This window comes from Enhydra lutris, unplaced genomic scaffold (genome assembly GCF_002288905.1).
Source record: "Enhydra lutris kenyoni isolate GAN:26980312 unplaced genomic scaffold, ASM228890v2 scaffoldscaffold93, whole genome shotgun sequence".
Classification (NCBI taxonomy): domain Eukaryota; kingdom Metazoa; phylum Chordata; class Mammalia; order Carnivora; family Mustelidae; genus Enhydra; species Enhydra lutris.
The window spans coordinates 912927-982610 of record NW_019154177.1 but is presented as its reverse complement, the minus strand read 5'-3'; the positions used below and the strand labels follow the sequence as shown (position 1 = coordinate 982610).

The 69684-nt window shown below is 49.7% G+C and overlaps 2 protein-coding genes, 1 long non-coding RNA gene and 7 other non-coding genes across 10 annotated transcripts; 4 read left to right on the top strand and 6 right to left on the bottom strand.

Annotated features, from left to right (window-relative positions):
* The first annotated feature begins 4587 nt into the window (after window positions 1-4587).
* On the top strand, window positions 4588-4660 carry TRNAR-CCG. The gene has a single exon. It is a non-coding gene; the product is annotated as a tRNA-Arg (tRNA).
* An 11491-nt stretch (window positions 4661-16151) lies between these two features.
* On the bottom strand, window positions 16152-17726 carry LOC111138598 (basic proline-rich protein-like). The gene is made up of 2 exons (XM_022490613.1): window positions 17189-17726; window positions 16152-16393 (listed from the first exon to the last, which is right to left on the bottom strand). The coding sequence occupies exons 1-2, from the start codon at window positions 17724-17726 to the stop codon at window positions 16278-16280; spliced, it is 654 nt and encodes a 217-aa protein (XP_022346321.1). The 3' UTR covers window positions 16152-16277.
* A 215-nt stretch (window positions 17727-17941) lies between these two features.
* On the bottom strand, window positions 17942-18047 carry TRNAL-CAA. Its single transcript has 2 exons — window positions 18010-18047; window positions 17942-17987 (listed from the first exon to the last, which is right to left on the bottom strand). It is a non-coding gene; the product is annotated as a tRNA-Leu (tRNA).
* A 6933-nt stretch (window positions 18048-24980) lies between these two features.
* Window positions 24981-42750, bottom strand: LOC111138562 (tripartite motif containing 27). Its single transcript, XM_022490582.1, has 8 exons — window positions 42178-42750; window positions 40921-41016; window positions 38281-38511; window positions 31381-31403; window positions 29637-29752; window positions 29476-29508; window positions 28204-28230; window positions 24981-26590 (listed from the first exon to the last, which is right to left on the bottom strand). Exons 1-8 carry the CDS (start codon window positions 42595-42597, stop codon window positions 25995-25997), a joined length of 1542 nt encoding a protein of 513 aa, XP_022346290.1. The 5' UTR covers window positions 42598-42750; the 3' UTR covers window positions 24981-25994.
* On the top strand, window positions 42387-48766 carry LOC111138563. The gene is made up of 3 exons (XR_002640045.1): window positions 42387-42475; window positions 46349-46445; window positions 48737-48766. It is a non-coding gene; the product is annotated as an uncharacterized LOC111138563 (long non-coding RNA).
* A 10256-nt stretch (window positions 48767-59022) lies between these two features.
* TRNAL-CAA lies at window positions 59023-59128 on the top strand. Its single transcript has 2 exons — window positions 59023-59060; window positions 59083-59128. It is a non-coding gene; the product is annotated as a tRNA-Leu (tRNA).
* A 305-nt stretch (window positions 59129-59433) lies between these two features.
* TRNAQ-CUG lies at window positions 59434-59505 on the bottom strand. The gene has a single exon. It is a non-coding gene; the product is annotated as a tRNA-Gln (tRNA).
* A 3236-nt stretch (window positions 59506-62741) lies between these two features.
* Window positions 62742-62823, bottom strand: TRNAL-AAG. Its single transcript has one exon. It is a non-coding gene; the product is annotated as a tRNA-Leu (tRNA).
* A 632-nt stretch (window positions 62824-63455) lies between these two features.
* Window positions 63456-63528, top strand: TRNAM-CAU. Its single transcript has one exon. It is a non-coding gene; the product is annotated as a tRNA-Met (tRNA).
* Window positions 63529-67937: 4409 nt separating this feature from the next.
* On the bottom strand, window positions 67938-68010 carry TRNAM-CAU. Its single transcript has one exon. It is a non-coding gene; the product is annotated as a tRNA-Met (tRNA).
* Between the last annotated feature and the right edge of the window lie 1674 nt (window positions 68011-69684).

Below are 69684 nucleotides of genomic sequence, written 5' to 3'. Positions count from 1 at the left end.
TGTATGCAACTTGTGAATCACTAACCTCACCCCTGAAACCAATAATATGCTATACGTTAACTAAATTGAACTTAAATAATTTATAAGATTTTATTTATTTATTTGTTTGACAGACAGAGAGCAGAAGCAGGCAGAGTGGCAGGCAGAGGGAGAGAGAGAAGCAGGCTTCCCGCTGAGCAAGGAGCCTGATGCAGAACTCCATCCCAGGACCCTGGGATCATGACCTGAGCGGAAGGCTGCCGCTTAACCGACTAAGTCACCCAGGCGCCCTACTAAAGAATTTAAAAAATAATAATAATTTTTCCAGTTCACTTAAGCTACCTTGTATAAACTTGACTCCAAAACTTTCCAAAGTGGAATGTAAAGGAAACAAAGACTAATCTTATTCATGTGTATTGTTACAAAAATGATGAATAAAATGTTAGCATTGTTAAAATGAACATCATATTGAACCACTATTTTTCCAGGAACCTGAGAATGATTTATCATCAGGAAAAAAAATTCATTATTAAGATGAATTTATAGCCTGAAGGAGAAAAAAATGAAATGATCTCAGTAGGAGTCAAAATTTCCAAAAAATTTGGAAAAATTCGAACTCCAAATTGGTGCAGCTACTATGGAAAACAGTTTGGAGAATCCTCAAAAAATTAAAAACAGAGCTACCACATGATCCAGATATTCCACTTCTGGGTATTTATCCAAAGAAAGCAAAACCACGAATCTGTAAAGCTATCTGCACCCCGTGTTTACTGCAGCACGACTTCCGATAGCCAGGATATGAGAAGAAAGCCGATGTGCCTATTGATGGATGAATGGATAAAGAAAATGTGGTCCAGCCAAAAAGAGAAGGAAATCCTGCCATTTGTGAGAACATGGATGGACCCTGAGGCCTTTATGCGAAGTGGAATAAATCAGACAGTGAAACACAAATACCGTTATGATCTCATTTATATGTAGAACCTAAAACAAAACAAAACAACCCAAAACTCTCTTCCATACAGAGAACAGATCAGTGGTTGCCAGAGTGGGGGCAAAATGGGTGAAGGGAATAAAAAGGTACAAACTTCCAGTTATCAGGCAAATAAGTCCCGGGGATGTCATGTTTAGCATGGGGTCTAAAAAGGAAAAGAATTAAAAAATCAGACACTTTCCCAGGCAGACTGGGGAAGCTTGTTTCTATGCTGCCACCATATTCTAAAACTAAAAAGTGAGTGTTTTCTTAAGAGAATCAGATCGTCCATATGAATCCAAAGCCAGCACCATATTTAAGGAATAGTGTGGTCAGTCTAGTGTAACCACATTCAAGAACAATGAAGGGAAGAAAGAAAAAGTACAAAATTGGGTTAGGGGACATGTAATGATGTCAAGATAGAAACCCAAGAGAATCCACTACAGAGTTTAGACTCCGGAAGTTCAACATGGTAGGACGAGCACTGGGTGATACACTCAACTAATGAATTACTGAGCACTATATCAAAAACTGATGATGTACTAAACCTTGGCTAATTGAGTGTAAATTTAAAAATAATTTTTTTTAAGTTCAATGCTATCTCCTCTGGACTGTGGCCACCTGTTTCTAAAGAGTGCTACTTAATTGTCATGCAAAACTTATTCCCAACTTGGATCTGCAACCCACCTTCAAATTTCTAAATTTGTTTGCTAGGGGGCATTAAGATTCTTTCCATCTGTATTTTCACACTTTGGCCAAAAGATTATTAATAAAATCACAAACTCTAGCATGTTTTTTGTCTTAGAATTATGAGTCAAATGGTTTTGTTTCTGCCTTTTGGGCCATCACAGAACTGGCAGGTCTACATAGTTTGCTGAGCTGTATGTCCGTCCCTCTCCCTGTCCCCTACCCTCTCTATTCCCCCCATCATCCCTTCAGAGAAAAGCCCCCAGATTTGGAACCTCAGGTTTCTGTTTCAATGGAAAACAGAATTCCCCTGCATCCCTAAGGTCAGAGGGGCATGTCCTGGTCAACAAAAATCCAGAAACTGGGACTGCAGATGAGAAGGAAGACAGCTATAGGTGTAAATGTTATGATGTCAGAATGTTTTCCCTCCCCACCCCCACTCCTTTACATCTCCTTGTTCCCTCTCTGAAGGAAATCTCTAAGATTTCAGCCCTAAAGTTACTTTTAAGACAGTGCAAATATGGGGCACCTGGGTGGCTCAGTGGGTTAAGCCTCTGCCTTCAGCTCGGGTCATGGTCTCGGGGTCATGGTCTCGGGGTCATGGTCTCGGGGTCATGGTCTCCGGGTCATGGTCTCCGGGTCTTGGTCTCAGGGTCCTGGGATCGAGCCCTGCATCGGGCTCTCTGCTTGGCAGGAAGTCTGCTTCTCCCTCTCTCTATGCCTGCCTCTCTGCCAACTTGTGATCTCTCTGTCAAATAAATAAATAAAATCCTTTTTAAAAAAAGTGCAATATGTTGATTTCTCATTGTGAGTGGAGGAAGGGAAATTTGTTACTCAGGCCAAGGAGGGGAAGGGGAGAGAGACAGAGAGAAGTTAGTTAGGGTCCAAGAGATTTCGAGAGACCGTGTGAAGCTTTTTTTCAGTGAGGTTTGCGGCAAGTGGACCATTACTTGGGTAGCTGACAACTGAGTGGGGATTCATCTTCTCTGTCCACCCAGCCCTCCCCAGGACTCGGGCACCTTTCCCTGATCAATGCTAGAAAGATCACTTCATGCAAAGAATCCACATAATGTTCTCAACGACTGAAATAGTTCGGCCGCCCAGCATTACAACCGAGATTTGATGTTCCACGGCTAGAGCTTACTTTTCACTGAAATCATTTTCTCCTGGCCCTATTCCAAAAGCAATTGACTGAGGAACTCCACTCCTTGCAGAAATAATATTTTAGCGTGACCATGCTTGGTGAACAGGAATAGTATCTCTTTCACCTTTTACCCAACGGATACCCTGCGGTTCAGGGCACTGCCCCCCAAAATAGCAGAATTGGGAGGGTCACTCTGACCCTCCTCCCACCCCTGAATTCGGTCATAAAACCATCAAGTGAGAGGCCCCTTCCCTATACTGAGAAGAAAGGAGGGTCCTTACCTGCAGAAAACAAAGGGAAATCAGGAAGAACCCTACAAACAGGCCTTGCTAAGCACAGTCCGTTCCCTACACCTACCTCGTGCTTTTTGACCTCTGCGATGTGTCTCCTCACTCTTCATCGAACCCAGCATAGAAATACTCAGACTGAACCGTTCCCTGGGGTCTTCATTTCCTCTAAAGCCTCCCACCTCACCCAAAACTTACACTAACAAAACTGGATGCTTTCTTCCTGATAATCTTTTCTGGACACAGCCAGAGATCCAAAGAGGGTCACTCTTTCCTCCCTGACACGACCTTCCTAAGATGAACTGGGGTATTTTTGTCTCCGTCCCTGCTGGGCAGCGGCTTCTATAACCCACGCGTCACCACGCCAGGCCCTGGGTTCCTCGGGGACACCCTCCGCGCCGTCGCGCGTCTGTTCGCTGTGCCCGGACCCCGGGCCTCCACAGCCGGCATCCAAAGACGCTGGCTTTGCCTTAATCCCCAGGGAACGCACTGCTGGGGAAAACTGGGAGATACGGGAGACGTCGGCAGGAGAGACCCTCTCCGTGGGAGAGTGGGAGAGGGGAGGGGAGAACTTTGCTTTGACTTGGGTTTGCTTCAAGAACTCGTCATTTCCAAGGGACCCAAACCATCGAGTCCACGGACAGACGGGGGCTACTGCTTGACTCCCAGGGTTGGGCGATTCACAGCCGCGACCGCCCCCCTCCCCCGCTCCAAACCCCTGCTGCTCTGTGCACTAACCCGAGACGAGGCAGGGCACACCGCCGCGTTGACGGCAGGGACGCTCCTGGTCCCCAGAGCTCACAGCACCCTCCAGGCCTCCAGGCCCCGGGCAGGTGGCAACGTTAGCCCCGCGTACCTGCGCCACTTCTCCAAGCATCAGTCAACGCCTCGGAGGTGCTCCCCTCTGGCAGCCGGCCTCCCCTTCCTGACGCGGAGCTGTGCGTCCTCGCGGGCTCCGCGGGGTCTGTGGCTCGACTGTGCGTCCTCGCCGGCTCCAGGCTCGACTGTGTGTCCTCGCGGGCTCGGGGTCTGTGGCTCGACTGTGCGTCCTCGCTGGCTCCGAGGCTCAGTAGTGCGTCCTCGCGGGCTCCGGGCTCGACTGTGCGTCCTCGCGGGCTCCTCGGGCTTCGAGGCTCAGTTGTGCGTCCTCGGAGGCTCCGGTTCGACTGTGCGTCCTCGCGGGCTCCAGACTCAACTGTGCGTCCTCGCGGGCTCCGCGGGCTTCGAAGCTCGGTTGTGCGTCCTCTCAGGCTCTGGGCTCCACTCTGCGTCCTCGCGGGCTCCAGACTCGACTGTGCGTCCTCGGGGGCTCCGCGGGGTGTGTGGCTCCGCTGTGCGTCCTCGCGGGCTCCGGGCTCGACTGTGCGTCCTGGAGGGCTCCGCGGCTCGGCTGTCGGTGGAGCTAACCTCCAACGAGGAGCTCTGGAGGAGCAGCATCCCCCGCGCGGGTCGCGGAAGGACGCCTTCCCACGGCGCCACATACTCTTGGTGCCCAGCGGAGAAGAACCCCTTCGCCGGCTGGCCGCGTGGCCTAATGGATAAGGCGTCTGATTCCGGATCAGAAGATTGAGGGTTCGAGTCCCTTCGTGGTCGCTGTTTTCCTCCGGCGCGAGTAAGGCGGGCACAACACCTCCAGTCCTCTGGGCAACCTTTTCCTTCTCATTTAACAGGCGCACTCGGGCTGTTCACTGTGCGACACTTGCTTCACCAACGCACAGGGCACAAGTAGCAGGTGTGCCCTCAAGGCTCTTACTTTCTAATAGACCCGACAGAGGACATCAAGGAAACCAACACAACGACTAAAACGCGTCGCAAGTCCTAGGAAGGAGATAAGCAATGGGGGAGATCAAGAATAAGGAGTGGTCTTAGGGCAGCGTGTTCCTGGCAGAAGGAAAAACTGCTAACTCGTGGACAACGTGGAGACGCCTGCTCTTCCCAAAGCTCGTATCACTGAACTTTTCTGAGCGGGAGGAAGGGGGTAGGGTTCACTTAAAAAAAAAAAAATCAGTGAAAAGGGGGTAAGGATGGGTTGAATTTCTAGGAACAAGATCCCTGACTAGGTCCCTGTGACTGTGCCTTTGCACATGGTTTGAAATCGGTGTTCTCCAGACTTTCATTAGGTACCATAAATACAACACTAACTCCCAAGCAGTGATCTCAGAGAGAAGCCTAAATACAGAAGCCACCAAAGGCTCTTACCCTACACTTAACTGTCCTCCCCAGCAGCTACTATTAGTTTAGTCATCATGGGTTCAGTCTTACCAAGAGTGCAAATGCCATGAATGGATCTGAACAACAGGGAGGTTCCTCAAAAAATTAAAAATAGTACCATTTTAAAAATGACCCAGTAGGGCGCCTGGGTGGCTCAGTGGGTTAAGCCGCTGCCTTCGACTCAGGTCATGATCTCAGGGTCCTGGAATCGATTCCCGCATCGGGCTCTCTGCTCAGCAGGGAGCCTGCTTCCCTCCCTCCCTCTCTCTGCCTGCCTCTCTGTCTACTTGTGATCTCTGTCTGTCAAATAAATAAATAAATAAATATCTTTAAAAAAAATGACCCAGTAATTCCACTTCTGGGTATGTATCCAGAAGAAATGAAAGCAGTGTCTCAAAGATATATTTGCACACCCATGTTCATAGCAACAGTATTCAGAATAGTCAAGAGGGGAAAGAAACCCAGATGTCGTTGGAAGGATAAATGGATAAACCAAATGTGGTACACACATACAATGGAATATTACTTTGTCTTAAAAAGGAAGGAAATCCTGTCACATGCTACACATGGATAAACCCTGAGCTTGCTATGTGAAGTGAAATAAGCCCGTCACAGAAACACAAGTACTGTATGATTCCTCTTATTCAAAGTTTCCAAACTAGTCCAATTTGAAACAATATAGAATGGTGGTTACCATTCTGTGGGGAAAAGGAGAATGGGGAATCTTTTAATGGGTATCTGGTGTCAATTTTGCAAGATAAAGAGTTCTGGTGATCTATTCCACAATATGAATATATGAAACACTACTTACCACACTTAAAAATGATTAAAATGGAAAATTTTATGGGTTTTTTTTAAAGATTTTTATTTATTTATTTGACAGAGAGAGATCACAAGTAGACAGAGAGGCAGGCAGAGAGAGAGAGAGAGAGAGGGAAGCAGGCTCCTTGCTGAGCAGAGAGCCCGATGCGGGACTCGATCCCAAGACCCTGAGATCATGACCTGAGCCGAAGGCAGCGGCTTAACCCACTGAGCCACCCAGGCGCCCCAATTTTATGGGTTTTTAAATCACAACTACAAATACACATATACATTTTTTTAAAAAATCATTTGGGGGCACCTGGGTGGCTCAGTGGGTTAAGCCGCTGCCTTCGGCTCAGGTCATGATCTCAGGGTCCTGGGATCCAGCCCCATGTCGGGCTCTGCCCAGCAGGGAGCCTGCTTCTTCCTCTCTCTCTGCCTGCCTCTCTGCCTACTTGTGATCTCTCTCTGTCAAATAAATAAATAAAATCTTAAAAAAAATCATTTGGTCACAAACATACGGATTTGTTTCTGAACTCTCGGTTTTTTAATGAAGTTTTCAAATTTTAATTCCAGTATATTCCAGCAGTGTTGTATGAGTTTCCGGTGTACAGTGTAATGATCCAACAATTCCATACATTACTCAGTGCTCACCGTGATAAGGGTACTCTTAATCCCCATTACCTATTTCCTCCATCCCTCCCCTCTGGTTTGTTCTCTATAGTTAAGAGTCTATTTCTTGGTTTCTCTTTATCTCCCCTTTGTTCATTTCTTTTGTTTCTTAAATTCCATGTAAGTGAAATCATAATTCTCTTTCTCTGATTGACATATTTTGCTTAGCATTATACTCTCTAGAGCCAGTCTTATTGTTGCAAATGGCAAGATTTCGTTGTTTCTGATGACTGAGTGATATTCCATTGTATATATGTACCACGTCTTCTCCATTCATTCATTCGTCAATGGACATCTGGGCTCTTTCCATAATTTGGCTGTTGTAGATAATGCTGCAACAAACACAGGGTGCATATATACCTTTAAATTAGTGTTTTTGTATTTGGGGGGCAAATACCCAGTAGTGTGATTGTTGGGTCATAGGGTAGATCTATTTTTAATGTCTTGAGGAACCTCCACACTGTTTTCCAGAGCGGCTGCATCAGTTTGCGATCCCACCAACAGTGCATGAGGGTTCCTTTCCCTGCACATCCTCGCCAACACTTGTGCTTTCTTGAGCTGTTGGTTTAAGCCGTACTGACAGGTGTGAGGTGACATCTCATTGCAGTTTTGAGTTGCATTTTCCTGATGATGAGTGATGCTCTCTAAGCCATCTACATGTCTTCTCTGGAGAATGTTCAGGTCTTCTGCCCTTTTTAAATTGGATTATTTGTTTTCTGGTGGACTCCCAGTTCTTTTTTTTTTTTTTTTTTAAGATTTTATTTATTTTTCTGACAGACAGAGATCACAAGCAGGCAGAGAGAGAGAGAGAGGAGGAAGCAGGCTCCCCACTGAGCAGAGAGCCTGATGCGGGGCTCAATCCCCAGGGCCCTGGGATCATGACCTGAGTGGAAGGTAGAGGCTTTAACCCACTGAGCCACCCAGGCTCCCCATGGACTCCCAGTTCTATCCTACTGGTCTGTCCGTCCTTCTGTCAGTACCACACAGCTTTGGTTACTGTAGCTTTCACGAAGCTCTGAAATTAGGAAGTGTGACTCTCCACCTTTGTTCTTCTCTTTCAAGATTGCTTCAGCGATTCATATTGGAATTTAATATGAACTGGACGAATGGCTTTTTCTTCTCTGCCAAAAAAAAAAAAAAGGTTGTTGGACTCTTGATGGGGATTGTATTGATCTGTAGACCACTTTGGGTAGTACTAACACCTTAACAATATCTATCTTCCTATTTAGAAACATGGGATGTCCTTTCTGGGTCCTCTTTAATTTCTTTCAGGCACGTTTGATAGATTTCAGTGAACAAGTCCTTTGCCTCCTTAGCTGAATTCATTCCCAGGTATTTTATGCTTATGCTATTGTAATTGGGATTGCTTTCTTGATTTTTTTGTGGATTGCTGTTCATTGCTGGTAGATAGAAACGGAACTGATTTATGTGATTGTCTTGTACGTGCAGCTTTGCTGGGTTCATTGTTAGCATTATACAAAAGACCTATGGGTTCTTTGGGATCATATACCTCTGTGAATAGAGACAGTATTATTATTTCCTTTCCAACTCAGGTGTCTTGGATTGCTTTTTCTTGTCTCCTTCTCTGGTTGGAACATTCAGTACAATGTGAATAGCATAGTGGCGAGAAAGGCATCCTGTCTCATTCCCGATCTTAGGGAGGAAGCTTTTCTACTCCCCCAACATTTAGGACGATGTTCACTGTAGGTTTTTCGTAAATGCCCTTTATCATGCTGAGGAAGGCCGTGCGGTTTTAAGTGGTGAATCACAGTCTCTTTTTATCTCATGTTCCATGAAAGGGGAATATCTGTAATAAAATGGAATGAAATGGAGTTAAAATCAGAATACTGTGTCATTTCAACAAATTCTACACCAAATTTATTTAAAAACTGAAGGATCCCAGAGGACTCGCTGAATTCTCTACTGAATAGTCCTGGCCTAATGATTCAGAGAGAAACAAGTTCGGGTACTTGTCCTGGGACTGTCCCAGAAGCCTTCTGCTGCTGGAGCACACTTACCTCATGTATGCTCTCTTGTCGGTGCTCACTTGTCGGTGGAGGTATTAGGTACTTGGGTCATCTGACCTCTGCACCTACTTTCTATGCTGAATGTTCTGCCCCTTTTCAAAATGTATCTTCATTTTTAGTGAAATGGGAGCTAGCCACAATTCAGCTGAATTTTAACTTGACTTTTAAAATCCTAGACATGCTTTACCCTGGGGAATATTGGCCTCACCATGATATGAACTCAATTGTTAGGATGACATTTGCCATCCTAAGGAGAGCTTAGTCAAACCTGCATTTCGTTTGATTTAATTTTTAGTTTTTTAAAAATATGGAATGCTTCATGACTGCATGACATGCTTTTTTGCGGGGCCCAAGCTAACCTCTGTTCACTTTAACTCTGGTGTATGTGTGCCCAAGCCAGCACTATTCTGTATTATCTTACTCACATGTTAAAAGCCAAAGGAGTCAGGTGCTGACCTTGTATTACCCTCCTAACTGTTTCATTCGTGCCATAACCATGTAGCCTTGCCTGTGCCCATCGGATTCACTTACAAGCAAGCTGCTCTGTGTAAGACCCAAGGGGAGCAGAACCGATCTGGAAATTAAACGCTGGGGACAGGGAAGTGATGACCCCCAGAGAGACCTGCTACTGTTTCTTTCACAATCCATGGGTTGTCCTAAAGTGCTGTCCACCTAAATTCTTATTCTGCTAAGAAGTCTGTGCTTCTAAAGGATGAAGAAGAGAGGCACCTGGCTGGTCAGTTGGAAGAGCGTCTTGATCTCGGGGTTGTGGGTTCAAGCCTCACGTTGGGTGTGGAAATTACTAAAAAAAAAGAAAGAAAGAAAGAAAGAAAGAAACTTTTTAAAAAAGGGACTGAGGAAGTGAGATTGAGGGAAGACTGAGAGGCTATTGGCAGAGGACACTGGTTCTTAACTGCGAACACCAAAAACACATGATAATGTATTCACAAACCTGTAGGGAAAGGAGAAAAAGGCAGACTGTGCAATGAGTTCTCACAAAATTACATTTACTTCGTTTAAGGATTTTTATTCTTTGGACATGTGCTTTTCAGTTTTGATATTTAAAACACTTTTCCTGGGTGGCTCAGTGGGTTAAGCTTCTGTCTTTGGCTCAGATCATCATCTCAGGGTCTTGGGATCGAGCCCCGCATCGGGCTCTCTGCTCAGCAGGGAGCCTGCTTCCCCCCTCTCTCTCTGCCTGCTTCTCTGCCTACTTGTGATCTCTGTCAAATAAATAAAATTAAAAAATAAGCAAATAAAATGCTTTTCCTTTTGTTTTGATACTTTAGCGATTAATGATTAATAATAATAAAAGTTGTAGTTTCAGACCAGATGACTTTATATTTATCTAAACGTATCAAATCCAAATTTGAAATAACTGGTTGCAAAAGAGTCTCAGAGTATGAAGAACAAAAGGCATTCAAAACAAAGGCCATTTGGGAGAGAAAGGGAGGGCCCAGACTTCTGCCTTTTGGAGCTTCTCACCATATAAGCTGATTTCACGGACTGTCCAATGTTTGGCTTTCCAATAGCCACACACAGTAAATAATATAAAATATTATATGTAACTGCATTTCACTACTTACACAGCCCTGAGTCTGCAAGTAGGCTGAGATTTCCTGTGGGAAGGTAAATTTTATTTGTAGCTTGTATTGAATGAAATTGTAATGAAGCTCGAAGCGTCAGATTTCAAATAAGCAGGTTAGAATAAACTTCCAGTGACTAGAGTAAATGTCTAGGGGACAACATCCTCCCAGGGTGCTGGCTTGGTGCAGACACGCAGACGGCAAGGAGGGCAGGAGCTGAGAGGAATCCCACTGACCGTCGGAGCTAAACAGGGCTGTTATGACTTCAGTGCAATTCCAGAAGGCGCAAGGTGCAAGGGTAGAGGAGACAGAATGCAATATAGTGAGCGAGAAATAAACCTCAGGACCCCAGAATCAGATCTGTTCATTTGAAGGTGAATGAAAGACACAATTTCTTCCTCCAGGAGATGAACCTAGACAGGAAGTAAGCCAAAGAGACAAGTAAATTTAGACAGTAACATCCACAGGGTGGTTTGGGGGCCACACAGAGGAGGTTGTGGAAGAGGCTTGAGGACCAGGGGAGTGTGTGCTTGTGAGACAGACAGAGACTTAAAACCTCCTTGGCTCTTTACAACCATTGAATATAATTCCATAATCTTGAAGCACCGATAGGCTTAGCCTTTGGCCTAAGTAGGTTAGCCACCACCGCATCAGACCCTTTAATTCCCTTATCACACCACATGATATTAACTTAAAGGAAATGCAACACTTTGGATAAAGAAGAGAGCACGGTTCAGTCTTACTTGCAGCTTGAACCTAAGTGAATTAACAAACCTTTGTTTAACCCCCTGGGTTGAAAATACTCCCTACGCTTTACTTCAATGTTTTCCAAAAGGAATATTACTAGCAGGTTGGATGGAAAAATTCTTTATACTCCACTGCAATATACTCTCTTCTACACAACTGTCTGTACGACCTATGAAAATATGTGCTATTTACTATGCCATGTTTAGAATTTCTGGACCCCACCCACAAAATATAAGTAACACATCCCATTCATTGCAACAACCAAAAAATATCCCCAAATATGTTTCCAAATGTAGTCACAAGGTAGCGATGCTCTGGCTGGAGGACCCGGGGAATATTCGCGCAGAGAGTTTCTTTACTGCTCGAATACACCAAGTATTTTGCTGTGATTTGCTCTATAGTTTCCTTTTAATTCAAAGTTGATTCTTTTTTGGAAGGGAGAATCATATTCCTTAGCTGTTTTTTGGTATGTTTGTTTGTTTTTAAGATTGTATGTATTTATTTGACAGAGAGACAGAGAGGGAACACAAGCCGGGGGAGTGGGAGAGGGAGAAGCAGGCTTCCCGCCGAGCAGGGAGCCTGATGTGGGGCTGGATCCCAGGACCCTGGGATCCTGACCTGATCCGAAGGCTTATCGCCGGAGCCCCCCAGGCGCCCCTCCTTAGCTTCTTGTGTATGTGTTTCCACTGTAGCAAGTAAAGAAAGGCCATTTCCCAAGCAAGTGGAGAGCACACAGACTGCATCTCCTAGACGGGGAAACCTTGAGAAACAGAACACCGCTTCATAGTTTTAGACAGAATGGAACACTTGTATCAACAAGTACACTGTGCTTAATAAATGTGTTACTTTTTTGTTTGTTTGTTTTTCTTTTAAGAGCGTAACTTAAAAAACGGTCCCCCGTGGTCGGGGTTTCGGTCCTCCCAGACCAGTACCGCATGCTTCTGACACTGCGGGATGCAGTAATGTTCTTCTAGACGTGAGTCCCATAGTAGTCAGGTAAATGAGTATGGGAAGGCTTTCCACAATAAAGCCAGCCTTTCTCGGTACTCAAGGACACACACTGGAGAGGAGGACAGAACCCCGCAGAGTGTGTGAACTCCAGGCTTCCCTGGGGCGGACTTGCAGAGGCACCGACGGCCCGTGGCGGCGCGGGACCACGCGATGTTTCCACGGCCGCTCCCTCCCTCGCTTTCCTGCTTCCCGGCGAATTCGCGGCCCTTCCGCTGGGACTCACACGCGGCTCGCTGCTCGCCTCCGGCCGGTCGGCTGCCGACCCCGTGAGGCACTTACTAACGCCTCCACGCCTCCCTCCACCGCAGCTCCCGTCCACACGTCCCGTTTACATGGATTCGGCCCTCAGGGCTTCCGAAGCGCCGCGACGCCCAGCAGGACCCGGGCTGGCCGCCCTGGAAACGCACGCGAGGCCTGCGGGGCGATTCAGAAAAGCCCTCCCTGGGGCTCCTGCCCCCGCACAACCGCGGCGCGGACGGGACAGAACCCCGGGGGCTCCCCGGGGCAGGTCAGGGGGCGTCTTCTCCAGAGCTTAGGTGGGACGGGGCTCGGGCCGGCGGCGAGAGCACCCGCGCACCGCAGGGTCGTGCTGCTTCCGGGGCCTCACGTCCCCCACCCCGTTCCATCCCCACCCGGGGGCGACCGTCCCTGCTCTCGGAGCGCGAGCCCGTGGGAGTTCAGGCCGGGTCCGCCCGTTGCAGACTGGTTTGGTCCGGGGCGCGCCAGACGGGGCTCCCGCCCCCCCAATCCCTGCGCGGCGCTGCTGCAGGGCCGCAGACTTCCGGCGGGGACAGCCACCGAGCGCGGGGTTCCGTGGCCAGGTTGGGGGCCCCGAGGCCGTCCCCGCTCTCCCGCCAACGTCCTGTTGTCACAGCCAATCAGGATGCGCGCGCAAACCAGCAGTGCTCGGTCATTCCCGGTGACTCCAGGCTCCGACAACGGAGACAGGGAGGTCTCGAGTTCGCGCCTCTTCCTGTGAACGTCCCCGAGCCCGCACCGCGCGCGAACCCGCGGGAACACAGGCGGCCAGCCTGGAGGAGGGGGCGTGCGCCGGGCCGCGGGGAGGCCCCGTTCCGAGACGAGGGGCACGCCGAGGGGCCTAACCAGGCCCCCTCAGGCCGCCCCGCTGCAGGCTCTCAGCGTCCCCGCAGGCTCCCCGACCCCGCCGGCCGCAGCCGGAGGACTGAGCAGGGATCCCACGGAGGCCTGGGCCGCGCGCGCCGCAGGAGCGTAAGTAAAGTTCGGCTCCCGCGGACCTTAAAGAGGCGCGTCCTAGAGCAGCGGGCGGGGGAACCAAAGTCGCTCTGGAGGGCTCTCTAGGACGCGGGGGGTCTCCGTTCACTGTGCTCAGAGGCCTTCCAGGCCATCCAGGGGCGACCACTGCACCGTCCCTCCAGAGTTAAGTTTGCTCTCCCACCAGCACTGCCCAGAGCACCTGCAGACCTCTTTCTCTGTGCTGGGAAGAGGCGTGCACGGTGCACACATTATCTCATTTGATCCTGGAAATAAGGCATGAGGTTAAACGGTCTGATAGTCAAAGAACTCAACTGGGAGGCAGCCAGATTGAGATCTTCACAATTTTACTCAGCAGCAGTGCTTTCCCCCAACGCCTATGATAGCAGAATTCTGCAGTTTGACACCTTTGAAAAGCCATCACTTGATTGTCTAACTCATGTTCCACAACCTCTCTAGACTCACTTGGGCTCTAAAACATGAGCAAATATTAATTGCTAGTTCTCACATAGCTGAAAAGCACAGTAAGGAAGCAGGATCTCTCAGGATTCTTGACAATGACCCTAATCCCATTTAGGAGGGTTCTACCTTCCTCACATCTTAATCCTAATTATCTTCCTAATACCATGACTTTAGGGGCAGGGTTTCAACATACGAATTTTGGAGGGACCCATTCAGTCCATAACAGTGATTTTCATTGATTTTGAGCTATCTCAGAACTCTGAGTTGTAGGAAACTGGTAACAGTGCAAATGATTTTCATCCACAGAAATGCAAGGGAAATTGTGTCCAGTGGAATGCAAATGATCATCGCCCTGCAAATTGACAGTTTAAAAAAAACCTATTTGTAAATTTACTTCAGCATTCCAGATTGTCTATAAATATGTAACACTTCGATTTTTTTCTTTTTTTAAACATTTTTAAATTTAAATTCAATTAATTAGCATATAGTGTATTATTGGTTTCAGAGGCAGAGGCCTGTGATTCATCATGAATTTTCTTCTGAGCCAGTTGTAACATCTTACTGGTTGTTACATTATTTGACACATACTCATTTTCATTTATATGAGAATCATAAATTTGTAATTTTTTTAAACACAGTCTATTAACAACTTGGAAGCTAAGAGTATACACACCAATGACAGAAAAAAAATACCAACCTGTGGCTGGCAAATGTAGACCAAAGAACACTGTTTGGATCTGAAACTAAAATGGGCTTTCTTTACTCCTTCTTCCCATGTCTATACCTGGAACCCAGTAGACACACTCACCCGGCAGCTCTGTGAAGGCACATGTGTTCTATTAAACCACCAATACAAAGAGCTAAAGAGACCACTGGACCACAGCTGAATATTACTGCCACCCAAAAATGTGAACCCAAGAGGGAAAAGCTATTACTCTCACTCAGATTTTTCTTCCTATGGGGAGGACAAAGAAGAGGGTGAAGACAGTTAAGTATCTTCCCAATAATTCCAAGAGGCATTTATGAGTGAAACAGAAAGGGGAAAGTTCCTCTCAGTGGGTTGGGCCTCTGCTTTTGGCTCAGGTCATGATCTCAGGGTCCTGGGATTGAGTCCCGCATCGAGCTCTCTGCTCGGCAGGGAGCCTGCTTCCTCCTCTCTCTCTCTGCCTGCCTCTCTGCCTACTTGTGATCTCTCTGTCAAATAAATAAATAAAATCTTTTTAAAAAAAGTTTTGTCAAAATTCTGTAACCATATATTTTGGTGTTTGTTTTAAAACTAAAATTAGGGTGCCTGGGTGGCTTGGTTGGTTAAGCGACTGCCTTCAGCTCAGGTCAGGATCCTGGAGTCCTGCGATCAAGTCCTGCTTGGCAGGGAGTCTGCTTCTCCCTCTGACCCTCCCTCTTCTCATGGTCTCTCTCTCTCTCTGTCTCTCTCAAATAAATAAATAAATAAATAATATTTTTAAAAGTTCAAAAATATAAAAAGTTAACCTTTTAAAATCCAATTATGCCAGAGATATGAAAAGTCAGAAGCATCTTTATTTTTTTCCTTCTAGAATTTTCCAGGTGAAACAGTTACTATCTCCTCTCCCTCACATTATCTTCCTGCCTTTTTGTAACTCACCCAGTGAATCAGAAGCTACAGATTCTTCCAGGGTCTTCAGAAATCCATTTATCGGCTCCTCTGAAAATGATTTTATGAGGACAGTGTTCATACATGCATAAGATGTACTATGTGCTGTATGGGTGTTTAATAATAATAGAAACCTTGTCAGAGTTGGTTTTGTTTCCCCTTGTCTTTGTTATGCCCCAGTAATGGGTCTGTGATTAAAGGAGCAAGACTGATACAAAGCAAAGGTCAAGCAAAGCTTTATTTCGCGCCAAGCATCAAAAATCTAACCGAATGTTCGGGGACCCACCTCTTACAAGAGAGGGCGACCCTTCTCTGTTTCAGTCTACCTTTTAAGGGCAAAGGCCATGCGGTCGGGCCTGGCCACGCACAGGTGACCAATGAAATTGTAACACACACAGGAAACTTCAGTGATGCTAGGTGACCAATTGAGTTACAATTTACCCTAGTAGACATTTGACCCACCCTATCACCTTGGTTGGGATTGGCACCCAAAAGACTCCCAAAGGGAGGGGCCAATACTCCTTGGTAACCAGGGAGACAGTAGGCATCCCCCCCCCCACCTCCCACGACTGACTGATCGGATGTCTCCACCTGGCCTGACCCACCCTTGTATCTGGGCTTTGTTACCTGGAGCTGGTTTCCAGGACTTGTTTTTGAGTGAATCCTCTGGGGGAAGGGGAGCAGGGACAGTTTAACTTTAATGAAAGCCTCTTGCTAAGTAGGTCCTTACAGTCTTAAGTTTCATTGCACATCTCCCCTGGGCACAGTTAAGTAGCGCAGGGAGTGAGCCTACTTGGTAGTAGTGAAACCACTTGGTTCCAGCCGTCTCAATTCAGAACTGGGCCCTTCAGATGGGACAGTTGGATCTCGTCCATGACGAATGTCTCCCGAGAATTCTGTTGTTGTCTCTTCACCCGCGCCCTCTCTCCCATTTTGACGATTCCTGTAAAATTGATAATGAGAGAGTAGGGTCCTGAGCGGTGATGATGCTGTGCTTATGGAATGCAGGTGAAGTTGGGGGGGTGACGTCAGTTGTGCGGTGGCTGCTTACTTACGATGGGCTGGGGGAGGTGAGGAAAAGGGAGGTTTGGAAAGCACTGTCAGGTGCTAAGGAGGGCTCACAGGATACCCGGGTCCTGCTACTCTCAAGTTAAGGTGGTTTTCCCCTGTAGCCGGGCAGTCACTGTAAGACAGTTGGGAGCAGGAATGTTCCATTTCTCCTATCCCACGTCCTTATCAAGGGGCTGCAGTTCTAAAACAAATTCGGTTTTATTTATATTTCTTTCTGCCTCGGACCCCCTCAGTTTTAGGGAGGAGAAGATGTTAGGGCTTCAGGAACTGAGTCATGGGTCTCTGGAAGTTAGGCTACTGGTAAGAAAGCCCCTTCCTTGTAAATCACTAGGACTTTTGCAAACTGAGGGAGACTCCGGCCTTGCAGGATCATCTTCTCTACAAGTCAGCTGTCTGTTCTTCCTTTAGGGCCGCCGAGTCCCTGAGGATGTCACACATAACCCTGGTGGGGGCTGCGGCGCGCCTGCTGCTCCCTCGACACCAACGGCGAGAAGCGCTCTAGCACCCAAACCCGAGTGTTCCAGAGCGGCCTTCAGCGCTGAACCCCGATTCGGGGCGGACGCTGGTCCCTGAGACGAGGAAGCGCGGGCCTGCGCTCCGGAGGCAGAGCCGAGGTCCTTTCATTGTAACACAAGGACAGGAATTTACTTTATTCTAGTTTTTTTACCCTGTTTGGTGGTGTCCCCGCCGCAGCCCGGGGCCACCGCCCCTGGCGCACACGGGCCCATCCCTCGGGGAGGCAAGGGCGCCGCCGGGGCGGGACGCAGGGGCGCCGCGCGACGGGCTGCGGCCCGCGGTCTGTCCGGAGAAGGCGCTCCCGGGCGCAGCCGGGCGTCCGCGAGAAGACTGCCGGGCCGGAACACAACCAGCGGGGGCGGAGCGGGCGGCAGCCGTCCCCTCCGGGTCGGTGAGAAGGGACCGCGTGGACCGAGCACACGAACCCGGACGCTGCCGCGGGGAGGGGCGTCGGGCTCCACGGTTCCTGCAAACGCCGACCAGCGCGGAGGACCGTGAAGGCCTTCCTGGGCACTGCGGCGGGGGAAACTGCCGCAGGGGTGTGCCGGCCGGGGACGCGGTCCCGGGCAGAGCCGGCCGCCGGAACCCACGAGGAGAGACCCGCCATCACGCCGCTCCTCCCGCGCGCCGCAAGCCGGCGCCGGCGCCGGCCCCAAGTCTCGCGCTTTGCAGACATCTCGCGATGCCATCCTTCAGGGTCGCGGCTCTCCTTTAAGGCGGCGCCAGATCGCTCGGCTTTCAGAACGTATCGCGATATTTTCGCTTCCGCTAGTTTCGGTGTTTTAAGAGCCCCTGTAAGAAAAATTTAAGTCAATTTTTAATAATGTAGGTCGCTAAGGCCTCTATCCCCGCCGCTCCGATCCGTCTCGTTGTGTAGGAAATTAGGAGGAGGAGAAAAATGATGTGTCAGAAGTGGGATTCGAACCCACGCCTCCATTCGGAGACCAGAATCCCCAGCGCGGGGAAGCGGAGCTTGAGTCTGGCGCCTTAGACCACTCGGCCATCCTGACACCCTGCAGAAAGCAGCAGATTTTCCGCTAAAGTAGCTGTGGAGGAGTGACGCGCCTGTGACGTGCGCCTGCGCGCTGGCGGGAGCGCTGACGACACGGGGCGGCCGCCGCAGGAGGGAGCTCGCGGGAGGACGCAGCTTCCCCGGGCCGGACAGCGGCGGGCGCGCCTGGAGGACTGAGCGCCGGCTTCCCCGACCCCGCTCGGCTCCCGTCTCTCGCCCGCAGCCGCGTCCCGGCCCGCCTGTGCGGGTGCAGGGACAGGTACCGTGGCAGCGGCAGGTACAGGGGGAGGGTCAGGGAGAGGGACAGGGCAGCGATGGGGGCAGGTGCAGGGCAGGCGAGCGGCACAGGCCCTACTCCCAGTCCTCGGACCGCTCTCGGGCTGCGGCCCGGCGCCACGCCCCCCGACGCGGGCTTCCCCCGCTTTGCCCGCTGTGCGCGGAGTCCTCCGGGCCCGGGACCGCAAGCCGCGAGCCTCGCTGGGGGCCGGGCCTCTGGCCAGACGCGAGCGCGGGGGCTCGGGGACGCGGCGGAGGAAACAGCGCAGCTGCGGGGCTGGGACGCAGCCGGCGAGCGCCCAGGGCGCAGCAGGGGGTCGACCCCTTGCCTCGGCCGCCCTGCTGGGGGCCAAGCTCAGAACGCGGGGACGGATTTGAGACTTTTAAGTACATTTTGTCCCAGCGGGTTATTTTCTGTATTCACGCGAAAACGTTTTTCTTTGTGCTAGGCAAAGGCTGGGTCTCTCTTCTTCGTGAAGAGAAATAATGAGTTGTGGTGGCCGCCGCTTAGATGTCCGGACTCCTCGGTCTCGCACCGTTTTTGGTAGTGAAGGAGCAAATGGCTTTGCACTACGCGGCGTTCCTGTTCCGTCCCTGACCCACATCGAAGGCCACGTGAGAATCGTGGCTGCAGAGCCTTAGTCTTTATAAACAAAAATCGCTATAAAATGCAAAGCCGCTGTTGCGCGCAACCTTCTTGCCGTCAGCCTAGCATTTCTGTGGCGTTTTCTCTCACACTATATTGTGAATAAAATTTTTCTATACAAATTAAATAATTTAAAAACTCACATATGAAACATTTCATGCTTTTCAGCCTTAATGCTTCATGGCTGATTTTGTTACTTGATGTACTGATTTGGGCAACTTAATTCACATTTTAGCAATCTGTGTAGAAAACTAAAAGACCCGTTAAGTATTTTATAATTTTAGGCTGTTTATGCCATGCTTGGGATGTTGTTTGAAAGAAAGAAAAATACACTTTACATATTTCTGCACCTTCATCTTCAAAATAAACCTGTGGATGACTTGGTGAGGGGTAAGCGGACATACGTCTTCTACACGCCTACCAAGGATATACTTGTGGCTAAAGTGAGTTGATAATGTTATGCAAAGGATAATTGTCACCAGCTCATTTCCTTATGGTCCATAATGAAATAAACATCTTGTAGACTGTTAATTTTGTAAACAGACGCATGTTCAAAAACTCTATGATGGTTTTGTAATCTTACTCTAATATATTTTAGCTATTTTATTTTTTTCCCTCTGGGGGAATACATTTAATATGGTGTAGAAAGTGCTTAATGACATTTTCATATAAGGTTATATAACTTTTCCTACATAAACATAAAATTTGTTGTAGAAAATTCTTTAAACCAAACATTTTGATCTAGGACTTCAGTTTAATATGTTCCTTGAATCTATTTTTATGTAGCCCTTAAAAACATCCGAAAATCCATTGCTAATATAGCAATAAAATACTTTGGGTACTGACAGCCTCTTTGGAGTGTGTATATATAAAATTACAAACTTGAATTCATATTCTTTTCTGTGATATGTTGTACTTAAATCAAAATGCTTTTGCACCTTTTTTTTTAAACAATTTTTTCTTTTGATGTTGGTGCCAGATTTACCATACATGACTGCTGCTTTTGGAGTTAAACATTTTGCTAGTGAAGATACAACCAGAACACTACGTTATGGGATAAAATTTTCATAATAGGTGGCATAGGTAAATATTTTTAGGCTTCATTTAGAATTTATTATCAATTTTTTTTTGGAAAGGAAAAAAACGTGTTTTTCATTGTTAGGTTATATTTTTCTGTAGGAAAGAGGAAATTTTTTGGTCCTACGAGTTTGATTTGCTCATTTTTCCTTTAAATATTGTCTTTCAAAAAAAAAAAAAAAAAAGGAAAGAAAATGGTAGTGAGGAAGACAGGAAACAATGGTTTCCTAATTTCCCTCCCTCAGAGATGAGAGATTTGCTGTACTCTCTTTCATAAGCGATAGTTCTATGGGAAGGAAGTTACCCCAGAAGGGATTCTAGAGGTTGCAATTGTAACCTCTTAAAAATGTGGAATTGCTCCTGTTCTTCTGATTGCAAGCTACTGCAGATACCCCGTATCAAACCGGCACGCTGGACACCGGATTATTTCTAATTTCTCTCTTGTCAGCAACACTCAAAAGAACATTATTGTGTAGATAAATATTTGCAAATGTCTAGTTATTTCCTTACATTTCTAGAAGTAGACTCCCTAGATTAAAGTTTATCCAGTGTTAAAAGCTTTTGATACATACTGTCCAACTGCCTACCAGAAAATCTGAAGCAACTAGATATGGCAAACCTGACCAACAAAAGATACTATGATTAAGCAGCAGAACGTTTTAATGGGTGAAACGTGGCAAGTCATTGTTCCAGAGCTTTATTAGTGAGGTTCGGCATTCATGTTTGCAGTTAGTTGCTTATCAATTCTTAGCGAGGTGTTCATCTTTCCTTATTCATTTGCAAAACTCATTAGATGAAAGATAAACCCTTGTGATAGGTTCTATTTACCAAGAACCCAGGCAGAAATTTCTTTTACTATTTTTTTTAAGGTTTAATTATTTGACAGGTAGAGATCACAAGTAGGCAGAGAGGCCGGCAGAGAGAGAGAGGAGGAAGCAGGCTCCCCGTGGAGCAGAGAGCCCGATGCGGGGCTCGATCCCATGACCCCAGGATCATGACCCCGGGATCATGACCTGAGCTGAAGGCAGAGGCTTTAACCTACTGAGCCACCCAGGTGCCCCTCCTTTTACTATATTTTATCTTTTAATCTCATTGTCCCTTGTTTACTCAATTTTCATCTCATAGAAACTATGAGCTATAAAATTAACAAAGTTCCCTTAACAATCTTTAAAAACCAAGGTATGGTCATATTTGTTTCTCGTTATCATGCTATACATTTACTTGTATTCCTGGTCACTTTTGTCCCATCCTTATTTCTCTTTCTTCTTTTACGGCATGTCAAACTCCTGCTCCTTTCTGGAATAAGGTGAGGTATAATTAAATATGTAAATATTTTATTATTTACTAACATTATTTACTGTGCAATAGGACCCGCCCATCCTACGTTTTTATGAAAACATCTTCCACAAGAGGGACTTTGAAGGACCTGAAAATTTTAAAGGGTAGAGGGAACTAAAAAGAAAACAAGCTGACAGTGGTCTATACCTATTTAAAAAAAATAATTTAATTCCCAACCTCTAAATCAATGTTTTGATTTAAAAACACATCTGATTCTTTATCATGTCCAAGATTGGCTTTAGAGTAACAGGGATAGGGTGGTGGGTGCCTACGTGGCTCAGTGGGTTAGGCCACTGCCTTCAGCTCAGGTCATGATCCCAGGGTCCTGGGAGCGAGCGAGACCCACATTGGGCTCTCTGTTCAGTGGGGAGCCTGCTTCTCTCCCCCGAGCCCCACCAGCCCTGCCAGCCTCTCTGTCTACTTGTGATCTCTGTCAAATAAATAGATAAAATCTTAAAAAAAATAAAAAACAGGGATAGGGCAGAAATTCAAAGGTTACACTGGAAATGGGACTGGCCATAAATTGATTGTTGAAGCTAGGGGATGCTATAGGGTTTCCAAATCATTCCCTCATTTTGTGTGTGCTTAAAGGTTTCCATAGTGAAGGGTTCAGTACGGGGTGGTAAGGGAATCATTCATAATCTCATCAAAAGCATCTGTTAATACTTTGGCATATTTCTTTACGGTTTTAAAAAAATGTAGGTTGAGAAATGTGAAATCTCGACATGAAAATAAAAATCTCTGTTACATTCTTGTCGTGCATCACAAGTCCCAAACTAGATTTGGCAACTGCGTCCTGCACTATTATCCAGACACATCCTGTGCCTTCTGAATGGGGCATCAGGGAAGAGTGTACCTCAAAAAGTGACCTTCAAATGCCCTGATTTCATTCAAACTTCAAGGATGAAATTAAGCCCACAAATAAGCCAAATCTGAGGTATTTGTGCTTTCTCTCCAATAGGGAAAAAGGAACTGCGGCGGCCAATACTGTCATGGTCAGTTACAGTGTGGAGTTTGAAATCCGAGCTACCTGAGTCACACGCTAGCATGGCCAGTGCCTGTGATCTACCCCAGCGTGGCTGGGCTCACTCCCTGTTCTGGAGTCCTGGCACAGGGGACTTCTTGGGTTAGGGGAGGTGCTTGGGTCTCGTGCTTTAGTCACATGATCAAGGACAACTTCTACCACAGGCCTGAGCTCAGGAGTACCTGCCCCTCACCCTCGGAATGAGGCGGTGGGACTGCGGCCTCCTCAGAGCAGGGCCATCTGTGCCACACGTTGCACTTGCCCACAAATCAGCTTCTGTTGACACTGCATTTTCATTATTTTTTCTCCTCTTAACTGACTTCATGAACTTTTCCAGGAACAGAAGCCATGTTCTCGTCTCCTCCTGGGTAGTCAAGTTCCGCTGGGGTCCCCAACACTGGGTAACTGTGTCATTTGAATCAAAGAATCATTGTCACTCACCATTAGTGCACGAAGAGAGAAACTCTTAAGTTTTTTGATTTTGCTGGGAGGTGTGTGACTTCCATGGCAGACAACGGGAGGCATGGACAAATGGCTCATTTACTGTCAGGACAGCGATTAGCTTTCCATCTCCTACACGGCACTGGTGTTAGGCACTTATCCCAAGTGTTTCTCATCTTCTCCACTGCACATCCTGGGGGGCAGGACCCATGTTGTTTCCTCTTGTTCTCTGCCCTGGCCTCTTCCAGGGCGAGATGCTCTTCTCAGCCTGCCTGGCCAGTATCAGACACAATAGGGGCAGCTGAAGACAGACAGTAATAAATATCCTGGGGCAGCAAGGTCTAACCAGCGAGTGGTTGAAGTCCTGCTAATCAACAACTTCTGGCGTTCTGAGGAAAGGACAGGAGCCAAAAGGATGGTACTGGGCCCCGCGTTTGCCTTGGGGCCCAAATCCTGATTCAACGAATTCAGATGTTGCCTACCTTTTGGCAGATGCGTAAATTTAGAATCATTTACAAGTTCATGCAACCTCATCCAGAATGGCAGGGTTGCTTTTTTTTTAATTAAAAATTTAAATAATGTTTAAATACCTAGGAACCCATAAGAACCAGAAGCTAACCAGTAACATACCTCTTTGCCATCCTCCCACACTCCACTGTAACCACAATCCTTTGCTCATATTATAAAAAGGGTATCGTGGAGCGCCTGGGTGGCTCAGTGGGTTAAGCCGCTGCCTTCGCTTGGGTCATGATCTCACGGTTGTGGGATCGAGCCCCGCATCGGGCTCTCTGCTCAGCTGGGAGCCTGCTTCCCTCTCTCTCTGCCTGCCTCTCTGCCTGCCTACTTGTGATCTCTGTCAAATTAAAAAAAAAAAGGGGGGGTTTCATGAGGTATGTGGTCTCTTGACACCCCCTGACACCTCCCCCAGCATGGCTGGGAACACTCACTCCTGAAAGCACATCCATATCTTGCCGGGAGTCATGTTGTTGAACCCGACACTCATCGCTGCTCTAGCTGCTGCGGCTGTTAGAAAAATGCTGCTCCCAGAGCCCTGGGTGTCCTGGGGAGCCCCTGTAAACCTGCAGACAGCTCCAACGCTGGCCCCAAGGACAGGCGTCCGCGCCAAGGGCATCTGCTCTGATGCCCGCAAGGCATCCTCTTTGCAAGCTCTTGCTCCTCCTCCCTGCCCCATGCGCTAAGCTAGGTGAGACTGGAATGCAGTGTGGACTGGGACTCTCACCCAACGTCAGACCCTTACATGGAGTAGACAGCTCCTGGGAAAGGCAGGGGGCCCGGTCAGTGGACCAGCACAGGAGGCTCCCAGCCCACGCTCTGCCTTCCTGCGCACGAGCGCATCGTCCGCACATCCTGAGGGGAGGGGCGAGGTGTATGTGGTCAAGTGTTCCGTCTTTGGTTCCTGGCTCGGCTGCTTCCAGGCTGTGCACCTTGGATGAGCGAGGTGCCCCCCTGTGCTTCCGTTTGTGCGTCTGTAAATTAAGGGCAGCCCTAGAAACTACTGTGTGCCTTGGTCCGTGTCTGTTAGAGTATTTTACACGGCGTATGTATGTAAACAGCCCTCTCCACAGGCCCTGAGTGTATTACGCCCTTTAACAGGATGAGATGAATGAATTAGGACCTCATTAATGATCTTCAAATACGGAACCTCAGTGCTCTGACAGGACTAAATATAGACCACACAATGTTGTCTTCTGAGGCCATGTCCAGATGCAGAAAAGATCCAAATCCCTGGAATGAGCTGTTCTCAACCTGGTGTTGCCTCCTCAGCACGGGGCGACCTTTGCATCCCCAAGGGCGGAGGCTGGTGGCTCTCAGCCCTCTGATCTATGCCAAGCGTTGCTGCGTTATCCCACTGCCAGCTATAAAAAGGGCTCGAGAGAACCCTTTCCTACTGAGGATACAAGATCAGCCAGTACAGAGCCGCAGGCTTCTCCACGCCTTGAGACCGTGACATGGTACCACCAAGCAGTTTTATTGTCCAGTCTGACATAAAAGATTGGCCGGAGCAGGATTCTGGACCCACGAGGGAAATCAACACCCTTAACCAAGGCCTTCACTCCCACCCCGACCTCCACCAACCCAGTCCTACCAAGACCCAGAAAACAACAATGTAAACAACATCCATACTCACTTTATTTTCAAACAGAGGGCACGTATCCAAAGGGAAGCAGGACTAAGAACCACTGTGGGGGCCTGAAGTCATCTGCCTTAGCCTTCTGGCCCCAGAATGCCTCGTGACCCGATGGCCGTAGGGATGGAACTGCCCCTTGATGGTACACATCTCAGAAAGGTCAATTCCCCCATTCCCCAATGGGGGCACAAAGTCAATGGGCCCCCGGAATACTGCCTCAGAATCATTCCAGGGACGGCGTACAACTGACCGTCAGTCCACAAACGTGAGCGGGAGGGGATCCAGGAACCATGGATGGTGTTGGCAGAAAATTATCCTGGGTGAGGGGCGCCCAACACCAGGATGCACCTTCCGTTAGCGTGAAGGGAGCAGACAGAGCCCTCGGAAAAGATGCAGAGGCAAAGAGCACATTGATTAGAACATTATCCCGGAACAGAGGTGGGGCCACTTCCCACCGTTACCGTCAAGTAACTGTAATGAATCAAAACACAGAGAAGCCTCTTTACTGGAGTTAATCAAACTAGAGTGGGAGTCAGGGCGGAGGTCCTATTCCCAAAGGAAATACTGGGACAGGGGGAGCCATGCTCACAGGGCCAGGTAGGTCCACTCTAAGTCCTCAGAAAGGAGCCCTGGTCCGGAAAACAGCAAACATCCACGATCACTATGTGGGGCTGAACCGGGGGGAGCCAGGTGAGCCGCGGCGAGGAATCTGGTCTGGCTCTCCAAGGTCATCCCTGCTCTTTACCCCTCCAGTGACGCACAGAACCAGTGTGGAAACACCGGAGGTGGACGTCGGGTGTTTATGTCTGGGCAATCTTCTGACAGTTTGCATGGGAAGGGAGAGGGCAGTGGATACCCGTCTCCCACGGCAGGGTCACAGGGAGCAGCGAGGACATCCAGCTGTGACACGTGGGAAGAGGCAAGGCAGCCAGACACCTAGGCCTGGGGCAGGGTCACGGCCAACAGCCCTCCCAGCCCTAGCTCGCCGCCTGCCTCAAGGGGAGGTCTCCATGGAATGAGCATGATTGCCAACGTGGCCAGAAAAGCCATCGATGCCGCTCATGGGGCAGATGATGAGGGGGGCTGCGCTCTTCCCCCCCGAGTAACTCAAACTGAAGTAGGGCCGGACAGGCCCACAGAAGGTAGCATGAGAGAAAGTAAAGGTGTGACACCTCTCTGTCACGTTGTAGAAGGAGACCTCGCCAGCATCATAGTCCAAGAAAATGCCCACCCGCTGGAGGGGGGTCCGCAGGGGGAGGGCAGTCATCGGGGAGGTAAGAGCCCAGTACTCCTTCCCATACCACAAGGACACTGCCCAGAATCCGTTCTGGGGGGCCGAGGTGACTCCGCCTTTCCTGCACACGGAGTCTTCGCAGACACCTATGGTCCACTTGGCTTTATCTCCCACCTCTACCTCCCAGTAATGTCTCCCAGCGATGAAGCACGGAGAGCCCAGGACACAGGGGAACAGATTGAACCGCTCGGGGTTGTCAGGCAGGTCCTGCTGGAGGTAACTGTACCGCACTTGCCGCAGGTTATCGGAGAGAATCAGGCTGGGGTAGGCCGTGTCTGGGTCCAGGGTCACGTCCACTGTGGAGACATGGGGGGGACGGGGCGGTCAGCCAAGGGCTGGGCACACAGCGGAGGACACCCAGCTCGTGTCCCACCTCCCTCCGAGAAGAGAGCACGCACGCCCCACGAGAGGCTGCGTTCTCTCACGAAGGTCATCCTGGAGTTTACGCTCCAGAAACTGTCTGCGTTGGCCGACTGCCTTTCTAAGCCAACAAACTTGGAAAGTACTGATTTCACCTCTGCTCCCTTTTTTAAAAACACCTTAAGCCACATTATCCATTATAAACTTAATTCCCTACTTAAATTTTAGCCTTCTGGGTATGTGAACAGGGGACTGCAAACCTGTACCACTCAGGGGCGCAGTCAGCCGGGCGTCTGACTCTTAGTTTCGGCTCAGGTCCTGATCTCAGGGTCCTGGGACCGGCCTGTGACGGGCTCTGTGCTCAGTGTGGGGTCTGCCCGGGCTTCTATCCCTCCCTCTCCCTCTGTCCCTCCCCACCACTTGTTACAAACACACACTAAGATAAATAATCTTTAAAAACAAAAAAACCCCAAATCACTATTTTATACCCTCCATTCCATGAGATCTTACTCAGCACCTGCAAACTCCTTCATCGTTTTCTCAGGTCCGTGCAACACCCGCATCTCCCTCCAAACACCGCTGCTCACCGGCCTTCACCCTTGCCCTCTCCCGAACCTAAACCCATCCTCCCTGTCCTGGTTTTCCAATCTTGCTCAGGCTAAACACTCCCAACATGGTGTCCCAGGACCATGGCTCAGCAGGTTGAAGGGCTCCCACGGAAGGTTCGTGATGAGCAACCGTGGAGGGGACCAGGAGTGCCAGGTCCTAGATTCGTGGTTCACCCACCCACCCGTGCACAGCAGTCACCGCTCTGTCCCCCAGGCCATGGGTGTGCTCCCCAATCAGACAGCGAACTCCAGCCTCTTTCACGCCCCCACAGAAGCCCACACGATGTTCAACAGTGTGGGACATGCACATGGTCTCCAGCTAACACTTGCTGAAAGAACGAAACACGGACCACACGGGAGGACACCATGGAAAGAACACCTGTCGCAGGCCTCTCTCCACGGGGAGGGTGCCGCGTCCCCATGGGAAGTACACGCCTAAGATGCGAACACCCCCAGGAGCACAGAACTACCCAGTCTCCGGACCCTTCGGTGACGGTGATGGTCAAGGACAGTTTCCACTCCTGCCCCGGCACAGGGAAGGCATGACCCGAGATCCCCACACTCCCCAGCACTCAGGAGAAGAGCCGAACCCCTAACTCTTTCTGGAAGGATGACTGCTTTCTGCAGAGCACACGCTGCCCGGAGGGCGGGCAGGCAGGCGGGACCCCTGTTTGGGGACTGCGCTTTCTACTCAAGTGCCTGACCTTGATTTCCTCCTACTCCAAAGGCCACCAGCTTCAGCTCTGAGGCATTTTAGGAGGTAAAGATACTGTAAATGCATAGAACAATCAATGGTTTATTTCATGGTTGCTGTTTATCTCTTTGATACACGTCATCTAGAGAACCCCAATTCAGGCAATTTCCAAGATCATTCACAACAGCAGTTAGGTGTTTAGGAGTTTTACTCCTGTTTATATCACCTTCTTGTCTCCATCACCTACCTGAGTATAACTGAGCTTCCCTCAATTCTGAAAGAACAAGAGAGAAGAAGTTACGGATTTGTGAGTATTTCCAAGAACTACCGAACCGAACCGCCAGAGCCCGCGTGAAGCCAGGGTCTCAGGAGACAGCTGGGGACTGCGGTCATCGGCCGTGGGCTGCCGTCTCTACCAACATCTGACTCCATCGTTCAACCAAGAGCCCTAAAGCAACAGGGACTGGGAACTTTGGGTGGAAGGGTAACCATGTGCCTGAGACGGGGAGCAAATGGGGTCAAACTGAGCCAAGATCGAGGATTCCGCCCTCCAGCGGGCAGCTGACCCTGCAGCGGGAAACACGGTTCCACGTCCCCAGTCATGCGCAACTCTCGGCTCTCCGAAGCCACCTCTGTTCCATGGCTGGGGGGCTCCATGCGTGGTTGTCCACCACCATGCGGGGGCGAACACCACCACTCCCTTGACCAGCACTTAACAGCGGACAAAAAGCATGTTCACAAACAAGCTCTCATGAGCCTTTTAAGTGGCAGGAGAGAAGGAGAAATCAGTGTGAACCAGTCAGGGAAAGTCCTGCCTTCCGGTGTCACCCACTGTGTCTAGGGCAGCCTGTCCCTATTTGTGTGATTGTGGAAGACACTGGAGTGTCTCCTACATATATATCTGGAACGACAAAATGCAAACAAAGTCTTAGGATACATTGCACAGGAAATCACCTGAGATTAGGGGGATTTGTGATTTGTAACAAAGAAAAAAAGGGTTTCCCTATTTCAAATCCCAATACACTGTCCAGGAATTTTCGCATTTAGGATACAGCCAAATCTTTATTGAATGTGGCTCATGGAGAGAAAATTTTACAATTAGAAGGCCTTCCCTTGAATACCTAAGCCACTGTATTTAGTAAGCGCTGCTTGACCCCCCCGCCCCCGTCCTGGCCAGCACCAATGCCCATGAGCGGGAGGAGCTCGGCAAATTACAACTTTAAATACTGCCTCAAATGAAATGCAGCTAGGATAGTTTCTGTTCATTCTTCTTCCCAATTAAAGAAAGAATTAAGCAAATTCTGGATTAATTTTCGGATTGCCTGTTTTTCAGCCCCATTAACAGAGACTGAGAACTGAGTGCGCGCGAGGCCATTAACTGAAACAAAGAAAAGGAGGACTCGGAAGATGAGAGAGGCTGCTTGGGGTGTCACCCCTGCCTGTCCCCCCACTTTTAAAGCAGATGTCTATCTTCCCAGGAAACTTCAACATCAAAAGCCCAGTAAATATATAAATTTACCTTGGATTTTCTCCATATCTGACTGCATTTTTTCTAAGGGGAGAAAAGAAGACAATCAGTTTTCATCCCACACCTGGCTGAGAAATATATCCTCCTCTCAGGCAAGACAGACATCCAGAGCACGAATGCATTCCCCTGACGGACGCCTCTTCTCCTATTACCTGTGAACTGCTTCAGGCTCTCGGTCAGGAATAGACATTTCTGCGCAAAAATGTGGATTTTCTCTTGCAGATCTGGAGGTGTAATCCAGGGCTCAGGGATCCTGATTCTTTCCGCTCTAAGTTTAAAAAAAAAAAAAAAAAAAAAAAGTAAATCCCTCCCCCAACCCCACACCTTGAAGAGCCCAGACAAAGCCCAGGTTAAGCCAACCGGCAGTCTCTAAGAGCAGCCACGCCAGCTCCCCCCACCTCCTCCTAGACTGTACTGCTCTACACGGGAGCAGGAGAAACAGCTTACTCACGTTCACTACCCCCACAGCCCCGAGCTCATGGATTTTCAAATGGCTCGTCCTCAAAAAGGGTTATGGAACTAAACTGAATACAAGGCTGACCTTGCCAGAAAGCCCTGGATTCCTAGACAAGATCCTGGAGATCCAGAGTGGGCAACAAGCCAGAGCCCTCAGGTTCCCAAAACGGTGAGAACCCTCCAGACAGGTACCCGCCCTGCTCAGGTCCGTGGCGAAAATGGACTGCCGGACGCCTCCCTAATATCCCGTCTCCCATCATCCAAGTTCTATAGGGTTCATGGCTGCCCAGTCTAGATGTGACCCTGTGACTGAGTTCTGCCCAGTAAGAGGTAAGGAGTGTCTTGTGGCAGTTTGAGAAGCCTGCTGAAAAAAGGACTATGCTGTGACTTCTCTCCCCGATGCTAGGTGGCATTCCAGCAACCATCGCACTGTCATCTCGGGCTGTCACATCGAGGCAGGAGAGTGAAGGGAAGGAGACCAGCAGCCCAGCCCAGGGGTCCCTACCTGCACACTTCCTACATGGCGACAACATCTTAAATTATGTTTAAGCCTTAAGCCAATGACATTTTGGGATTCCTGTCTCATATGGCCACAGCCAAACACTAATGTCACCGAGTGCGAGGCTCTGGACGTCTGTATGCCCGTGCTGGACCAGAACCAGACTGGCCTCAGACAGCAAAAGTGACAAGTCAGGGCAGTAATCGCTGGGGCATCTGGCTGGGGCTGGACATGCACTAACTCCTCTCCCTCAAAACCCTCAACTCTACCCACACAGTCTACCCCCCGGCACTTGCAGCCGACCTACTCCACCTACACGGCCCGGCCCGGCCCCTCAAACGCTCCCACGCAGCCCCGCAGCCCGCCTCTGGAGGGTCTTCCCCGTCCAGTATCTGAGCCAGCTTCAAAGCCAGTCTCTGCCCTGTGGGCATTCCTGCACAGGGAGCACGTTCCCCACGCCGACCCCGCCGGCCCGCGCAACAATGAGAACAAGGGCCAGGACCCAGGAAACTCACACGAATTCGGTAACTCTGAGCCAGTCACACTCTTCTAAGACCGAATTTTCCCCACAGAGGGACTGGGGTGGGGGTGGGGGTCGTTGGGGGAGGACTCTGAAACCCGGAGGCAGCGATGACCACAAGAAACCCTGCACTGTGCCCACGTGTGTAGGAGCCTCCACTCTCACCATGGCTACGTCCTCATGAACCATGGCAGCCCCAGCCACCCACGCCCCCTCCCGGCTTGTCCGGAAGTCCCAAGCTTTATGGAGAACTGGTCCATCCAGCTCTGTGTACTCGAGTGACTTGTGCAGAGACGGGCAGGGAACATGTCGCTCTGGTGAGCTGTCCTTCTCCGGCTCTGGGGTCCTTCCAGGATTCACGAGCATGAGGCAAAAACAGCCTCCTCACTTGCTTTAACACTGGGGAGGGGGAATACGGTACCTGCTCAGTGTGTCCCCGATGTCCTACAAGAGAAAGGAAAAGGATGACCATGAGAAGTCGTAACTTCAGTTCTCTTTCAGCTGTTTGCTGAAAACCCAGCTGACCTGAAGCCAGGGGAACAAGGCGAGAAGCCAGGGGAACAAGGCTCCTGCGAGAAGCCAGGGGAACAAGGCTCACAGTCTAGGAGCAAGAAATCTGGGAGGCGCCACTCACTACCCCGGCATTTCCCGTGTACCGCTCCTGCCCCATCAGCCAAGGATCTCACAGTTTCAAGCTTCCTAACAAGCGCTCCACCAGTGGAACCACAACGGCCTACCTATCCAGCTTGCTTTGACTTTTTATTGTGAAATAATTTCAAACATGCAGAAGAGCTGCTAGCACAGAGCTCCTATATATTTCTTTCCAGATGATTATATCCACGTTTATATTCAGAACCATTTGAAAGATCACTCTTTACATTCTCTAATGTGTCCCTGCCCCCTTAGCCTTCTGTATTTCCTAAGGGCAAGTACATTTTCTTACACAACTACAGTAGTTATAAGCAACAGTGATCTAAAGATCAATGAATCGAGGGTCTAAATGAACCTTTATCTAACCCACAGTCCAGAGCCCAGTCTGACCAGTCTTCTTAACGAAGCTCCTCCCAGCTGCTCCCCTCCAAGACCATTCTGCACACTTAGCATCACAACACATATCTGGAACAGTCCCTTCGCACGGATCTGTCTTTCATGGCAGTGCCGTTGGTTTCACGCACGCTCGTCGTCTACAGGCGGCCATCCCTCCACGGCGTCTGTCAGCTCTTCCCCGCGCGACTAAGGCCAAGCTGTATCATCTTTGGCTAGCGCATGGTATGTCCTTCTAAAGGTACATGATACTCGGGTGCCCCGATGGCTCTATTTTGATTGCTGTATAGCTACTATCTTTCTTTTTGTAACTAAGAACCAATAAAAAAGTGATACTTTGAAATTATGTTAATACTCCAACCCTTATCAGACTTCCTTACCAGATTTAGCATCCATTGATAATCACTGCCTGAATTACCTTTTACTATGATGGTTATTAAAGGGTCATTGGCTAGCTTCAAAATTCCTTCTATATTAATTAACATTTTACTAGGAGTGATTTCCCCATTTATTATTATATGGACCCATATATTCTTATTTTATTTAACAGGTTATAATCCATCACTGTTTTTATTTATTTTGGTGCTCAAGAAGTCTGAAACTGGGTCAGAGTCTCCATCACTTTTTATCCTATCTCTTCCCACCCCATTTTCCCCACTCCCATCTGGTTTATCCTTCCTGTTTCCTCTGCAAAAATAAGCAGATACATGATGTTCCAATTATCTTTTTTCTTACACAAAAAGTAGCATACTCTATATTTTCTGTACTATGATCTTCACTTAAGAGCACATTCCTGGAAACCACTACCAGTTCAGAGGTTATCTTCCTTACTCTTCTACACAGTTGCATAGTATTCCACTGTATACACACACGGTTGGTTCAACTACCTTTTCTTGGTTTGGAAGGTGGTTCCCCCCCCCCCACCGTATCTTGCGGTTACAATGTTACACTGAGTACCTTGTACGTATATATTTCTGTACCTACTTTCATACTTGAGTATATCTTCAAGGTAAATTCCTGAAAGGACTCTTGGTCAAATTCTAACTGCATGTATACTTTCGTTAAATGCTGCCAAAACAATTTGTCTTCCCACCAGTATGTGAGATTCTCTCTCCTACATCCTTGCTAACGGTGTACTGAATTAAGAAAATTTTGCTATTCTAATGGGGGAGAAAGGGTATTATAGTATGGTTTTTAATTAGCATCTCATTAAAAGTACAACAGAACACTTTTTCACAAATTCGTGGTCCAGTTTCATATTTTTTTGCAAAGTGCCTATTCATATCTTTTGCTCATTTTTCTGTAGAACTTGCCCACCCCACAATTTCTTGAATGTTCTTTATATACTATTTCTATGGTCCCTATTTGTGATATTTGCTGCAATTTTCTTTCAATTTGGCACTGGTCTTTTGAAGACTTATTTGTTATTTTAGAGAGAGAGAGTCTATATGTGCACGGGAGCAGAGAGAGAGGGATAAAGAATCTCAAAGACTCCTGCTGAGCACGGAGGCTGACATGCGGCTCAGTCCTAGGACACTGAAATCATGACCTCAGCCAAAATCAAGAGGTGGACACTCAACCGACTTAGCCACCCAGGCAACCTGTGACACCAGTCTTCTGAATGGTTACAGTGTCTGTGTGTTTCTCTGTGGTGCTACCATGAGCTGTCTTAGCCACACCAGCATCACAGGATGTTCTCATGTCTAACAGGGCCAGTTCCCACCCCAGTTCTTCGTTCTCAGTGTTTCCCAGCTATTTTTATGGGCTTATTTTTCTATCTGAAATGTACCATCCATTTGTCTAGCTCCAGATAAAGTGTGTTGTGGTTTTGTTGGGATTGCATTAAGTTTATAAATTAACTTAAGATGAACTGACGGGATGATGCTGACATGTCTTAGACAAGAACAAGAAATGTCTTTTTATTAGTTCAAGTCTATCTTGTGTCCATCAGGAGTGTCTTATAATATTTTCCACACAGGTTTTCACACACTGTTTATAAGTTTATTTACGTTTATTCCCAGGTATTTTGCCTTTTTCTTTTTTTTTAAAGATTTACTTATTTATTTATTTGACAGAGAGACAGAGATCACAGGTAGGCAGAGTGGCAGGCAGAGGGAGAGGTAGAAGCAGGCTCCCCACTAAGCAGGTAGGCTGATGCGAGGCTCGATCCCAGGACCCCGGGATCATGACCTGAGCCAAAGGCAAGTGCTTAACCAACTGAGCCACCCAGGTGTCCTCTTCTGTTTTTCAATAGGAAATGGGGTATTCTTTTTTTTTTTTTTTAAAGATTTTATTTATTTGACAGAGAGAGATCACAAGTAGGCAGAGAGGCAGGCAGAGAGAGAGAGAGAGAGAGAGAGGAGGAAGCAGGCTCCCTGCCCAGCAGAGAGCCCAATGTGGGACTCGATCCCAGGACCCTGAGATCATGACCTGAGCTGAAGGCAGAGGCTTAACCCACTGAGCCACCCAGGCGCCCCGGAAATGGGGTATTCTTTCCTAAAATGTCTTCTGATGGTTATCTGCACATACAAAGCCTGCCGATTTCTGTCTGTTAACGTTACATCCTGCTGCCTTGCTGAATTCTTTAATTTTAGCACTGATTCTTTATAATTATATAACATATATTTTCCAAATGACATGGTTTAATGTCTTGTAACACTGTTCTTTTTCGTTTTTTTTCTTTTTAAGATTTTTATTTATTATTTGACAGACAGAGATCACAAGTAGGCAGAGAGTCAGGCAGAGTGAGAGGAAAGGAAGCAGGCTCCCTGCTGAGCAGAGAGCCCGACGTGGGGCTCGATCCCAGAACCCCGGGATCATGACCTGAGCTGAAGGCAGAGGCTTTAACCCACTGAGCCACCCCTTTTTCATCCTTTTTTAAAAAAGATTTTATTTTCAAATAAACCCTACACCCAACACGGGGATCAAACCCGACCGTGAGCTCGAGAGTCACCTCCACCCACGGAGCCAGCCCAGTGCCCAGGCTTTTCCCACTCTTATGCTTGCAACTGCTTCATCTACACGGGCTGAAACCTCTGTACAAGGGTAACAGAGGCAGACAGCGGTGGGCATCTTGCCTCTTCCTGACCTCGGTGGGAACGCATCTGGGTGTCTCCTCGAGGAAGACTTCGCTTGCTTTTCCAGTGACATCCGCCTCAGCCCTGTCTCCCTCTCATTCCACGTCCGTGACCCCCCTCTTTCTTCTACAGAACCATCTCTTCAAAAATGTCCTCACGAATATCCTCCGCCTTAAAAAAAAAAAACACTGAAGACCTCCAGGGCCCGTCCCTGCAGCGCACAAACGCACGACCGACGCGTCCCCAGCGCCCGCGTCCGTTGGCGGCTCCCGGGCGCCTGGCGGCGGGAAGAGCCCGCGGCCTGGAGCCCCTGGACGCAGCCGGGAAGCGGGAGGGGCCCGTCCTGCAGCGGAGCCGCAGCGGCCCGAGAGAGGGACTGACGCGCTACAGGCGGATGAACCGTGACAAAAGGACTCGCGGTGAAAGAAATCCGAGGCAAAAGGCCACGTACTGCAGGCAAAGCCGGGAGACAGGCAGACCGGAACGAGCGACCGTTCCGCGGACACAAGCGACCGTTCCGCGGACACAAGGTGTCCTTCTGCGGCGAGGCCCGCGTTCCAGAGCGACACAGCTGTGGTGACCGAACACTCACTTCCTGACCCGCCGGACGCGACCGAGTCGCACACCCTGAAACGGCTGAAATGACGAACTACTTACTGCTGCACGTATTTTATGACCAGAACAGAACAAACCCAAGCCCTCGGCTCCATCTTACGAAGCCCTAAGGCGGGCGCACCTGCGTGTCCCGCATCTGCACCACAGCAGTCCCGTGAGAGCGAGCGTCACCCAACGAGGCCGACCGGCCCCGGGACACGAGCACTTGGCCGCCCGAGGAACCCCCCGTGTCTCACAAGCTACCTGCGAACCGCCCCAGTCTTCAGAGCGAATGTTCTCCTCACGCCTGCTCACCCGCCGCAGGGAACCTGCTTTCCCACGTCGGGAGAACAGAAGCCGCCGGTTCCTGCCACCCAACGTCGACTGCCCGCCGCACCCGCCTGCCCCCGCCTCCCGCAGAGGATCAACCAAAACCACCTCCTAGACGCGCGCCCCAGTCGCCTTCCGCCTGTCTTCTCCGCACAGCCCGGAGGGCAAGTTCATCAATCACAGCTTCAGCGACTCTCCGCACGCGATCCTTACCCAGACTCTTCTGCAGACTCTTTTCCACCAAGTTCAGCTCGTTTCTTTCTTTTTTTTTTTTTTTTAAAGATTTTATTTATTTGACAAACAGAGATCACAAGTAGGCAGAGAGGCAGGCAGAGAGAGAGGAGGAAGCAGGTTCCCCGCTGAGCAGAGAGCCCAACAGGGGCTCAATCCCAAGACGCTGGGATCATGACCTGAGCCGAAGGCAGAGGCTTTAACCCACTGAGCCACCCAGGCACCCCTCAGCTCGTTTCTTTAAGCATCCCTCTCCGGGAGTCCCACCGGCCCACCGTCCTCATGGCCTTTCTCCCTGACACAGTCACCTCCTCGCGCCAGTCCCCACTGCCCCGCCCGCGGCCCCTGCCCAAACTGCTCACCGCGGCGGTACCTCTGCCGGCATCAGTGACGCCCACGGCTTTAAACCACTCGGATGTCAGCCCCCAAGGGCCTGAGACTCTGCTGTCCGCTCCCTCTTTCCTGGTCATACTCTGCGTCTCTGGCCAAGTGTTCCCACTGCAAACTCCTCCTTTTCTCCCTGGCAATTAAATACTGGTGTTCACTAAGGCTCAAGGCTAGGCCTTCTCGGCAGTCTGAAGCAGGAGCCAGGCAACTTTTTCCTAAAGGCTGGATGGTACATATTTTGGGTTTCGTAAGCCATGCGCCATCCGACAAGTGCAACTCTGCTGGGCTGCGGCGGCGGAAGGTAAGCGCGCACAGTACATCCAGGGACGTGTGTGGCTAATGCTGACATATGGACAACGGAGCCTGAGTTTTATATGATTTCACTTATTGTGAGATAAAATGCTTCTGATTCTTCCCAATCATTAAAAACTGTAAAAATCAGGGGTGCCTGGGTGGCTTGGTCGGTTAAGCACCTCACCTGCCTTTGACTCGGGTCATCTCAGGGTCCTGGGATCAAGTCCCACATCAGGCTTCTTGCTCAGCAGACAGCCTGCTTCTTCCTCTGCTGCTGCTCCCCTTGCTTATGCTCTCCCTCCCTCTCTCAAAGAAATAAAATCTAAACAAATAAATCTGTAAAAACCAGGGGTGCCGGGGTGAGGGGGCTCAATCGGTTGAGCGTCCAACTCTTGACTTCAGCTCAGGTCATGATCTCAGGGTAGCGGAATCGAGCCCCCGGTCGGACTCTGCACTGAGTGTGGTTGCGGGCTTCAGATGCTCCCTTCCCCTCTCCCGCTGCCCCTTCTCCACTAAAAACAACAACAGAAACACCGAGAAAACAAAGAAACAAAAAACACACACAAAAAAATCCCCAAAACTGTGAACACCATGCTTAGCCTGCAGGACATACAAAAGCGGAGGGTGTGGCAGTTTGCTGACTCCTGCCCTAGGCCTCCAGGCCCTTCTTACGACCTTTATCAACACCGGTCATGCCGACGGCTCACTTCTCTCCCATTTGCCCTCCACAGCAGATCATAAACTCCAGGAGAGCTTCCTCACCACTTAATCCTGCTGCCTGGAACACTGCCTGACCCAGAACAGACAATTCACACGCACCGAACGCACAGCAGCTCGTGTCCTGCGGTCCCGCTGAGGTCAGCGCAGCCGGATCACCCGGGATCACCCGGGATCGCCAGGGATCGCCTGCACAACACCTTGTCGCAAGCAGGGACCACTCGGCCAGCCGCCCCCGCTCAAGGGCTCACTGTTTCGTGGCCGGGCCGGTACACACACAGATGTTCACATTACAAGATACTGCACTGAGACGGTCTCTAAATGGCATGGGGGCCGAACCCCTCATTCCATGGGGTCACCGGGCCTGGAGAGGTCAAGAGGCTTGCGTGTGATCAGACCAGGTGGCACAGGATGGGCCTGGGCATATGGTCCTCTTTTGCCCTTTCTGTGAGACCACCCAACCGCCCGATCCAAGCCATGGGGACCGGAGCTCCCACGAGGCATGTCTTCCCTCTGACAAGCCGAGAGCTGAGCCAGGGCCCGCCAAGTGCCGGAGCAGACAGGGGAGGAAGGGCCCTGAGCTGCCCGGCAAAGAAAGAAGGGAGACGTTGGGGCAGGGCTGCGCTGGCGGGCGCCGCGAGCCTCACCTGCAGGAGCTCCCTGGTGGGCTGCTGCTGCTTCTCCTCCAGCTGCGCGATCAGGCCGCTCAGGTGGGAGATGTTGCAGGAGAACTGGGTGATGGCGCCGTTGATGCTGTTGTAAATGGCCAAATCCAGCTCCTCGAGCCGGGCCAGGAGGCGGTACTCGTGCTCCTTCAAGGAGTGGTAGAGCTGCTCAAACTCCCAGACGATCTTCTCCCTCTCCATCTGGGTCAGGCTCTGTGCAGACGACAGGGAAGGGCGCTGACCGGAGGGAAGGCTCCCTCGAGAGCCTTCGTGTTTGCTCCCGACTCCCCAGCCCAAGAGCTCATCATCTCATCCCAGCATCCCGTTCACTAGCTCCCAGTGTCAGGCTTTACGGACTGGACACACAGTGGCTGAGAGGCGAGTCGCCCCGGGGATAATAAAGCTATCAGTCCCATGACAGTCATCCCAGATGTGAGGCCAGGACGGCCCACACTGCGAGAGCTGGTACAACCTCCACAGGAGCACAGGGCAGTCTTGTCCCCTGTGGTCGGAGAGCAGACGGGGCTTCCTGACAGGGGAAACGACACTGGAAGGACGGGCAGAGCCAACGATTCCGTCCAGCAGAGCCATGAGCGCAGAGGGGAAGCCAGAGAAGGTAAGAGGGTAAAACACCCGGCAGGCCAGGTGGGGCAAGACTTGTGGCAACTGGGAGCCATGGAAGACGCCGGGGAAGGGATGGGGTCAGCCAGGTGCCACGCGGCGGTGGACCAGGACACTCCATCCTCGGACCGGGACTGGGACCACGGCCCTGAGGCCCTTCCTGTGTAGCCCGGACCCCGTTTCTGGCTCCCCGCAGTGCTCCTTAACCACCCCTCACAGCTGTGGGTGCCGCTCCTTCTCCTGCAGATTTGTTTCTGAAGCCAGGGTGCCCTTCCTTCTCCCCCCGCGCCCCCCAACAGGACTCTAGGGCTCTGTGCTCAAGAAATCATCAGCAACTCCCTTTCTTTACTCCTGGGGAAGGAAGATTTTCTGGGGCACGGCCACATATGGCCCACAGAGCCAAAAACACTGTCCGACCCTTTCCAGAAGCTTGTTGACACTTGCTCTCAGCTCCCCTCCCCAAGCATCTTCCCATTAACGGTCCTCTCTGTCCCTCTCAGAGCCCTTCCTGAGCACTCACTGGACCGCACACACCTTCCTTCCAAGTCGCTTTGGTAAGGTTACAGCTCCCCTCAGCTAGAGCCTTTCAAAGACACAAGTGATACAACATAACCTTAGAAATGGAAAACTAAGGGGCACCTGGGTGGCTCAGTGGGTTAAAGCCTCTGCCTTCGGCTCGGGTCATGATCTCAGGGTCCTGGGATGGAGCCCCGCATCAGGCTCTCTGCTCAGCAGGGAGCCTTCTTCTCTCTCTCTCTCTGCCTGCCTCTCTGCCTACTTGTGATCTCTGTCAAATAAATAAATAAAATCTTAAAAAAAAAAAATGGAAAACTAAAGCTGAAATTGGCCGTAAAGAACAACTGATTCTCAGCTTCTAGAAGGTGCTGCTCCTGGCGGGCTGGTTTGTTGGGGCGGCGGGGCGGGGGAAACAAAGGGACAATTTTGCCCAGCGTGGAACTCCCTTGGACGGCAGGACATTTGGCATCTCTGCCCTCCCTCCCCAGTGACTCAGTTCCTCGAGTGACAACCAAAGGAACAGCCACACACCACAGGAGGGAAGGAGAGGGCAGCACCAGCCTTGATGAAAACCACAGGTCGAGTCCAACGTCCTCACTCCACAGAGGAGGAAGCAGGCCAGAGACGGTGTACCATTCTCCCCGTCTATCCAGCAGGGAGGGTCAGAACCAGAAGTATGTCCAAGTGTCCTGACTCTCAGGGAAGGGCTTTTTCTGCCCTGACAGTCCGCCCACAGGGGACACAATGGCTGTGTGTGCGGGGATTCTATGCAGATGCGCCAGGAGACTGTCCAACCGGCAGCCCTGTTTTCAAGCTCAGGGAGATGAGGTCTCAGGGAGGAGTGTGGGGGCAGAACAAATGGTGGAATCCGACGTTCCCTGCCCAAAAGTCCTTTACGACACCCCGGCCAGGACTGACAAAACCTCACAAGTTTGTTAACAGTTTGCTCCTCTTGAGAATTTCTCATATTTTATTTACTGTTAAAAAAAAACAAAACTGCTTGAGCACCTCTGTGGTGGATATAAGGATTTATTATAAAAGTCTCCATACTTTTTTTTTTAATTTTTTGGTTGTCAGAACAAAAGCCCCATATATCCCTATCACAAATGGGCACATCCGTCCCCTCCTCAGCCACCCTCAGCAGCCATCTGCAGAATGGCACCAAAGGAGGCTAACTGTGCCCAAGAACGTCCCCCACATCAGTGTCGTCAAGGATCAGCCCTGATCTACACAAGACTAGCGGGATAAACTTCCGATAGGTCAGATCCCCACAGGTTCCAACTCAGCTCTTCTAGCTCTTCCCCCCGAACGTGGGACTCCTCTGGTTCTCCAGGTGAGCTCCCCACTCCCACCTGGGGCTGTCTCACCCACAGCTGAAGTTCTGGGCGTCCTGATGGGCTAAGGGTAAGGGAAGTAATGTCAACCTTACAAAACACAAAGTGGCCTGCAGAAGTCGTGTCATCTGTGAATTCCAAATCCCCTTACCAAGAGTTCAGCCCGTGCCTGCTCCCCCTGTGCCCGACGCCTCTTCTTTAAGTCCTTCACTCTTTTCAGGTGGTCCAGCTGGTTCTGGATTTGCTCCTGAGAAAAGCACAAACAGGTGCACAGTTCAAGACTAGGCAGACCTTAGCATCAGCACGGCTCACGTGCTTATCACATGCAACCACTCCTGAGGCCACGTCCCTGCTTAGCGCCTGTCCTTGGACTTCCTGCCATCGGCAGGGCACAGGGGTCTCCACACCTCTCTGTGGCAGTCTGTGTGTATCTTAAACTGGTGGGTCACCTGCCCATGCCTGGACAGATACCGCACGGCTCAGTGGAAAGGTGAGTGGACTGTGAGGCTTAGAGCTGGGTTGTGGCTCTCCACAGACACATACAGAGAAAATGAGTTAACATCTCATTTTCCTCACATGTGGCATAGACGAATACCACCTTCCCAACCTACTCCAGAGTTACTGCCAGTGTAAAACAATATATCCAAAAGTACCATGAATACTAAGTGATTAATTATGCACAAACGTACACACATTTAAACATAACTGTATACCTTTCTGTCCTCCAGAGGGCAAATACACAGATAACAGAATGTTGCCTTACAACTGTTCTAGTCAACACTTTGTTTCCATGTCATTGTTTGGCCATGCGCCTCCACCGGTCCAACGGTTCACAAAGAGCTACCCACTCATTTGATTCCGTGTAATCTTCATGGTAACTGTGTAATCTGGTTAAAGGACTTCAGCGGGAAAGAGCTGCTCTTTTCCATGGGCTTCTAGAGCAGGCCGGAGCACAGGGAAGCGCTGGGGAAATGCTCACAGACTAAGTGATGGGCACCTGCGGGCGGGGCACAGAGCCAGTTGACGTCCGAGTGTGTTTTGTGTGAGATCACCCGTGATCCGATAGGAGCACGAGCTTGGCGGTGGGTGCCTGCTTTTACGCACATCCTTTACACCGTCAGGGAGCGGGCGGGTTCTCGGTGCGTAACGTGCCGGAGAGCGGGGAGACCCAGGGGCCCCTCGGGGGTGGGGGGGAGGCGCGGGGTGGGGGGCACTTCTGGCTTCCTCACCAGCTACAGGTTCTCCCAAATCTGAGTGCGGAGGCTCTGGAGCGGACAGAGAGGAAATGACGGCTGTGAACCACACGTCCGGCTCAGCCATTTTCTAGGCGGAAAAGAGGAAGCCCCTTGGCTTTCTCCTCCCTTTGTCCGCTCGCGCTCCCGCCCCTCCCTCGCCGCGCCGCCCTCACCTTGAAGCCCTCCACCGCCTCCTCGAGCGGCAGCACGCTGTGGCCGCGGTGCTCGCGGGAGCGGTCGCACACCACGCAGATGGGCATCTGGTCCTCCTCGCAGTACAGCTTCAGCGGCTCGCGGTGCTTCTCGCACACGCCCATCTCGCCCCCGGGCCCCGACGGCCGCTCGGTGCGCAGCTGCTTCACCAGCTGGGTCACGTTGGCCAGGTGCCGGTTGGGCCGCATGTGCCGCTGCGGGAAGGTCTCCCGGCACTGCGGACACGACACGTTGGTCTCCGCCGCGCCCCAGCAGCGGGTGAGGCACGCGCAACAGATGTTGTGGCCGCAGTCGAGCATCATGGGCTCGGCGAAGTACTGCAGGCACACGGGGCAGGTGGTCTCCTGCTGCAGGCACTCGGCCACGCTCCCGGAGGCCATGGCGCGGGCCCGCGGGGGCGCACGGGCATGGGCCCCGGCGCCCAGCTCTGCGCGGAGCCCAACTCTGCCGCGCGCTCTCCCGCTCGCGGCTTCCGGGCGGCGCGGGGAGGCGGGCGGGCGGAGGGCGGCGCCTGCCGGCCCGAATCCCGGAAGCGCGCGCGCGTGCGAGTCCCCGGCGTGGCTCGGGCCTCCCTGCGCCGCGGTGCCCCCGCCGACCCGGCCTGGGGGGTCGCGCGGCCCCGCCGAGCCCCGCGGCTGCGCGAGGGGTCGCCGAGGGGCGCCGCCGGCTGGACTCGCGCAGCCGGCGCTCGGGGCGCGCAGGACAACGTGGCCGCGTCCGAGCGGATCCCGGCGCGAGCGGAAGGGGCGGCCCCGGGGCGGGGCTTGGCGCGGGCCCCTATCGCGACCCGCCTTAGCGGCCTCGGGGGCGCACGGTTCCTCCCGGAGCGAATGGGGAGGCCCCGCCAGCGCCCGGGGCGCGGCGCGGCGCGCGGGGGCGAGCTCCTCGGGGTCCAGTGACCGCGGTCGACGGTGTCCCGCGGGAACGCGGTAACCCCGCCTGCGCGCTGCGGGCCCCGCGCCGAGTTCCCGCGGCCTGGGCCTGGACCTCGAGGCGTTTGTTGGGTGTCTTGCCGGGCGCCCAGGCCTCGGCGCCGCAGAGCGCGGGCTTGATGTGGGTGCGGCTCGGGAGACGCCTGGCCTTCCCAGGAGGCCGGAGGAGGGGAGTAGCCAACTGAGTTGCACCATTCAACATCCCTACTTGCAGGCCCTTGCAATTTTGTTTCGAAAAAGAAAGTTAATTACCTGATGGCAACATTTCTGCAAGACAGAATGAGTCAGACAAGCCCTGTTTGGGTTCTTCCCATTGTGCCAGAGCCAACTGGTGTCTCTTTTCCCGAGAAACCGGGATGAGCATTATAGCCCAACAAGGAGGGAGACCTCATCACATCTTTGAGGTTTTTAACAAGCCGGTGTTCATCCATTAGCGTAGAAAACACACAGTGCGTGCGGTATTGAATAGGACCCAGCTCGCGCGTGCTCCTTCCCGAAGCGCAGGAGAGCGACAATCCCACTCCAATAAGATCCAGTGATCCAGTAGATTTACCCACAGTTCCTGCCTTGGCATTTCCGGGTCTCCTTTGCTGTTTCCTCAGTATTGACTTCATCCTCTTGATTTCATTGAATCCAGACAGCCTTACCTTGCTTTATTTCTCAACTTGCCTCTAGGTACTGTCATTTCCAATATTACACCTTGACCAGAATGATTTCAACACGTGTCAGTTTGCAAGTGTGTTTTAGATGAGTTGGTATCAGGCTGGCTGTGAGCATGTCCACTCATTTCCCTATTGCAAGTCTTTCCCTCTAACCCTCTCACCTCCAGGGTGAGAATCATCCTTAGAAAACTCCTAAAATGCCCCTTTCATTCTCTCCCTTCTCACTCAGAAATCTTCATAGCCTCCTTTTGGGCCTCCAGGACATTGTTCAAACCCTTGAGCATGGGGTTAGCACTTCTGGCCTCCAGCATGAACTAACGCCTTCACTCTTCTCCTAGGAAGCCATCATCCCAACCCAGCCTGGTGGGGCTTGGGCTGTGCCCACCACAGTCCTCTGCAAGGCCTGCTCAGCAGTCCTGCTCCTTCCTGAGCGGATAGCCTAAACAAATGACCACACTGACCTCTCTCCTTTCCAGTCAGCCTCCCACGTTCACATAGAACCTCAGATTCTGAGTACTTATTTTCTGGGGGAGGACTTTGATTACCTTGTATAGAACACTCACCTCTCTCTCAAAGTTCTCCATCAGAGCATATGTTTAAATTAGGAAGTGTCTTTGGTTTTCATGTAGTTCAACATCTTGCTGACGCCTGAGATTTCCCCAAATGTGGGAAACTCGACCACATAATTTGTGGGAGTGGGGGACTGTGTTCTTCCTTTCCCCTGTTAAAAAAGAATAAATAGGGCGCCTAGGTGGCTCAGTCATTAAGCGACTGCCTTTTGCTCAGGTCATGATCCCAGGGTCCTGGGATCAAGCCCTGAGCCCTTCATCGGGGCCCCTGCTCAGCGAGAAGCCTGCTTCTCCCTCTCCCATTCCCTCTGCTTGTGTTTCCTCTCTCGCCGTGTCTCTCTCTGTCAAATAAATAAAATCGTAAAAAACAAACAAACAAATAAATAAGGAAACTGGTATCAGATGCTTAAGTAGAAACAGAGACTCCCCTCCAGACTCTCTCTGATCTCAATTTGTAGTCCCTCTAATCACACTGAAAGTCATCATTATTATTTATCTATTTGTAAAGTGACCAGCATGCAAACATAAATGCTAGTTAAAAGCAAGAGGGAAACTGCAATGAGCAGTCTAGACTGGGGGCCAATAGGGAAAGATGAGGACAGTGACTCATTGTAGGACGGATGTGCCTCCCCAGAGGCAGCTACTTCTCTTGCTACAGATTGCCATTGAGAACCTGGGCCCAGCATACTGCCAGATTTTCAGTCAAGAGAAGGCAGAAATCTGGAGGGTTTTTCTTTTTTTAAAGGTTTATTTATTTATTTTAGAGGGCTGGGAGAGCATGAGCTGGGGGCGGGAGCAGAGGGAGAAGGACAAGCTGACTCCGTGCTGTGCGCAGCCACCGATGCTGGCATGATGCTGGGACCCTGGGACCACAACCTGAGTCGAAACCAAGTTGGAAGCTTAACCAAGTGAGCCACCCAGGCCTCCCAGAATCTGGAGTTTTATATGAAACCTATTGACTTTTAAGTGTTGGAAACTAAAAATTGTACAATCATCTGTGCAGATGAGGTCAAGCTCCTGGCCTCCAGCCTGGGACCTCTGGTACACATATTTGTTTTAATAAGTTCTTTTCAATCTTAATACAGCATAGAAAGGACTGTTCACTATTTTATTGCCAATCTCCACTCCTTCCTTAATTTTATTCCAGATGGCAATATACTCAGTTCAAAGGTACTGCCCTTTGCGGCCGGCACTCAGCCAGGCTCACGAAGGCAACGCTACCAGCGGAACTGTGCCCAGCTGCTTATGGTCTGTCGCGCAGGTCCTGAGGCCTCCATCCAGCCTGGCCCAAAAACGTCACCAAAGGTTCTTGGTCTCATCAGGAGACAGAATTCAAGGACAGACACACAACATAGTGGATGAGAGACACAACCAGGAAGTTTACTCAAGTGAAAGTACCTGAGCACCTGCCTTTCGCTCAGGTCGTGATCCCAGGTGCTGGCATGGAGTCCTGCCTCGGGCATCTCCATCAGCAGGGAGTCTACTTCTCCCTCTGTCTCCCGCTCTGCCTGCTTGTGCTCCGTCTTTCTGGCAAATGAATAAATAAAATCTTTTTTAAAAAGCAGTGAAAGTACCTCAAGATGTGAGAGGAAGAAACAGAGAGATGGAGTGGGCTACAGGGGTGGAGAGGGACAGGGCAAGGGAGTGTGCAAGCCAGCGAGCCGCCTGCCTGTGGGGTTCACCTTCTGTCTTCTACCAACAGTTGTTAACTAGGGCAAGGATTTTTTGGAAGCAGGGATTCGATGCCTTTTCCTCCTCACTTGCTCAAGGGTTTCCTGTCGTGGCACCGCCATCTTGGGCCTGTCTGATGGGATCCGGCTTCTGGCGGACGCTGCCCGGACCTGCCTCTGACCTTCCCCACAGCCTGCCATGGCCTCCTCCTTGCTGGCCTCCAGGCATCCTGTTAGAGTCTAAACTAACTGTGAGCTCTAACACTGGGATTAACCTCTGTCCTTCCTTCTCATTCAGCCCGGAATGTGCACAGGATGGTTGGAACTTGGGCAGCTGCCCTGGACCATGAAGCAGTCTTGAGCGCCGGGAGCCAATTAGCGTGGTGTAGTGAAAGGTAAATAAGCCGGTCCTTATACACTACGGCTTGCGTCAGACTTCGTGTATGTGAGCGGGACTAAAGCCAGTGTCTTGTTTAAGCCTCTTATTTGGTTTGTCTGCATATGCAACAAAAAACTAAACCTAACTAATAAAATACAGTTATTTTTAAAAAAAATTTTTCCATATTTTTAAAAATTTATATTCAATTAACTAATATATAGTCTATTATTACTTTCAGAGGTAGAGGTCATTGATTCATCAGTCTTATATTGTTGGGTCCATGGTCAAAGGACCGAGACTGATACAAAGCAAAGGTGAAGCAAAGCTTTATTTCACACTAAGCATCAAGAATCAAACCGACCGGCCAGGGCCGTCTCTTGTGAAGAGGAGACCCCTCTCTTCTTTACAGACTAGCTTTTAAGGGCAAAGGCCATGTGGTTGGGCCTGGCCACGCACCGGTGACCAATGAGACTGTAACAGAGAAAGCTGCACAGTCCTGCTAGGTCACACATAAGTGACCAATTGAATTGCAATTTACCCTATAGTAGATATTTGAAGTCGCCTATCACTTTGGTCAGAATTGGCGGCCAAAGGGCACCCAAAGGGCAGGGCCCATACTCCTTGGTAGCTAGGGAGACAGTATGCGCCCCCACTGATTGGATACCTCCACCCTGCCTGAACCACCCTTGTATTTGGGCTTTGTTACCGGGGACTGGTTTCCGGGACTTGTTTTTAAGTAAGTCCCCTGGGGGGGGGGGGGCGCAGGGACAGGGTGGAGCTGCTCTGGCTAAATAGGCCCTTACAGCATAAAACCCAGTGCTCACTGCATCACACGCCCTCTATAATGTCCATCCCCCATTACCGCCACTCACCTCTCCTCCCGCAGCAGCCTGTTCGTTTCCTGTGATTAAGAGTCTTTTATGGGGGCTCCTAGGTGGCTCAGTTGGTTAAGCAACTGCCTTTGGCTCAGGTCATGATCCCAGGGTCCTGGGATCAAGTCCCACATTGGGTTCCTCCTCCTCTGTGGGGAGCATTCTTCTCTCTCTCCCTCTGCTGCTCCCCCTGCTTGTGTTCTCTGTGTGTGTGTGTGTGTGTGTGTGTCAAATAAATAAATAAAATCTTTAAAAAAAAAGAATGAATTTATATATTAAAAAATAAAAGAGTCCCTTATGGTTTGTCTCCTTCTCTGATTTCATCTTGTATTATTTTCCCCTCTCTTCCCTTATGCTCCTCTGTTTTGCTTCTGAAATTCTACGTGAGTGAGATCATATGGTAATTGTTTTTCCCTGACTGACTTATTTCTCTTAGCATAAAACCCTCTAGTTCCATCCACATCATTGCAAATGGCAGGATTTCATTTTTTGATGGCTGAGTAATACTCTACTATGTATGTGCGCGTGCGTGTGCGTGTGCGTGTGTGTGTGTGCGCGTACCACATCTTTATCCGTTCATCTGTAGATGGACATCTAGGTTCTTTCCATAGTGTGGCCATTGTGGACATTGCTGCTATGAGCATTCAGGTGCATGTGCCCCTTTGGATCACTACGTTTGTATCTTTGGATAAATACCCAGTAGTGCAATTGCTGGGTCATAGGGTAGCTCTATTTTTAACATCTTGAGGAACCTCCATGCTGTTTTCCAGAGCGGCTGCACCAGCTTGCATTCCCACCAACAGTGTAGAAGGGTTCCTGTTCACATCCTCACCAACATCTGTTGTTTCTCCTGAGTTGTTAGTTTTAGCCATTCTGACTGGTGTGAGGTGGTATCTCATTGTGCTTTTGATTGAAAATACAAGTATTATATTAATAAAATATTTTATTTCATTTTAAAGATTTATGTATTTATTTTATATAGAGAGAATGTGCACAAGCAGGGGGAGGGGCAGAGGGCCAGGGAGAGAGAATCTCAAGCAGATTCTATGCGGAGCATGAAGCCTGAGGTGGGACTTGATCCCATAACCCTGAAACCATGACCTGAGCCAAAACCAAGAGTCAGATGCTCACCCAGGTGCCCCTCAAATATTTTATTTCAAAATTAATTCCTACCTACTCCCTCTACTCAATCCAGCTACCCTAAGGGTACCTGTAATTTCTACTAGTCTTAGCTAAATCCAGAGGGCACTTTGCAGTCTTTATCTTAATGGTTTGGGGACATTTGACACTCTTGACCCCTCCCTCCTTGGACCCTTCATCCCCAGGGCACTAAACTAAGCAGGATTGACCCCATCACCCACGCTCTAATAAAACCATCTTTCTTGTACTGAAAATCTCTCTTTTTTTTTAAAGATTTTATTTATTTATTTGACAGAGAGAGATCACAGTAGACAGAGGCAGGCAGAGAGAGAGGGAAGCAGGCTCCCTGCTGAGCAGAGAGCCCGACGCGGGACTCGATCGCGGGACTCCATCGCGGGACTCCATCGCGGGACTCACTGCCAGGACCCTGCGATCATGACCTGAGCCGAAGGCAGCGACTTAACCCACTGAGCCACCCAGGCGTCCCTGTACTGAAAATAAAGAAATCTTTCTTGACTGTTGTTGCCAGACCCCCAACATCATACCACATTGATGTGGTTTTGGAATACAGGTGAGGTTCAGCGGGGTAGAGTCTGGAGCCCATGACCAAGAAGGAACTGTGGAGGCATCTTTGGTGCAAAACGGTGGTTTATTAAGGCATGGGGACCGGGCCTGTGGGCAGAAAGAGCTGCTGCCTGGGGTTGTGTGTGGGGCGGCTGACTATAGACTATGGGGTTTGGGGGAGGCAAGGAAAAGGGAGGGTTTGAAAGAACTTTCATATGCTAAAGAGGACCTGAAAGATACCAGAGGCCTTGCCATTGTCAAGTGAAGGTTGTTTTCCCCTGTAGCAAGGCATTACATTTGAGGAGATCCTGGAAGAATGTCCCACCCAGGAGTAGGGGGTGGGGGGAGGTCGCAGGGTGTCAGCTTCTGCTTTGTCCTCAGCTTGCCTCCACCAGCAAGACAAATCATCACACTGTCTTGAAAATCCTATTCAGAAAGTAATTACCTATAACCACTTTCCCTGAAATGTCTTTGGCCCCTGGGAAAGGACGTCGGGAAGGGCAGTCTTTCAGAGCACATATTGCTAACCAGTATGAACACTGGGGCTCCTATGCAAAGAAGGAGGAAGGTGAACGTGGGTATTAGCAGTTTCCGTCACAAGCCCTGAGTCAGCAATATCTGTGACCTAACTTTGGTGTCTAGGAAACACCTTCTTTTGCCTCTTCCCTTCCCCCCATGTCCCTGATGTCACTCAAAATAGTAGGTGAAATATGACCAGAGCCAGTCCTGTCCTGTTCCGCATCTTGTCCTTGTCTGCTTCATCTTCCAGCATCTTCCCTCAGCCCAGAGCCAAACATCACAGGAAGACAGCCTGAGGGGTGTGTGTGCGACGCAGGCTGAGTCACGGGGGCCACACAAGCTGTCATGTGCGCTGGGAGGGCCCACGGAATAACAGAAACCACTGTGCTGGGGGGAATCCCACGTTCTGGAGAAGATGAAGGCCAGACCTGTCATTAACCAAGGCCCAGTTCCTGACGGCACAAAAACCGTGAACGCAAGATGAGAAAACCTTCGTAACAAAATGAGAACCGTCTCCAGTGCAGGGACGGTAAAAAGCCTGCTCCTCCATCGCTCATCTTACCCCAGACGGATGAGCATTTCGGGGCAGTGCGCAGAAGGGGACAAAGTCGGGAACCCTACAGCCCCTCGTCAGCCTCTCGTTTCCTTTGCCATCTTGCTGATCTGGAAGGGATGGATGGGTAGCCAGGGGGAGGGGTGAAAAGAGCAGGGTGGAGGGAGGGGCTTGCCAGGTCCACAATTTTAAAATCTTGCCAAGAAAGGATCAGACTTCAGGAATCTGGAGGCATTTCTACATTTCTGCGTTGGGGTGAAAAGCTGGTGGACCCTTTGTATTTTTTGAATTTTGTGCCATGTACATGCCTTCATTATCCAAGGCAAATTAAAAGAAAATAAAGACACAGACGAATTCTCAAGGATATAAGGCACTCCTTTCTGCACAGAAAAATGGGTACTCTGCTTTAAATTTTGACCTGTCAAAATGGTTTTGCCTGAGTAAAGGAATGAGTTTTTTTTCAGAAATTGCCTTTTTGATTTTGAGAAATATTGGTCCATTTACAAACAAGCTCTGAAATTTCTTCTAACAGTAAAAGAAACGAGGTATTTCATTTTGAGATAACAGTCTCTCAATTCCTCAGCATCTGGAAATTTCTGTTATAAGACGTCATCCATCTTGCTATTTTCAGGCTTACTTACTATTCAAATCTTTTTGGGGGGAGGGGAGTCTAGTGAGAAAAACAAGGAGAACCAAAGTAGTTAAAGAGAACAAAGAGCAAAGAAAGAAATCATCAAAAATGTGTTAGTTTAAAAATGATGGTACACACTACAATGTGATTCTGTCATTAAAAAGAATCTATGTAACTGTACACAAAGATAAACTCGAAATCGATAAAAGACCTCAATGTGAGACAGGAATCCATCAGAATCATAGAGGAGAACATATGCAGTCACCTCTTCAATATCAGCCACAGCAACTTCTTTCAAGATATGTCTCCAAAGGCAAAGGAAACAAAAGCAAAAATGAACTTTTGGGACTTCATCAAGATCAAAAGCTTCTGCACAGCAAAGGAAATAGTCAACAAAACAAAGAGGCAACCCACGGAATGGGAGAAGATATTTGCAATTGACAGTACAGACAAAAGGTTGATATCCAGTATCTATAAAGAACTCCTCAAACTCAACACTCACAAAACAGATAATCATGTCAAAAAATGGGCAGAAGACATGAACAGACACTTCTCCAATGAAGACACACAAATGGCTATCAGACACATGAAAAAATGTTCATCATCACTAGCCATCAGGGAGATTCAAATTAAAACCACATTGAGATACCACCTTACATCAGTTAGAATGGCCAAAATTAGCAAGACAGGAAACAACATGTGTTGGAGGGGATGTGGAGAAAGGGGAACCCTCTTCCACTGTTGGTGGGAATGCAAGTTGGGGCAGCCACTTTGGAGAACAGTGTGGAGATTCCTCAAGAAATTAAAAATAGAGCTTCCCTATGACCCTGCAATTGCACTACTGGGCATTTACCCCAAAGATACAGATGTAGTGAAAAGAAGGGCCATCTGTACCCCAATGTTTATAGCAGCAATGGCCACGGTCGCCAAACTGGGGAAAGAACCAAGATGCCCTTCAATGGACGAATGGATAAGGAAGATGTGGTCCATATACACTCTGGAGTATGATGCCTCCATCAGAAAGGATGAACACCCAACTTTTGTAGCAACATGGACGGGACTGGAAGAGATTATGCTGAGTGAAATAAGTCAAGCAGAGAGAGTCAATTATCATATGGTTTCACTTATTTTCACTTATTTGTGGAGCATAACAAATAACACGGAGGACATGGGGAGATGGAGAGGAGAAGGGAGTGGAGGGAAATTGGAAGGGGAGGTGAACCATGAGAGACTACGGACTCTGAAAAACAATCTGAGGGTTTTGGAGGGGTGGAGGGTGGGGGTTGGGTGAGCCAGGTGGTGGGTATTGGAGAGGGCACAGATTGCATGGAGCACTGGGTGTGGTGCAAAAAACAATGAATATTGTTACACTGAAAAGAAATTAAATTAAAAAAAAAAAGAATGCAGTACTGATGTGAAAGGACACCACATTCCGTTTTGTTAGAAGCAAGTTGCAGCACCTTGTGTAGAATGACTCTTTTTTTAAAGATTTATTTATTTATTTATTTATTTATTTGACAGAGAGAAAGAGAGAGATCACAAGCAGGCAGAGAGGCAGGCAGAGAGAGAGGGGGAAGCAGGCTCCCCACTGAGAAGAGAGCCCGATGCGGGGCTCGATCCCAGGACCCCGAGACCTTGACCGGAGCCAAAGACAGAGGCCCAACCCACTGAACCACCCAGGTGCCCCTAGAATGAATTTTTTTGTAAGATAATAATGTACAAATGTACACACTAAAAAAATACATAGAGGAATATAACCCAAATCTGTAAGGGTGTGACGCATTGTGGGCGCCGGGGGTGGCTCAGTGGGTTGAGGGTCCAACTCTTGGTTTCGGCTCAGGTCATGATCTCAGGGCCGTGAGATCAATCAGTGTGGAGTCTGCTTGGGATACTCTCGCCTTCTCCCTTAGTAGCCCCTGCTCTCGCTCGCTCTCTAAAATAAAGTTTTTAAAAATGGGTGTGATGTATCAGAAGAACTGGGAGGAGGAGACGAGTGACGTCTACTGTCTAGGCTGCATTTTTCTACAATATATGTTTTATTTTACTACAAGCAAACACTGTTCAGTACAAATAATTTAAGGGTTATAAAGAGGGAGGGATTTTAGAGAGCTAGGCAAGAGACCAGAGGGTTACAAGCCAAGAAGTCGAGTCATTCTCTCTCCTCAGATTTTTTTCCCCCACAACTTAAAACTGTCCCTCTTTGTGCTCAAATCCTTTGCGGCTTACCCAGAGCCACCCAGGTGCCCCTGACCTGTCCTTCTAGACAGCAAGGGTTTGGGGGATTTTTGTTGAGTACAGGCACTTGGATTATTTTTTTTTTCATTAAAAAAAACTTTATTGTTTATAAAAAGGGAAAAAAAGACAAAATCTGAAACAAAAGAAGCAAAAGTATGTGTAATGGAAGGCGTTACATTTTGCTGTGATTTGCTGACAGATGATGGGAACTCATAGTTTTACCTGTTTACATTTTATTGGCACTGTACAGAAATTCTTTAGTATAGACATTTTTTTATGGCATAAAAGAAGTTAACCTTAAGTATTTTAACTTTTGTAAGTAATGTTTATCCAGAAACATTTGTCTAATGAAAACAAATCTGGACTTAGCAGAGACTTTATTCAAAAGGATAATCATAAGGAAGAAAAGGGACTCTTGAAATAGGGAGAAGTTTGTGCAAGTCCCTGAGAAGTTAGAGTTTTTTGGGATTTTTCAGTTTTGTTTTCTTGTTAGTTTTATTTATTTCTTTTCATGGTTAATTACATATTTCTTGAGCACGCATCATAATACAGCCCCTGGGGTACAACGATAAACAACAAAGCCATGTTCCTTGCCCTTATGGTTTCTATATTCAAGTAGAGAAGACATATAACTAAGCCACCAATCGTAACCAAAATGTATATGATAAAAATTTTCCAGCATACGGAAAGGTTGAGGGACGTGTATGGCGAACCTCCAGTTAGCCCTCGTTCAGCTGGAGAGCAGCCGGGAGCATTTTGCATAGACACTGATGTGAGCACAGTGCCTGGTGAACAGCCCAGCCAAGACGCCGGCCCCTCGGGAGCTCACAAACCTCCAGGGACGGGGTGGGGGCAGGGACAGCAGCGGCCCAGAGGGTGCTCACCCTCAGCTTCTCTCCTCCCCATGTGCACACGGTGCCGCGAAGATGTGAGGTCTCGGATGCCTGGGGGGCTCAGTCGGTTAAGTGTCTGCTTTCAGCTTAGGTCCTGGTCCCAGGTCCTGAGTCCACACCAGGCTCTCCGCTTAGTGGGGAGTCTACTTCTCCCCACCCCCCTTTCCCGTGCTCGTGCTCTCTCTCTCTCTCTCTCAAATAAATAAATAAAATCTTAAAAAAAAAAAAAAAAGATGTTTGGTTCTATTCCACCCTCTTGAGTCTGGGCTGGCCTGTGAACAGAGTAGGGCAGAGAGGTACCCCCATGCCTGGCAGTACTGAGGAGGAGGACTGACGTCCTCTGCCGTGGTGTCTTGGGGCCACCAGCCACCAGGGAACGTGTCTTAGTCTGCTCTGGCTGCCATGACAATACCAGACTGGGTGGTTTGCACATGCAGAAATTTATTCGCTCAGTTTGTTTTCTGGAAACTAGAAGTCCAAGATCAAGATGTCTGCAGACACCTTGAGGCCTCACTCCTTGACGCGCAGGCGGCGACTCTCCCCGTGTGTCCTTGCACAGCCTTTCCCCTGCGCACTGGCTCCTGGAGCTCCTCCTCTTCTTCTCAGGACACTCACTGCACCCTCATGGCCTCGCTGCACCTTAACCACCTCCATAAAGGCCTTGTCTCCAAATAGGGTCGCAATGGGGGTTAGAGCGTCAGCATGTGAATTTCGAGGAGACACAACTCAGTCCATGACACTGTGTGACTGCTCTACGGCAGGGGGGCTCCGCTGGGTCCATCCTTCCAGCCATTCCCTGACGGAGGCTGTAGGTGAACAGAGAGCACCTGCCTTCTGACTGACCAGTCGATGCCCCCCGGAGAGAAGGGGTCACCCCAGGGAGCCCTTGTTGGGGTGTACTTTGTTACCCATTTGAAGGAGTTATAATAAGGAGTGGCCTTGGGTGATCAGGCAGATCAGCATGTGGTTACGAACTATAACCCTGGGGGGTGGGAGTGTCATCCTGGAAAGCAAGGAGGAAATGATGGAAGGACCAGAGTCCGCTGGGCCTGAAGAACATCATGTCACCTCTTAGAGTGGTGACCGTTTTGCGATGTGTACAAATACTGAGTCATTACATTGTATGCCTGAAACTAATAAGTATAATTATGTGAATTATATATCAAAAATTAAAAAAAAAACTATGGGGTGCCTTGGGGGCTCAGTGGGTTAAGGCCTCTCCTCTGCCTTCGGCTCAGGCTCAGGTCGGTCCAGGGATCGAGTCCCACATCCCTCTCTGCTCAGCAGGGAGCCTGCTTCCTCCTCTTTCTGTCTGCTTCTCTGTCTACTTGTGATCTCTGTCTGTCAAATAAGTAAATAGAAAAAAATCTTTAAAAAAAATTTTAAAAAACTAAAAAATAAATAAATAGAATCATACAATAAACACTTTTTGGTGTCTGGCCTTTTTTCCTTTTTTTTTTCTTTTCTTTTCTTACCCATTACATTTGTAAGATACAGTCTTATCCATAGCAGTAATTCAATTTTTATTTCTGCTGCTGTAGGCATTCACTATGTGAATATATCATGATTTATTTGATCATTTTCCCACTGATGGGTATTGTGCTGTCTTAAGAATTCTGTTCTGCTGTGAATAAAACTTCCCTGAACATTTCGCACATGTCTGTAGATGGACAGATGCACTCATTTCTAGGAGCAGAATCAATGGATCAAAGATGGCTTATGTTCAGTTTTTTAGACAGCGCCGAAAATAGTCCAAAGGGATGGTACTAATTGACATTTCCAGTGGTCATATATGGGAATTTTAATTGCTCTATGTACTCACCAACATTTGGTATATTTGCTTTATTTTTTAAAGTTTGGACATTCAGGTCGATTCGTAACAGTAACTCACTGTGGTTCTAATTTATAGTTCCCTGATAATTAATGATCTTGAGCCTCTTTTCGTAGGGTTCCGAAGCATTTGAATGGCCTCTTCAGGGAAGTGCATGATCAAGTCTTGCCCTAAAAAGTTAAGGTATTTGTCTTTTTCTTGTTGATTGACCGGAGTGCTCTGGCATGAGTCCCTTGCCAGATACGCACACACACACACACACACACACACACACATATAAAACTAATATTTTTCCCCGTTTATGCCTTCCCTTTTAACTTTGTTAACGATCTTTTTTTGATGAGCAGTCCTTAGTTTTGATGAATTCCGCTTTATCAACTTTTTTTTTTTTTTTTTTTGGTTACTACTGCTGTTCTTGAAATCTTTGCCTACCCCAAGTTCATTCAGATATTCTCCTTCTTCTAGAAGCTTTACTGTCCCTTTCTTACTTAGGTGTATGATCCATTTTGAGTTCATTTTTGTGTTTAATATGTTAAAAAGAAAACCACAATCCCAAAATGGCACCACTTAGGTTAAGGCCCCAAGTCATGAACCAAGACAAATCCCTATCAGGACTGCAGTTTCAGCCCCCACGAATGCAAGCTTTTACCAGCCAACAGGGAATCTCCTGGTCAGTGCCCATTAACCTGTAACATGGGCCCTCTTCATCCCCCAAAAGTCATCCGCCTACTAAACCCTTTCGTCGCCAACTACTAAACCTTTTCGTCCCCAAATGAAGGTGATTGAACCTGAAATAATCCTTCTTTTCCGTTGATAACTTTCTTGTCCTGCCTTTAAAAACCTTCCCCTTTCTTTCTGTAGCCCTTGGGAGCTACCCTCTACTTGCCAGATGGGGTGCTGCCCAATTCACGAGCTGATTAACAAAGCCAACAAGATCTTTAAAATTTAGTCAGTTGAATTTTTGTTATTTAACAGGTGTGAGATAGGGGTCTAGGTCCATTTTTTCCCAGCTGGTCCAGCACCAGTTAATGAAAAGCTGGATCATAAATTTGCAAATGTTTATATGTCTGTTCACTTCATTTTAGCACTATGTCTTTAAATCCAGAAAGTAGATGTGTTAATGGAAAACCAGCTCACCAAATTTACTTGTTTCTTTTAACCAATTATAAAATTTACATCAATTCATATACATTGGGGTGGTTTTAGCAGCTTTTAAAGATTTCTGTGAGGTTATAATTGACCATTAAGATCATTATTTGTCTTAATAATGGCATTTTAGGGAAGACTTCATTTGTCCTTGGCCAAGCAGAGAAAGAACAGATTGAGGGATGTAAAAGAGCATATATTCTTGAAAGCATATTTATGATAAGAATATATCCATAGGAATCCTTCATATTTAAGCATATGTTCTTCTTGAATTGCTTTTTGTGGATATATTTATTTACTCACTTCCTTATTAATTCAGCAAATACTTATTAAATAAATTCTCAAATATGTATTTCATTTTTAGTTTAATCAGCCTTGAGTCCTCGTCCTTATGACTTCATAATAGTTTGCAGAGCAGGGCTACATGATCTACCATAATTACTTTTCCTCCCTCTGACAGCCTTTGTTCCTCCCAGACCTAATTGCCCCCCTCTGTCTTTGGTTACTTTTCTAAGTGTTTATTCCTAATTAGACAGCAGCTTTCTGACCATGTTACCGCCAAGCGCAGTGAAACGTCCTGTCCCTTGAAGCTCGGGCTGTGATCCCTGCTCCCTGCTCCCTGCTGCGGGCCGGCACCTGCTGCTCCCGTGCGCGCCCCAACCCTGGAGAGGGTCCGTGCCTGCGTCCCTATTCCAGATTTCACATTTTCTTTCTTACTGGAACTCCATGTTTGGAGGAACAGTTCCTCAGAAGTGTCCTGGGAAAGAGGACATGGGAGGCAATTTCTTATTTCTTCTTATTATTTTTTGAAACCTTGCAAGACCGGAAAGGCCCGCTCGCGCTTTTTTGGCCGCGAGGCTGGGTTCTGAACCCGTACGTACAGGGTTCTCTTTCGTGGACGTGATCTCCACGTCCTGCTCTTCCAGCTGTGGAGAAGATGCCATCCTGATCCTAGCCCTTTGCGTGCCACGTTTTTCTTTTCTCTCTGGAAACGTATCTTCACTTTATCCCTGAGGTTCCGATATTTCATGATGTGGGGCTTTTCTCACACGTGGCGCAGGGCGTTTGATGGACCTACGTTCGCCTGGAGATTTAAGGTCTTCGGTTCTGGAAAATAATCTTGTGTCATGTTTCTATCTCCTTTCCTTCATTTCCCCCTTTTCTCTCCCTGGAAACCCCGGTGGCTTGATGGCACACCTTCTACCAAACACCATTTTATGTTCTGTTGGACTCTGTCCTGCTTTCCATCTCCACCCCACACTTCAAAGGAACTTTCTGCAATCTTATTTTGAAATTATTAAAAAGACATTTCTGCATCATAATATTAATTTTCAGATTTCCCCCTTCTCTCTTTGTTCCAGGAATCTGTATCTTCTCTTACCTGAGGACTTAATTTTAATTTTATACAATTCCGTTTCCCGCATGTGTTTGTTTCGCTTTAGTTCTTTTCCCTGGTCCTGTCTGTGAGTTTTGGTCTTTATCCTAGAAACATTTTCACAAGCATCTGATGAGTTTTGTTCGTGGTTCGTGGTTGAAGCACCCGCAGGCCGGATCTGGGACCGTGGGCGCGGGGCAAGGTCTTGGCTGGAGCGCCTGCGGACGCGTGGAGACCGTGTGGTTGCGGGGTCTTCAAGGTGCGTGTCCTTGGTCGCCCGCGGACCCCGGCTCCTGCGGGTAGCACACCCAGCCGGCGGACCTGTCCTCGGGCTCCGGGATCCGCGGCGAGGGGGGTCGGGACTCCGCCCGACGTTCCCTTGCAACCGCGCGGGGTTCCCGCGCGCGCAGGCCAGTGCGCAGCCACCTGCCGCTCCCGGCCCGCTCGCCCCGCCCCTCTGCGGTCTACACCCGCGCTCCTGTGCTCTCCCAGTCTACATCAGCTCGCCTATTTCTCGGCTGGGCTGCGCGCGTCCTTCCCGAGCCGCGCTGCCGGGAGACACAGGGGCTCTCCAGGGCCAGCCGGGGTAGTTCCTGCGCCCCCGGGTCCGGCGGGGCGGGGAAAGCGGAGGGCGGCAGTGGGATTCCGAATCGCCTCCTGCGCCAGAGCAAAGCCTCGCCAGTTCGCTCGGATTTCCAGATCTGCCGAGAAAGTGGTTCCGTTCGTTCCGCTTCTCAGATGCGCCCTAGGCGGCAGGAAGTCCCAGCGGCTCTGAGTGGGTGTTCGTTCGTAACAACGACTGAGTGTACTCATTTGGGGACCGCGCCCGCGGGTGTCAGGATGGCCGAGTGGTCTAAGGCGCCAGACTCAAGCTCCGCTTCCTCCGACAGAGGGTTCTGGTCTCCGCATGGAGGCGTGGGTTCGAATCCCACTTCTGACACACAGTTTTTCCCCCCGCCTCTCGTCTCAACCGCGTGTCTCCCGGCTTCTCTCTGCTTTTCCTTTTGCGACCCAAACGGTGGGCCTCGGGGAGGTCGGTCTCCTTCTTCCCCCCTTTTTGGTTGCAGTCGACCAGGGCCCTCGTCGACCCCTGTACCCTGCTTGTGCATCACACGCCGTCCCCCGGCGCGCGTGGACCCAGGGCTGGAGAGGTGGCGGCCCGCGCGTGGGTCCTGCCCCGGCCCATCAAAAATCCGCCGGGCCAAAGAGAAGCGGGGAGGTCAGGCAAAAAGGGCGCAAACAGGAAGGTTCCACCGAGATTTGAACTCGGATCGCTGGATTCAGAGTCCAGAGTGCTAACCATTACACCATGGAACCCCGCCTGGCGACGTTTGTCTACACTGTCCATCTGAGATCCCTTCCTTCGTGGTTTTGTTTTGTTTTGTTTTGTTTTTTTAATTTAAATGAGCGCTGTATAGAATACAGCCGAAAAAGAAGCACCACTTTAAACGACTGTCTCTTCTTCCTAACTGATTTATTTTACATCTACGAAGGCATTTTGGGGTGGCGGGGGGATGGAACGTCCCTGCACTTCCCAGCCTCAAGGCGATGGACCAGCCAAATACAGGAGTGGCAGGTGGGTGGCAAGTGGTGGGAGGGGGTCCTCCCGACCGCTTTCACCCCGCCTGACTCCCGGTTTCTTTCCCTCGATGTCGGGGCGGCGCAGGTCCGGAGGGTGTTCTGGGGGTTTTGATCTTGCCTTCATTTCTGACTCGCGCAAAGGCAAACTGCATTTTCATCTCACCGTTCAAAAGGGAGAAAAGAAAAGTACAGCTTCTCCCTTCTACAGCTTCACTTGCTCATCAAAGTCCCGCAGACGCCTCTAGGGCGATGGGCTCGGAATCGGAAAATCTGTGGTCCCGCTCCAAAATGTCTCCAGCGTCCGACCCTCCTCGTTCCTCCTGACACCGCAGCTCCGGTACTGCTAGAAGCTTCTTTGAGCGCGCTGCTTGGGGACATAGATAGAAGGATCAGTGCAGGAATATTCAGGGGAAGAGCCCAGCGATGGACTTTTGGGACTTCTCTTTCTCTCCATAGGTTGAATCGGACAAGGCTGAGCGGGGTGACTGTTGCATGTTATGTTGTGTTTTGGTTTGGTTTGTCCTTTCCAGGTCCCAGCTCCCAGGTGGACATTCCAAGGTTCATTCGGAAACAAATAGGTGTCCTCGGCCAAGAGAAGGCATCCTCCTGCTAGGCATTCTCATTAGGTTTTCCAAAATCTTAACTTTATTGGGACGACATGATTATTTACGGAGTAACTGTAAGAGCATCACACAACAGAGAGATTGTATATACAGCATGACTGGAAGAAATACTCGGGTGTCAATCAGCCTTCACTCAATGTGAGTATTAAGCATTGACCCTCTGTTCTCACTGTGCTCTGGTGGTCTCCCAAGGCTGAATTGCTAAGGAATCCCGGATCATTTTTTGTGACTCATCCTTTTGCTGGATCTCCAACCCAGCAAGGTGCCTGTAACAAAACAGAGGCTCAGCAAACACGGTGGAGGGAGGGGAGCTGTGGAACTGGAAGACTTCGGGCAGGTGACGGAAGTCCACGTGTTTACACACACAACTGCATTCCATGGCCACGAGTCTCCTGGCCTTAGAAGAGGCTCTAATTTAATCTTCCGTCTGAGTAATGAACCAACTCTTCTTCCCCCAGTACAGGTGGCGTCCTTTGTATTCCCATGAGCCAGAACCTTATTTCTTAAAGAGTAAGAAAAATGTCCTCTGGCTTTAAAAGGATACCAGCACATCAAAAGTCCCGTATTTAACTGTAGGCTTTCAGCTCCTCTCTGAGGATGGGCAAGCGGGAAGGGGTAGGAATGACTGCTTTTTCAACCTTAGCACATTTATTCCCTAGGAAAGGACAGTGGGTAAAGACCTGGAAACTGGGGCAGACGGCCATGGGTTGGTTCATTTTGGAGGGCAGAATTCAAAAGCCTGCACCTTTCCCTTGGATTGCCCGGTGGGGAGGTGGGGGTGGGGGGTGGGGGGGTAGGGGTGGGGTGGTTCAGAGATACTGCATGGTGAATGCAAAAGAGAAAAAAAAAGAAAAAAGAGGAAGGCCACCAGGGAGCGGTGGGGAGGGCGGAGAGATGCCTGGGCTCCACACGCCAGGAACGATCTGTTGTCTGGTAATCTAAGCAAGAATGAATGGCTTGCAGGCGCCTGGTAGCAGAGCTGAATCCAGAAAGAGCGAGTCATTATGGCAGAATCAGGAGTCTACAAATGAGAAAGCTGTTCTTTGGTATGTTTATTCATTGGCATTTAGCACAAACATCTCCTCAGTCTTCCTGATATGGGGAAGCCAGAGAAATGTGGTTCTATATCTGAGAAAGGTTATGATGCACGAGGGAAAGCAGGCAATTACACAAAAGTTACCAAAAGTTACAGTAAAGGCCATGTGAGGGATAGAGCGACAATGGAGCATGCCTGCACATACCGACAGCGATACCCAGTGAAGGGCAGGGAGCAAACGAGGACAGCCTGCCGGGGACAGGCCGGCGCGCTGAGGCCTGCTGCACTCTCCCCAGCTCGCCGCTTTTCTTCTTTGCTCGGAGACTGGGATTTTCAAAAATTCACCTATAAAGTCGTGAATCCACTCATTTGATTTATGAAACAAATGTGCACTCGTTCTAGCAAAACGAACTTATATCTCCCCCTTTTCCGTCCTTGGACACTGTTACCAGCAGAACAAGTGTGTCCTTCTACACCCTGTGCTCTATCCGCCTACGCTGCTGGCTCTGCTAACACTATCATCGAGCTCGTATTCAGAGTCGAAGCGCACTCTGGACGGTAGAAGTCGCGTCGCGTTGGGGCGTCCTGCGTCTAATGCTTGTCACCAAACCTTGCTGTTGTTCCTCTCGACGTCTTCAGAGACTAATTTTAATCCTGGAGGGGGAGATCAAGGGAGGCTTCCAGGGGAAGGCGCTTCCAAGTTGAGACCTAGGGCGCAGGGAAGTGCTTGGAGCGGGAACAGGGGGAGCCCACGCGCGCGCAGGGACGCGGAGGGGCGGGCGCTTCTGGTCCGCGGGATGAGCGCGGCGCAGGCGAGGCGGTGCGCGCAGTCGCCGCGGCTCCAGTCCGCACCAGGAAGGTTCAGAGCGTGAAACCAAAGGCTGCGGTCAGGCCCAGGACAGCGGACTCGGGCGGACCGACCGCTGTTCCTTCGTCCGGCGTTTATGGAGTAATTAGTAAGTGCTGCTGTGTCTGCAGGGTCTAAGAAAGCCCCCGGCACACGGAAGGTGCCGAATGAATAGCGTCTAAATTCCGTGAGTGTATTGAATGGAGGTCTGACACACGTCGGATCCTTCTGGGGGGCGAAAACACGCGGATGGGAGACGTCGGTAGCACAAGCAGTAGATGCTCACTACCTTCTTGTCGATTGAACACCCACCGCGCACTCGGGGCGGTGTGCACGGCTGCGCTCTGCGGCCCCGGGGAAAACAGAGGGTGCAGCAGAGTCCGCTGCCTGGACTCGGAGCCTGTGGGTAACTGTCCAAACTGCGAGCGAGAAATGACGTTTTCGCGGAAAGTCTTCAAAAACGTTTTGGCAGCGGTGGGATTCGAACCCACGCCCCCGAAGAGACTGGAGCCTTAATCCAGCGCCTTAGACCGCTCGGCCACGCTACCGCCCGACTTTCGGGCGCCGCCTGCGCTTTTCGGACCTGAAGGTCGCGCGTCCCCGGCCCTCCTCGCATCCCCGGCCCTCCTTGCGTCCCCGGCCCTCCTCGCGTGCCCTCGCAGCTCCCAGCCCCAGCTCGCTCTGGGACCCCGGCCCGCCCTACGCCGCACTCGGCCTCCTCGCGACTCCAGGCTGGTCCTGAACCCGACGCCGCGGGCGGAGCCCCCCACCCGCTGGGGCACCAGCGCTGCAGCGAGGGTGTGGCTGCAGATGAGCTGGGTCGGCGGGAAGGGAGCTCCCCGACCCCAGGATCGAGCAAGTCCTGCCGTTCGGAGCCGCGAAGGAGGAGCGGAAGCCGGCGAGGAGTCCCGCGGACCGTCCCCTGCGTCCCGCCTCCGGGAAGGTCCCAGTGCCCCGGGTGGGGCGGCGCGGGACTGCGGTCCAGCCCGGCTCAGGTGCACGCGCCGCCGCGTCTCCGCGGGAAGGGCCGCGAGGGGCCGGCCGCCCTGTCCAGCGCAGCTCCCAGCCCCAAACTGGGTACCCGGCGCGAGCTGTCCTGAAACCCTGGTTTGCTGAGTTGGAGAACACTAGGTCGCACAGTGGTGTTGGTAGATGTTCTGCGCAAAGCGAGGTGTCAGGTGCCTCCTTAGCGCAGTAGGCAGCGCGTCAGTCTCATAATCTGAAGGTCCTGAGTTCGAACCTCAGAGGGGGCACGTGTTTTGCTTTCAACCTTGACGAATCTTTGTTCTTTAATCTTTTTCCCCGCCCCAAACTGTACTATATATATAATTTTTTTTATTCGAGGAAATCGCTTGATAAGACTGAAGGGCAATTTGCTGTTGTTCAACAGAACCATGTAATGTTCAGTTACAAAATAGCGATTTTCCACTAAGCGTTCAATATTCCAAACTTCCGGTTCTTTCTTATACCAATTGCTGATATGGTGAGAAGATTTTCAAAACGCCTTTCAGGTAGGCTTGGCAATTGTTTTTGTAACAAAAACACCAGGGTCAGAAACTTACTGGCTCTGGGGCGCTGAGAGGAGGGGCGGACAGAAGGCTGTTTGGGGATGGGGGGATGTAGGTTGGGGAGCAACACATTTTTATTATTACACATTAGTCATCTCTTACCATTCTGAAATTGCTTACCGCCAGATCACCAGTTACATCCTATGTGAAAAAAATTATCCTGCTCAGTCTCCTCGCATTGTCCCTCTTTTCCTGTGCCTGGCACTGTTTACTGGACTCTAAGTCACCAAAGAGAAACACAGAGTGATGCTCAGAGTCAAAGTAAACACCGGGCTCAGACAAAAGCGAACATGATGGATATTTAATACCTTGCTCTTAACATCGCAGCTTATGGAGCAAGCATTTACTCAGTAAGAATAAGTGTAAGGGAACCGAGTATACGCCAGGCACTAGTCAAAGCTGTGTCCTTCCCTCTGAATCCTCTGTCTTACAGCTTTAAATCCGTCTTTGTATACTCTATGCTGTGACGTCAGTGCTGGGCTTCCGCCAGTTACATTTCCCAAAGCTTTGCCAGGGGACTTGAAGGCAATCAGCTGAACCACATGTTGGAATCCTGGGCCTAGAATGTGCTCTGCACCATTGTCCTCCTGCCATACCGCCACTGGGTCAAATCCGTTAGGCCTTCTTCGGCGCACTGGCCTACTCTGTGTTCCCATCACCTCTTGGCCCATTCTGTGTGTGAGACCAGCATAGTTTCTCCAAGATCATTTCCGATCATGTCGTTTCTCCCTGCTTAAAGTCCCCAGTGACTTTGCATTGCTGCAAGGGTGAGGTCCCCACTCCACACACCTGCCACAATAACCTCAGAACCTGTCCGTCTCTGCTAGGCCCCTGCCTTCCTGTCCCCCCTCCCGGCGATCAGCTCTCTCCCCAGCCTTCTGCCTGCCGGCACCTGGGGCCTGCCTTCAGCTCTCTGAAGGTGCTATGCTCTCTGCTCTTCTGGGAGTGCTGGCTTTTCTCCAACTTATTCTACCAAGCCTTCAATTCTCAGTTTAAACAACACTTCCTGGGAGAAGTCTCCTGTCACCCCCTTGAAGGGGTCACCTCCCTTTACACTCCGAGCTATTGGAGGTTGTGTGTGAGGGTGTTGGAAGCACTATTTATAATATGCAATTTTAAAAATAATTTTCTACCTCTGTTCTCCCTTTATCCTGATTTAAGTCTATTAACTTTTTCCATTTTAATCTTATTACAGTGAAGTTGTGAAGACTACCTCAAATCTGCCTTTACTGGTGGCATGAATAAATGCATAATTGAAATGAACTACATGACCATCATGGTGTTAAAACAAGGCTGTAAGTTACTTTTCCCCAGTGACTTGGGGGCAGAGGTTGTCTGGAGCCCTATTCAAAGGTGCGACAGATGGAGTTGGGAATAAGGAAAAGGAACACAAACAAAATTTAAAAAGAGAGACATTAAGACTATTAATAATGAAAAAATAAAAAGAAAGCTTTAGCACTTAGGACATACACTTTTTTTCACACTAGGACATAAAAGGAACAAACCTTGCTTCAAGGCTTGGGTGGCTCAGTTGGTAGAACATCAGACTTCAAGCCCCCCATTTGGGAATATCTCCTGGTTCTCAGTGTCTAGGTCTACCTGCACCTTCGTCAGGTTGTTTGTTTTATGCAGGACGGGGACAGATTACCTACGTTGCAAAACCAACAGAAAACCTGTGGAGTCAAGTATTTCTAGCCCACAAAATGGATAAGTAAGTGAAAAAAGATAGTGGTGAAAAAGTGGGAGCTTTACAGAAAGATGGCCCAAAACTTTGTGAACTAACTATGCATGGTCTCAGAGACAAGTAATCTTTGCCTTTGACCTCATTTAACTAAAACAAATTAGGCCAGAGTGGAGTTACTACACCCTCTTTGCACAGGATGTGTTTGGCCATTTCTAGAATCTCCTGGGGTGATTGGCTGTGGAGGCTTTTTTGGACATTCAAGTTTCATAAGGGTGACAAGTATAAAACTTAAGTAGAACTAAAGACTCCCATCTAACCTTGCATTGTACAATACCTTATAAAGGCGTTGTAATCTTGTTTAGGAAAATAGCATGCTATGATCAGAACTCCGTATTCCCATATCTGCCGGGGCCAACCACACGGGAGAACACAACTTTAAATCAGCTTGGCCCTGTTTTTGGGGGTGAACGTACCAGCCATTATTGCTTGATATCATAGTCATTGATATTTTATTACTTCCACTTCTCCTATCACAGATGCACATTTTTTTACATTTTTTATTAACATAAAATGTATTATTTGCTTCAGGGGTACAGGTCTGTGGTTCATCGGTCTTACACAATTCACAGCGCTCACCATAGCACAGACCCTCCCCAGTGTCCATCCCCCAGCCACCCCAGCCTTCCCACCCTCCCCCCAGTCCCCTCCAGCAGACCTCAGTTTGTTTTCAGAGATTAAGAGTCTCTTATGGTTTGACGCCCTCTCTGGTTTCATCTTGTTTCATTTTTCCCTCCCTTCCCCTATGATCCTCTGTCTTGTTTCTCAAATTCCTCATATCAGAGAGATCATATGGTAGTTGTCTTTCTCTGATCTACTTATTTCACTTAGCATAATACCCTCTAGTTCCATCCACATTGTTGCAAATGGCAAGATTTTGGTTTTTTCTTGGTTGCATAATATTCCTCTGTGTGTGTGTGTGTGTGTGTGTGTGTGTGTGTGTGTGTGTACCACAACTTCTTTGTCCATTCAACAGCCGCACAGATTCAGTTTCCACTGGAGAGTTTATTTTACACAGGTGAGAATATGCTAATATACCACAGATATGGCTGTAATATATTCACATTCTGGCTTGGAATGGCTAAACAAGGATCAAGCATTCTCTAAGCACCTGCCTTGAATAGCCCATCCAGTTCTTTGGCCTCTCCCAAATCTTTAAGTGCATTTCTTAAACTGCAGCAGATGGAGGCTTCTGGAACCAGAGGCTGAGGGTCCAGAAGACACTAAGATGAGCCATGTTATATGCCTTTTCAAGTCTGCATCAGAATGAACTGTTGAGAGAGCTCCCCTGAAATTCAAGTTCTCAGGTCCAGACATTTCGCAGGAGCCGTCCAAGTACTACCCTCTCCTTCCAGCACTGACTGCAGGATGAATTTCAGCAGGTGTGTCTCCTGCGGGGACTATCGCAAAAATCCAGATTTGAGATGTTCGTTGCCTTGAGTAAGAGAGTGGTAAGGAATGTGGAAGAAAAAGATTTAATATTCTAATGAATTCATTGAATTAATTGACAAGTGTTCTTTGTCCGATGCTGAGCTCAGCACTGGGAATACCGGAGTGGATGAGACAGACCAGGGATGACTTTCAGGGAATATACAGTCTAAGCAGGTAGATGGGTAATAGGCAATACTGGTGTTAAATAAAAGGAGAAGGTAACCTCATATAGTAGTAAGTGCTAAGAAGAAGAAAAAGAGGGGCATCAGTGTAGTGGGGGGTTGGTGGCTGAGAGGCAGAATGGAGTATTAATTTCCTAGGGCTGCCTTAACCAGTTGCCACAAATTAGGTGGCTTAAAGCAATAGAAATTAATTTACTCACAGTTTTGGAGACTAGAAGCCCCAAATCAGGCTATCAACAGGGCTGTGCTGCCTTTGACGGTTCCAGGGAAGAATCCTTGCCTCTTCTCAGCTCTGGTGGCTGCTGGCAATCCTTGGACATGTGTTTTTGTAGGTCACTGACCGCTGCTGTACAGATGGGAGACGAGTTAGGACCAGATTAGACAGGGAGGCCAGGGCACGAAGATAGCATGCATCTAAGAAGAGGAAGCCACAACACTTGCTGAGAAAATTCAGTGTCAGGTTTTCATTTATCTGTCCATTGTCCCCCCCACCCAATAAATTAATTTGCATCAATAGAGGAATAACCTCCCAGGAAAGGATAGAAGTCAGAGGAACTTGGACAAAAGAGCTTGTTCATTGGAAAGAGATGAAGTCATTGCAGGTATAGAAGGAAAAAAGAGTCTCCGTGTGTATGGATCTACCAATCCAGGAAGAAGAAAGTTGGTACTTGCCCTCCGACAGCGGAAGGTCAGGCTCAGTGGCCAGGGTGCCATTTCCTGACTTAGGGCAAAAACGGAACTGCCCCCTCTGAGGTTCGAACTCAGGACCTTCAGATTATGAGACTGACGCGCTGCCTACTGCGCTAAGGAGGCAGGCGGGAAAAGCTTCTAAGCACATGAATTTAACAGTGGGTTTCACGTTGCTTCAACGTCGTTCTGTCCCAGGTTTCTTTCCCCTCACACTTCAAAAATGAAAGGTTCTGCTGCAACAGCTTCTAAAACCTGAGTCAGAAGGAGAAAGTAGCCGTTGGCGCTCCTGCCTTGGGCCCCTTCCTCTGAGCTACGACCCCTTCCCCGGCCCCAGAAGGACGTTCCCCAAATGTCAGTGAGGGAGACCCGCACACTTACCCGCCCCGCGTCCGCGGGCGTTCTGCACGGAGACCGCCTGCGCACCAGCAGTCCACGCGCTCGCGTGCGACCACCTTGCACAACACGGCCAAGTTCCTCCTGCAGCCTGCGGCCCTCCGTTTCGGGAGACAGCCCCTAGTCCAGGGGCTGCAGGCGTCCGGCCCGGGGACCCGCGGGACTGTGAACGGTCCCCAGGGGGAGGCGTCCGGAGCGCACGTCGAGGTGTGCCAGCGCTCGGGCTGGGGTGCGGGACGGGAGGAGGGTCCCCCCGGGTGTCCACCTGCCCGGAGACCCCCTCGGTTCGGAGCTCAGCGCGCAGGGGTGTCACATCCTGCACGGCCTCGCCCCTCCAGCCAACCCGGGGCTGTCAAGTGCACCTGCCCTGTGTCATCCCGCTTCTGCACCTGCCATCGCTGCCACCCCCCTGCCTGTCCCGCGAGCCCTGGTCTGTGGTTCGCGGGGGCGCGCGCTCGGAGCTGCGGCCCTCGGTGACTTCGCTTCGCCAAGAACCAAGCGTGGTTCTGCCTGGAGATGAACCGCTGTGCTGAGTTCAAGTCGTGCAGCTTAACGACTTCTGACTGCAGTGCGGTTGACCCGCGGTGGGACAGAGGACTCGGGTGTGGGGCAAGTCTGCACTTCCGCTGTCCCCGCGCAGCGCTGTTACGGGGCCCTTGGTTATTCCCTGAGCTACGTACCTGCCACCCCCCGACTTGTTCGTTCCCAAGCTAGTTTCGTTTTTTTCCCTGTGAGTAGCGTGACCGCAGTGTCTAAGGGTTTAGATCGGGAAAATCAGAACGATTGCCGCAGGAACGCCAGCACGACCCAGACGTCACCGAAAAAGTCGAAGCCACTGTGTTATTTCAAGGCCAGTTGGACGACCAGGTACAGAGGGATGTGGATGAGGGGAAGGCACAGTATGCAGAGAGGGTTTGGGACGTGACCTGGGGGAGAAGGAAGTGTGGACTTACACAGGGAAACTGAACCTACAAGTCCACGACATTCTGAATCAAGGATTTTTTTTCTCTCCCCAAATGACATCAACACTCGGTTGAAAATAGCGCTGGGTCTAATACTAGAAAACACCCACACATTATCTTACTGATGGTTCTATTTCCTGATTCGGAGGTTGTGTGGACAAACAACGCAGCATTTCCATACCGCCTATTGGCCTCTTGCAGGGAGGAGCTGATTCCAGCAGATGACCTGCTCTCTACAATACAGACGACCTGCTCTCTACAATATGACGTCAGATGACCTGCTCTCTACAGTATGATGTCAGATGACCTGCTCTCTGCAATATGATGTCAGATGACTGCTCTCTACAATATGATGTCAGATGACTGCTCTGTACAATATGTCGACTTGAGTCATGTGTCAAAATACAGCAGCAGCAGCACAAAATCCCCCAGCTCAGACCTA

Excerpts from the sequence above, each read along its gene's own strand:
- LOC111138598 (XM_022490613.1), bottom strand. The coding sequence starts at position 17,726 with ATGGCATCGCGAGATGTCTGCAAAGCGCGAGACTTGGGGCCGGCGCCG. Across the intron at positions 16,394-17,188 it reads CGGGGACACCACCAAACAGG|GAATCGTCAAAATGGGAGAG; the intron begins GTAAAAAAACTA and ends TCAATTTTACAG.
- LOC111138562 (XM_022490582.1), bottom strand. The coding sequence starts at position 42,597 with ATGGCCTCCGGGAGCGTGGCCGAGTGCCTGCAGCAGGAGACCACCTGC. Across the intron at positions 41,017-42,177 it reads AGGCGGTGGAGGGCTTCAAG|GAGCAAATCCAGAACCAGCT; the intron begins GTGAGGGCGGCG and ends TGCTTTTCTCAG. Across the intron at positions 29,509-29,636 it reads GAGCCTGAAGCAGTTCACAG|AAAAAATGCAGTCAGATATG; the intron begins GTAATAGGAGAA and ends TTCTCCCCTTAG.